Source organism: Lissotriton helveticus, chromosome 3_1 (assembly GCF_964261635.1).
Source record: "Lissotriton helveticus chromosome 3_1, aLisHel1.1, whole genome shotgun sequence".
Taxonomy (NCBI): Eukaryota; Metazoa; Chordata; class Amphibia; order Caudata; family Salamandridae; genus Lissotriton; species Lissotriton helveticus.
Window position 1 is genome coordinate 1,228,387,171 of NC_136061.1, and position 72,089 is coordinate 1,228,459,259.

The window sequence follows — 72,089 nt, forward strand, 5'->3', positions numbered from 1 at the left end:
GAAAAATAAGTAATCTTTATCTAAACCAAAACAAGACCAAACTACAAAAATCGACAATACAGTATTTTAAATTAAGGCTTTCAAATGGTAGAAATAGTTTAGTTCAATGCAAGTTGCAATGGCAACACTTTTCTCACAAAGTACCTTGGATGCGTCATGCAAAACGAACAAAATGGCCACAGGGAAGGTGATTCGTCGGTTCCTTGCTTCAGGGGAGGTGATGCGTCAATTCCTTACTGCAGCGCTGGGGAGGTGATGCGTCTGTTTCTTACCGGAGAGGAGGTGTATTTCCTATTGTGTGGGGAGATGGTGCGTCTGTTTCTTACTACTTCCCCCAACGATGTGACAAACTTGGCGCCTCAATGCGATGCGACGATCGGGTACGATGCGTGAACTTTTGCAATCACATTGCAGGCCTTGCATCAAAATCGGTCTCGGACCGTGGAGATTGGAGCTCTTGATGCAACATGCTGCGATTTCTCGAGCCACGGTAGGCGCTGAAAAGATTTCTTCAGCGATGCGTTGAAAAACCGTGCGAATGCGTTCCGCTTCTTCCACGTTGTATCAATTTCACAGTTCCCTGCGGAAAACAGTTCTCTAGAGGCCAAAAAAAACAGCAGGCACCTCTTGCAGGTCAGAACTCCCAGCAGGGCAATTCAGGGGAGCTGGTGGTGAAGTCTTTGTGTCCCTGAGACTACAGAACAGGAGGCAAGCTCAGTTTCAAGATCTTGGAGATCTTCTTTCATGCAAGTGACAAACCAAACAGCAAAGTCCTTTTCTCCTTTCCTTGGCAGCAAGCAGCCACTGCAGGCCAACCCCAGAAAGCAAACAGCACAGGGACAGTATTCCTCCGCAGCTTCCCCGGCTCGTCTCTGTGGCAAAGGTTCCTCTTGATTCCCAGAAGTGATCTAAAAGTCTTGGGTCTAGACCCCTCTTTTAATACACCAACATCCTTTGTTCTCTGAAGGCAGAGAGTGTCTGTACCCATCCAAAACCACTTCTGTCCTCACTGGTGCAGCTTTCTGGCAGGAGGCGGAGGCAGCATTGTTGAATGTCACTTTTCAGGCGAAAGGAAATCTCCTCCCCCTACTCTAAATTCAGCCCAGGTCTATTCAGCCCAGTCCTCACTTGTAAGACTTCTGGAGCCACTACCCCTCTCCAGCCCCTGTCATCCAAAAGCCAGCCATGCAATGCACAAACTAGCAGAGGCACACTGGATGGTTAGGGTAAATAAATACCTACTTTCTAAAAGTGGTATTTTCAAACACAGAATGTAAAAATCACCTTCACTAAAAGATGCATTTTAACATTCTTTAGTTCAGGCATACTAAAGTTTATTTTTTACCTTGTTCCCAAGACCAGTTATGTTTATAAGATGTCATAAACAAACTCCCCAGTGTGTCCTATGGGAACAGGTAGCCTTGCAATAGTGAAAAACGAAATTGGCAGTAGTTCACTATCAGGACATGCCACCAACATCAGGGTATGTCCTGCCTTTCACATACAATGTACCCTGTGCACAGGGGTACCATGGGCCTACCTTAGGGATAACTAATATGTAGAAAATGGAAGGTTTGAGGACTGGCAGGTGTGTACACTTGCCAAATCGACAAGGCACTCCCAGAATACACACAGGCTCTGCAATGGCATGGCAGGCCTGAGTTACATTTAACAGGCTGCTTCTGTGGGTGGCACAATCAGTGCTGCAGTCCACTAGCAGCATTTTATTTACAGGCCCTGGGCACACACAATGCACTATGATAGGATCTGATAAGTAAATAAAATATCCCAATCATGAAATCACTAATCCATAACAACAATTTACAAAGGGAGCACTTGCACTTTGGCACTGAACAGCAGTGGTAAAGTGCCCAAAGCACCCAGACTGGCAAAACGGAGTCCAAAACACAGCAAAAACACAGGAGGTAACAGCAAAACACCTACCTACCCCCATCTGAAAGAGCCCACTTATTAAATGTAATAATGTGTAATAAGGGAACCCAATGTTATTCTATAGTACAGGTAGGCCTTGCAGTAGTGAAAAACACATTTAAGAGTTTTCACTACCAGGACATGTATAACTAAAAGAGGCATGTCTAACTGTTCACTTACATTGCACCCTGTCCTATGGGATTTGTAGGGACTATCGAAGAGGTGAAAATATGCGTTAAAAAGGGAGGTTTGGACCTGGCAAGTAGTGTAAATTTCCATGCTAAAATGGCAGTCTTAAACTTCATACACCGGCTGCAATGGCGGGCCTGTGACATGTTTAAAGGGCCACTTAAGTGGGTGGCAAAATAAGTGCAGCTGCCCGCTAGTAGCATTTAAATTACAGGCCCTGTATACATGTAGTGCCATTTTATCATACTCCACTCCAAACTCCACTGCAATCTATCCAACACCTCTCTAATCTACCCAACTCCACTCCAACCTACCACACTCCACATTAATCAACCTCACTCCAATCTACAGCAATCTACCTCACTCCACTCAAATCTACCACACTCCAATCCACCTAATCTACCCCACTCCACTTCCATCTACCCCACTGGTATCCAATCTACCCCACTCCAGTACAATATACTCCAATCTACTCCACTACCATCCAATCTACCCCACTCCACTACCATCTACCCCACTCTACTCTATCCAACCTACTCCACTCCAATCTACCCCACTCCACTTTACCACGCTCCACTCAACCCAAATCTACCCCACTCTACCTCTCTCCAATCTACCAAAATCCACTCAAATCTACACCACCCCACTCCACTCTAACCCAGTCCAACCAAATACACCCCACTCCACCCCACTGCAATCTACTCCAACCTACTCTATCCAAATCTACCCCTGCCCAATCTAACCCTCCCAAATCTAACCCAACCCAATCTACCCACTCAAATCTACCCCTATATATTACTGCCCCAATCTACTCCACTCCACCCCATGCTACCCCAATCCTCCCTATCCCACTGCAATCTACCCAACACATTTCAATTCAACCCCTCCAGTCTACCCCATTCCACTCCAATCTATCCCACTCCAATCTACTCCACTCCAACTATCCCACTCCAATCATCCCTCTTCAATCTACACCACTCAAATTTACCCCACACCTTTCCAATCTACCCTACCCTACACTAATCCAGCCAATCTTCCCCACTTCCCTCCACCCTAATCTATCCCATTCGACTCCAATCTAGCCCACTCCACTCTTCCCTAGTCTCTCACTCTAATTGTGTCTCCACTCCAGTCTATCCAACTCCATTCCACTTCAATCTACCCATTCCAATCCACCAAATCTACCCCACTCCACTCTACCCCAATCTACCACACTCCATTCCATTCTAACCAATCTAACCCACTCCACTTCACTCCAATTTACCACATGCCACCCAAATCTACTCCAGTCTAGTCTAACCCACTCTACCCCAAACCAACCCACCCCATCAAACTGCAATCTGCACCTGGCCCATGTCAAACTACCCCATCCAATCCAATCCAATCTATCCCACTCCAATCTACCCTATTTACTCCACTCCAATGTATCCCACTGTAATCTATCCCATCATAACACAATGTATGCTACTCCAATTTACCCCACCCCATCCCAATCTACCCCACACCACTCTATCCAACTCCACTCCAATCTTCCCCACTCCAATCTACCCCAATCCAATCCAATCTAGTCCTCTCCTCTCCACTACAATATAACCCTCTCAAGTCTACCCAATTCCACTCAAATCTACTCCAAACTAATGCACTCCACTCTTCCACAACCTACCCCACTCAACTTTAATCTACCACACTCCAATCCACCCTCCAATCCACCCAATCTACCCACATCACTCCAATCTATCCCATTTCACTCTACCACACTACACAGAACCCAAGTCTACCCCACCCTACTCCGCCCCAATCTACCCTACTTTAATCTACCCCTCCCAAATCTACCCCTCCCCAATCTACCTTGCCCGAATATACCCAACTCTATTCTACCCTTATCTTCTCCACTCCAATTTACTTCACTCCACCCCATTCTACCCCGCTGTACCCTACACCACCCCACCCCACCCCACTGCAATTTACCCCATCCAAACCTACCCCACTCCAATCTACCCCACTCCAACTGCCTCACTCCAATCATCCCTCTTTAATCTACTCCACTCCAATCAACCCTACTCCATTCCAACCTACCCTATTCTAATCCACCCAATCTTCCCTTTCCCCTCCACCCTAATGTGCCACATTCCACTCCACTTCAATCTACCATACTTCACTCTTCTGCAATCTATCTCAGTTCACTCCAATATCGACTCCACTCCAATCTATCCAACTCTACTCCACCTCACTTCTCTTCAATCTACCCCACTCCACTCTAGCCCAAGTTACTCCACTTCAATCTACCCACTGCAATCCACCCAATCTACCCACTCCACTCTACCTCAATCTACCACACTCCATTCCACTCTACTCCACTCAACTTCTCTCCAATGTAGCACATGTCACCCAAATCTACCCCACTCCAGTCAAATCTAACCCACTCCACCCAAACACACTCCATCCCACTTTAATAAACCCTGCCCCACTATAATCTACCCCCATCCAATTCAACCCACTCCAATCTACCCCACTTCAATCTACCCACTCCAATCCACCCAATCTGCCCCACTCCACTCTACCTCAATCTACCACACTCCATTCCACTTCACTTCACTCCAATGTACCACATGTCACCTAAATCAACCCCATTTCAGTCAAATCTAACCCACCCCACCCGTCCCACTCCATCCCACTCAAACCTAACCTATTCTACCCCACTACAATCCATCCCACTACAACCTAATCTACCTCATCCAACCCACTACAATCTACCCCACTTCAATCTGCTCTAATCTACTCCAAAACAATGTTTTCCATTCCAATGTACCCCACCCTAACAGAATGTACCCCATTCTCATCTACCCCTCTCCAATTTACCCCACCCCATCCCAATCTACCCCACACCACTCTATCTAACTATACTCCAATCTACCCCAATCTACCCACTCCAATCTAACCAACTCCAAACTACCCCACTCCTATCTCACTCCAATCTACCCCACTCTGGCTAATCTACCCCACTCCACTCCTATCAACTCCACTCCACTAGAATCTACCTCACTACAATCTACCCCATTACCCTCCAATCTACCCCAATCCAATGCACTCCACTCTTCCCCAATCTACCTTACCCCACTTTAGTCTACCTCAGTATATCCCACTCCACTTTACCCTGACATACATCACTCCAATCTACCCCACTACAATCTACTCCTTTAATTTACCCCACTCCAGTCTACCTCACTCTACTCCAATCTACCACCCTCCACAATAATCTACTCCACTTCATCTCAATCAACCCAGTTCAATCTACCACACTCCAATCTATCCCAATCAAATCTACTCCACTATACTCCAATCCCATCCAATGTACCCCACTCTAATTCAATCTACTACCCTCCACCCTAATCTACTCCACTTCATCTCAATCAAACACAATTCAATTTACCACACCTCAATCTATCCCAGTCAAATCTACCCCACTTTATTCCACCTCCCTCCAATGTACGCCACTCTATTCCAATCTACCTCACTCAAATCTACCTCACTCCCCCAATCTACCCACTCCACTCAACTCTACCCCAATCTACCACACTGCATTCCATTCTACTCAATCTACCCCACTCTACTACACTCTAATCTACCACATGCCACTCAAATCTACGCCACTCCAGTCCAATCTAATCCACTCCACCCCACCCCAACCCATCCCACTCAAACCTAGCCAACATACCCTACCCCACCCCAAACTACCCTACTCCAATCTACCCCATTAAATTCACTCCACCCCAATCTACCCCAATTTACTCCACTCTAATCTACTCCACTCCAATCTACCCCACTCAAATCTAACCAACCCCATACCAAGTTTACACCACAACACTCAATGCAATCCACTCCAATCTACGCCACTCCAACCTACCCCAACCCAGTCCAATCTATTGCAATCTACCCCACTCCAAACAAGCCCTCTCCTATATATCTCACTCCAATCTATCCCACTCCACTCCAATCTACCCCATTCCACTCCAATCTACTCCTCTTCACTACTATGAACCCCACTCAACTCCAATATATCAAACTTCAATCTACCCCACTCCACTCCAATCTAGCCCAAGCCACTGCACTCCACTCTTCCTCAATTTATCCCACTCCACTCCAGTTTACCCCACTAATTCCCACTCTACTCTACCCAGACCTACCCCACTCCAATCTACCCCACTCGGCCACAATCAACCCCACTTCAATCTACCCCACTCTCCCACTCCAATCTACTCCAATCTACTCCACTCCACTTTACTACAATCGACCCCACTCCACAAATATCTATCCCACTCCATCCAACACCAGTCTACTCCACCTCCTACCAATCTACCCACACCACTCTAATCTAGCCTACTGTCCAATCAACCCCTCTCCAGTCACTCTAGCCCAATGTACCACACTCCAAACAACCCCAATCTACCGCACTCTATTCCATTCTACCCTACTATAATCCATCCAATCCACCCCACTCCACCACAATCTATCCCACTCCAAGCTACCATAAGCAACCCCACCCCACTCTACTCCTATCTACCACACTCCAATCCACCTAATCTACCCCACTCCACCCAAATCTACCCCACCCCACTCAACCCAAATATACCCCACTCTACTACACTCCAATCTACCTCACTCCAGTCTACCACACTCTACTCCAATATTACCCATCCCACCTCAATCCACCTTACTCAACTCTACCCCATCCTACTCCACCTCAATCTATCCTACTTTAATCTACCCCTCCCCTATCTACCCCATTCAATCTACTCCACTCCAGACTACCCCTATCAACTTCACTCTAATCTACTCTACTCCACCCCACTGCAATCTATCCCACTCCACTTTAACCCCCTCTAATCCAACCCACTCCAGTCTACCTCACTCCACTCCAATCTACCCAACTTCAAGCTACCCCACTCCAAACTACACCAATCCAATCATCCCTCTTCAATCTACCCCACTCCATTCCAATCTACCCTACTCTAATCCACCCAATCTTCCCCCTCCCCTCCACCCTAATCTACCCCATTTCACTCCACTCCAATCTAACCCACTCCACTCATCCCCAAACTATCTCACTCCACTCCAATCTTCACTTTGCTCCAATCTATCCAAATCCACTCCTGGCTAATCTGCCACACTCCACTCTATTCCAATCTACCCCAATCCAATCTACTCACTCCAATCCACCCTATCTACCCTACTCCACTCTACCCCAATCTACCACACTCCATTCCAGTCTACTCAATTTAACCCACCCCACTTCACTCCAATCTACAGCTTGGCGCCCAAATCTACCCCACTCCAGTCCTATCTAACCCACTCCACCCCAAACCATCCCACTCCAATCTATCCTGCCCCACTACCTACTCCAATCTGCCCCATCCTATCCACCCCACTCCAATCTACCCTAATCTACTCCACTCCAATCTACCCAAACCTAACCCAATGTACCTCACTCTCATCTACCCTGCTCCAATTGACCTCACTCATCCCAATCTACCACACACCACTCAATCCAACTCTAATCTACCCCACTCCACTCCAATCTATCCCAATCCAAACGTCCCAACTCTTATCTATCTTACTCCAATCTACCCCACTCCAATCTATCCCACTCCAATCTACCCCACTCCACTCCAATCTACTCCTGTCTACCCTACATCACTGCATTCTATGCCACTCCAATTTACCCCATTTTATTTCAATCTACCCCAATCCACTGCCCTCCACTCTTCCCTAATCTACTCCATCTATCCCTATATATCATACTCCATTGTTTCCTGATATACATCACTCCAATCATCCCCACTCCATCCTGCTCCACTTCAATCTACCCCACTTCACTCCTATCTCCTCAAATCCAATCTACCCCATTCCACTCCAATCTACCCCACTCCACTCCACTCCACCCCAATATACTTTACTTGTCTTCACCCCCAATCAACCCAAATTCAATCTATCCCACTCCTCCACTCCAATCTACCTCACTCCAATCTACTCCACTCCATTCCATTCCAATCTACCCCTATCTACAGCATTCTATCCTAATTTATCCGATTCCACCTTGCTCCAATCTACCCCACCCCAAGTCAATCTACCACACCCCACTCCAACCTACCCCACTCCCCCAATCTACCCCACTCCTCTCCACTATAACTCAATCTACTTTATACTCCATTCCACTCTACCCAATCTACCCCACTCCACTCTCATCTATCACATGCCACTCAAATCTATGCCACTCCAGTACAATCTAACCGACCCCACTCCACCCCAATCAATCCCATTCCATCCTAATCCACCCCAAACTGTCCTACTCCAATCTACCCCATCTAATCCATCCCACTCCAATCTACCCCAATCGACTCCACTCAAATCTACTCCACTTAAATATACCTCACCCTTACCCAATCTACCCCATTCCAATATACCTCACCCATCCCAATTTTCCCCACACCACTCCATCCAACTCCACTCTCATATACCCTTCTCCACTCCAATCTACACCAACCTAGCCCACTCCAAACTACCCCACTCCACTCCAATCTACTCCTCTCCACTCCTATCTAGCTAACTCCACTTGTCTACCTTACTTCAATTTGCCCCACTCCACTCCAATTTATCCCAATCACCTGCACTCCACACTTCCCCAATTTATCCCACACAACTCCAGTCTGCCCCACAATATACCACCCCGCTCTACCCTGATGTACCCCACTACAATCTACCCCACTCCATTCTAACCCATTCCTCTACAATCTACCCCACTCCACCCCAATTCAACTCCACTTTACTCCAATCAACCCAAATTCAACCTCCCCCACTCTCCTACTCCCCCACTCCATTCTACTCCACTCTAATCTACTATTTCACTGCACTCCAATCTAGCTCCATCTACCCCATCTAATCCATCCCACTCAAATCTACCCCGATCGACTCCACTCAAATCTACTCTACTCAAATATACCCCACCCTTACCCAATCTACCCCATTCCAATCTACCTCACCCATCCCAATTTTCCCCACACCACTCTATCCAACTCCAATCTAATATACCCTTCTCCACTCCAATCTACACCAATCTAACCCACTCCAAACTACCCCACTTCTATCTACCGCACTCCAATCTACCCCACTCCACTCCAATCCTCTCCATTCCTATCTACCTAACTCCACTCGTCTACCTCCACTCCAATTTATCCCAATCAACTGCACTCCACACTTCCCCAAAGTATCCCACTCAACTACAGTCTACCCCACAATATCCCACTCTGCTCTACCCTGATGTACCCCACTCCAATCTATCCCACCCACACTCTACCCTACCCCATTCCACTACAATCTACCCCACTCCACCCCAATTCAACTCCACTTTACTCCAATCAAATCAAATTTAAACCCCCCACTCCATTCTACCCCAATCTACTCCACTCTAATATACTTCACTGCACTCCAATCTACCTCCATCTACCCCACTCTACCTCAATATACCCTACTCCACCCCTCTACGATCTAGCCCATCCCATCCCAAACTACCACACCAATCTGATGTACTCAACTCACCCAATCTGCCCCACTCCACTGTACCCCAATACCCCCACTCCAAACTACCCCAACCTAGCTCACTTCATTCCATTCTACCCTATTATAATCCACCCCACTCTTCCTCAATCTATTCCACTCCACTCCAATCTAACCCAATATGTCCTTCTCCACTGTACCCAATCTACCCCGATCTACCCTACTCCTATCTACCCCACTCTAATCTACCCCAACCTACTCTACTTCAGTTTACCCCACTCCACCCCAATTTACCCCACTCCACCCCAATGTACCTCACTTCAATCTAGCATGCTAATCTACGCAGCTCTCCCACTCCAATCTACCCCACTCCACTCTACTCCAATCTACCCCACTCTCCTACACTCCAATCTATCCCAATCTATACCAATCCATCCCACCCCATTCTATCCTGCTCAACGCCCACTCCACTCTACGCCGATCTAACCTACGCCACTCTGCCCCACACCAACCTACTCCACTCTAAGCCACTAACTTTTAGCCATGCTGAACAGCAGCCATACTGGTGTGCATAATGACTAAAACACCTTGCCAAAGTCAATAGGTCTTGCATAGGCGAGACCTATTAGCTTTGCCTGTTTTTCTTTTTTTTACAGCATCATCCTGGCTGGAAGCTATCTAGCTCCTAACACCTAGATGCCTATAAAATGGAGGGAAACAAAAGCATGCCAGCTTTTTATCACTTCACAAGTACTTAAGAGACACTATGACTTAGAGACTGTTTTTCATTGTTCAACCCTTATATGTAAGAGCTATGCATGGATTGAAAGAATGACAGAGCTATCTTTATGTATAGAGTAATTACACAAATAACAATTTAAAGAGCACATATCAACTTATTGTTTATTCAATTCTTTTTAGCGGTACCCATCCCAAAGTAGGGTGTCATAACACTTTATTCAAACACACACACACACACACACACACAAACACAAATTATCGCGAGACTGTGAATCATGTAAGTGTGCAAATAAATGTATAGAAAATGTTAGATATTACACTGAGAGTTACAAGGTGCAGGAGTCACATATTGTTCATACTGGTAGACATTGCATCTTAAGAGTGCATGGTTGGCGGAAACACAAAGTCAGGATTTTCAGTACTAATACCTGAGGAACCCTTTTTAGCAATCTTATAATAATAAAGGATTGAGAAACAACAAGAAAACGTGTGCGTTGGAGTTTGTATGCAGCTCCTTGATGTTGGTTCATAGCTCACTGTGCTATATTAGTAGGATTGAAACTTAGGAGCTGCAAGCAACAAAAGGAACACTGTGTCAAAAGTGGTAACCCATCTACTTAAATTAAAAATTGTGATCTGAATGCTACACAATGTGCTTTGCAGCAGGCACGTTAACACTCTATGCTACTTTATGAGTGAAAAGTGTGACAAGAAAAAACATATCTCTCAATTAGTGGAATAACCATTAGATATCTTACCATTATGATAATAATTAACCCTGGGCGGAGTTTGCGGAATTGCACTATGCGGAACTCCACGAAGTGCAAAAACAACTCTGCCACATTACGCGAAGCTCCGCAAGCGGCGGAGTATGATAGAAAAATGCAGTTCGCGGTGATTGCATGCTGCTGGATGCTTGTCCGCACTGTGCAATCATTGCGAAGGGCGCCATGCACAGTGCAAGCGGTCCATGCTTTCCTCTTCTGACGCTTGAGTAGATTTTTACTCGAGCTGCAGCTTTCTCAATGCGAACAGGCAGTTTCTCAATGCGAGCTGTTGTGAGCATACGCGACCACTCGCAATGGGAAACCTGACCCCCCGCGTTGAGAAATCTTGCCAGGATGTTGATTTTCCACACTCACGCTCGCCAAGTTGATGTTGACCAATGCGGAAAAATCTCGCCAGGAGGTTGATTTTCCTTGCTCGCGGTCGCCAACTTGACGTTGACGAATGTGAGCAAGGAAAAAAACTCCGCTCCGCAATGCGAAGTGGAGTTTTTTGAAACTCCGCAATCTCCACGTAACGCAAAGTGCAGAAAACTTTGCAAACTCAGCGAGTTTTTGCGGAGTTCACCGCTCAGGGTTAATAATAATTAACCCTGGGCGGAGGAATCGGCTACGCCCACGGAGTAGGCGTAGTGTTGCCTTCTACGCATTTTGCATAGACAGCGTAGCCGGCAACACTACGCCCACTCCGTGAGCGTAGCCGAGTCGGCCGCCACCCGCCTCCCTCCCGCCCTCCACTAGATACTTTATTTAAGCAATTACACTGATTAAAACAATTTTAAAGCACTTACCTTGTCCGGGGCTCGTCCGGGGCTCCCTCTTTGAATAGCGTCCTTTTCCTGGAAACAAATGCGCATGCGCGGGCGGCCGCGCATGCGCATTTCTCGGGAGAAATGCGCATGCGCGGCCGCCCGCGCATGCGCATTGGTATCCAGGAAAAGGACGCTATTCAAAGAGGGAGCCCCGGACGAGCCCCGGACAAGGTAAGTGCTTTAAAATTGTTTTAATCAGTGTAATTGCTTAATAAAGTATGTAGGGGAGAGCGGGAGGGAGGTGCGTAGTGGGGCTACGCGGAGTGCGGGAGTGGGCGTAGCTTCTCGCCCTCTCCGCGTAGCTCCGCGAGCCCCACTACGCCCCACTACGCCCACCCTTAATAATAATACCATGAAAATTGCTTGTCCGACAAAGCTCTCTTCAGTGGGTGTCTTGAGCCATAGGAAATTTTAAAACATGGCTTCTTTGTGATCAAATAAGAACGCCATAACCGATTTACTGTCACGTCTGTCCTTGTAGTCAATTTCTTTTCATCTGAGTTTTTAAACAAGAATTTATAAGATGACTGTCAGACTTTGAATTTCATAGCTCTTCCCCTCGTGACTCCACCCCTATTTTGCTTCAGCATCCCGAGGCATGGCTCCCTGGAAAACACAGACAGTGCCTGATGCATGGGTGCTGCGCGTGCAGCCTGATAGCCCTGGTGCAGGAAGCATGGCGGCACAGACATGGCTAATGCAGGAACCCTGACGGCTTGCAGCCTCGACGGCGCAGACAAAACGAGTGAATGAAACCTGAAACGTTACCGTCTCCTCACATGCACTCACAAAGCTGGTACAGAAGGCCCGACCCCTGCCGCCCTCTCCCTGTGCGCACAGTCAGCCGGTGAACGAGGCTTCGGTCGTCTGCTTGGCATGCCCGAGAGCTTTGCTCGCCTTCAGACGGTTTAACGTCTCATCAGATTGTGAGACTGATAAATGAAAATAATCCTGGCAGAGACATTAAAGGATAATGTGTGTTTTCTACCTCAGCAGATGTTCTGCAGGTGGGGCGCCGGCTGCCTGGATGCAGAGAGCTCTGAGGATGAGCGGAGGCAAAGCCTGGGGCCCAGAGATATTCAAACAGTGAGCTCGAGACACTAAGTGCAGCTCAGACTTGCTTTTACTGAAAGCACATTTGCGCCATCTCTGAGGGTCTGTTGATGTCCCCTACCCAGAATGCTTTGCAGGCACATTGTGTTAGAGCACGTGTTTTGGAAAACCCTCAAACATACCTGTCCTGTATAAATTAATGCATCAAAAACTCAAGCATAGTAGAACATCTACAATTCCGATCACACTATTTATTAAAGAAAACCATATTTCCGAGCAGAAAGACGAGATGGGTCTTGCTTTTCTGAAGAGCAAATGGCTACCACCGAAGAAACACTAGAAAATAAGCCACCTTTTGATATAAGTAACTGCGAGAATTACAACCATTTCAAAGAACAAAACATAGCAAAAACAAATGTTTTAATTTTTTTTATTTTTTGAATTCATTAGTTAATGTACTCTTTAGTATTGTGTTCCTTTTTAGGAAATCAAGAATCGTACTGGTTTATAAAGCCTCAAATGATGCCCACATAATGTATATTAAAAGGCCACGTGGCCCAGGAGTTATTAAAGGGCAAATCTCAAGTATGAAAGAAAATTTATGCCAGTCTCCTCTTCGTCTCCAAAAAATCCCAATACCCCTTCATATGATTAGTACGATAAGAGCCTTCTGGGGTTTATCAATAATATACTTATATTTCTGCCTCAAGGTTCAAGAAGGTGGAAGTCATAATCTAAGGAAAGACAAAATTGCAAAGGCCTTCGGGTGTAGGACAAACTTTCATTATAGGAGACAGCTTGCTTTTAAACACAGGGACTGGGGGGGGGGGGGGGCATCCTAACTTGTGTATAGAGGTTGTACCCCAAAACTAGCAAAATTAGTCTAGTTCGCTGCTGGCGCACATCAGAGTTGGTTCAAGGTAGTGTCTGATGACCATTGACAGCAGGTAGAAACAAGCATTGGCATAGCCAATAGGTCTCGCCTTTGGGACATTATAAGTGTTTAAACAAGCAACCAGTGGTGGAAGTGGGGAAAAAAAATTAGGGGAACTGTGGACGGAGTATCAGGAGGTGGGAATAATAGAGGATTGAGTTAGTGGGCGGAGTCAAGAGATGTGGCTAAAAAGGGCGAAACATACCAATTTTTAGTATGTTTGGCATTTCACTGACCAGTTACAGCTTATACCAATATTTAATACAACCAACGGATACACGTTTATTTGAGGTTTAATATATGAGGTAATGACATTAAAATTCATTTACAATGTGGGATACGTTTCAATCACAGAATGTCCCAAATACGCTTATAAGTGGAACCAGACGCCATTTGTCTCCGAGCCATGCAGTTTCTTTCATCAGCACTTCTCCCTTTTTCTAACCATTTCTGAACATAAAATTTGACAAGAACCCCGATGTGTTGGGGAGCACTGTTGATTACATCATTCTGTGCCCCTCGATCAATGCAAAATTATAGTCCGACATTTTTTATGTGCTTCCAACAACATGTCATGAAACCAGCTTTAGTTGTCTCCTGGTTTCCTGTTATTGTATCTAGAAGTAGCACTCAAAAATGAATATATACACCTAAAACAACCCAAACATGTTGGTTTTGCAGATGCTTTTAGCAATATCGGATGAATGAGAAACAATTATTATATCAGTAGTTTGTGAAATTACTACTCAAGTTAGTTAGCAATGAGATTTGCAAATGTATCAATTCTGACATTATGAGACTCACTCAAACAATGGTAGAGTTAAAAATAGGTAGTGGACCTTGGATTATCTCAATCAGTTATTTTCTCCCCTTCAGACTAATATTCTCTGCAATTACTATTAGACAACTTCATCCTTTGTCTCTCCACAAGCACTGTACGTGTCTAGAAGAATCTATGACAAAATATCGAATACAAAAATATCTACATACAAAAACATCGCAACAAAAATATCAATTACAATAATATCGAAATCCTATCTCTAACAAGGTAAGTACAAAAATATCGAAAAAAATATATAGATGTCAAAAATATCGTTTTTTGAAAAATATAGTTTTTTTTATTTAAAAAAATGTAATATTAATAAAATAATACTTATACATGTAATACACATAGTTAAAAATATATTATAACATTTAAAATTAATAAAGTATGTAATAAAAACAAATAATAATAAAGATATAATACATAGTATATACTTCATTAATAATAACTCTAAAAAAATATTTTAATAACTTATAAATAAATGAAAATATAATAAATTACAAATAAATGTATATACATAAAATATTAATATAAATAACTATTAATAAAAATGTACAACACATTTAAAAAAGTAAGTAAATGTTGGATAGCGTAGGGGTAAAAATTACTATTCCTACTCCAAAGAGTGCAACAGTAGGGAAGGTGTTGGATAGCGTAGGGGTAACAATTACTATTCCAACTCCAGAGAGTGCAACAGTAGGGAAAGTGTTGGATAGCGTAGGGGTAACAATTACTATTCCCACTCCAGAGAGTGCAACAGTAGGGAAAGTGTTGGATAGCGTAGGGGTAACAATTACTAATCCAACTCCAGAGAGTGCAACAGTAGGGAAAGTGTTGGATAGCGTAGGGATAACAATTACTATTCCAACTCCAGAGAGTGCAACAATAGGGAAAGTGTTGGATAGCGTAGAGGTAACAATTACTATTCCAACTCCTGAGAGTGCAACAGTAGGGAAAGTGTTGGATAGCGTAGGGGTAACAATTACTATTCCCACTCCAGAGAGTGCAACAGTAAGGAAAGTGTTGGATAGCATAGGGGTAAAAATTACTATTCCCACTCCAGAGAGTGCAACAGTAGGGAAAGTGTTGGATAGCGTAGGGGTAAAAATTACTATTCCCACTCCAAAGAGTGCAACAGTAGGGAAAGTGTTGGATAGCGTAGAGGTAAAAATAACATACTTATAAATAAAAAACAATTTTTAAATAATAAAAAACGTAACTATTAAATAAATATAAACCATTTACAAATACCAATACATACTTATTAAAAACATGATTAGCAATACATATTTAACTAAAAATATTAATAAAAAATGCCACTTAATAATATTTAATTACCAATTAATAATTAATAAACAACTATATAATTAACAAAATAATTAATTGAAAAACATTATTACTTAATTGCATTTAAATTACTTCCCACCCTATTCTCCTATAAACCTACAACCCGCTACGGAACATATTTATCAATTAATCAATTAATACAAATTAATTACCAAATAATTAAAATTAATTACCAATTACAATTAATTTATATTTCCTAATAATTAATAATTATTTTAGTATAATTAAATGACTTCCCACACTATTCCCCTATAAACCCACAACCCGCTACAGAACATAAATATCAATTAATCAATTAATACAATTTAATTATCAACTAATTAAAATTAATTACCAATTATTAAAATTAATTTATATTTCCTAATAATTAATAATTAATTTAGTATAATTAAATTACTTCCCATCCTATTCCCCTATAAACCCACAACCCGCTACAGAACATAATTATCAATTAATCAATTAATACAATTTAATTACCAATTATTTAAAATTAATTACCAATTAATTAAAATCAATTTATAATTCCTACTAATTAATAATTAATATAATATAATTAAATTACTTCCCACCCTATTCCCCTATAAACCCACAACCCGCTACAGTACTAAAATACAAAAATTAATTCAATTACATAAAAATAAATTAAAAACATAATAAACACATAATAATATACAAAAAAATAATATAAAAATCGATTAGTAACATCGAAATTATTAACATCGATATTACTAACATCGATATTTAAAACATCGATATTAATAATTTCGATATTAATATCTATCGACATTACTTACCTTCTATATTATGTCCCTTCGATATTTAAACATCGATATTATTGTATATTGATATTTAAATTTTGATATTTTGTCTGCATACCGTCTAGAAATACCACCCAACAGAGACTGCACATGAATGGCAAAATGTCCTAGTTTGCAAATGTTTTACACATAATTATAGATCTGCCATATTTGCCACATAATACATCATACGTTGCATAATCTGATGGTTCGAAGTAAAAAACGTGTTTGTAGCTCAAACGGATCAAAACACGTGACTTGTGTTGCTGTCAAGTAGAAGGCCCTTTACAAAGGTTGACTGGTCACCGTTGTCACTGCTGCACTTGTATGTTAAACTGGTATTAATGAGGCAAAAGTTTTGCAGAGACTGTTAGTATGTTTAAAAAAGTCAAAATAATAAAGAATCCAAAAATGTACTACACATTACCCTTCAGCCTTTCTTTGCTGCATAATTAAGTCAACACTGCAACATAATTTTGTACTCTATTGCTGCATAATTGCAGTGGCCCCGAAGCAGGCAGCACATGTTAAAAGTGCCTGTGCAAGAAGCAGAGAGACCGTGAAGTTGGCAAATTTAGAGGCATATATACGGGAATGGTGGCGCAGGACAGAGCAGCACGTTTTTTTGCTGTGCTGCCCTACGTTACAGGGAAAGGGCAGGATTGCACCGTATATTTATCCAATACGGTCCATTTCTGTCTTTTCCCCCTGCACTGGCGCTGTTTCGTCAGCCTAGCGCCAATGCAGGCACCCTGTTGCATGCAGGATTGTTTTTGTGCAGAAAGGGGCACCTTCCTGCACAAAAACAATGCTGAGAGGCTTTTTCCTCTTTCTATATGTGCTGCACATATAGAAAGAGAAAAAAACAGGGAGAAATAAAGATATTTCTCCTTGTTGTGCCTCCCTTGGGGAGGCGTAAGATTTCCATACATTCCCAGGTTTACAAGTCCTTGTAAATCTAGGAATGCATCAAAAACCATGGGAGGTGCATGGGAACACCCACCACAAAGTGTGCCTTGTGCAGAGGAAGGCAAAGCGGCGATTTGCGCTGTGTCGCATTTCTCCATATTTATGAAACTATTCAAAGCTATGCAAAGGGGCTATGAGTGGCTTCATAAATATGACTTAGAGATTTGCGTTGTGCATTTATCACGTTCCGTGTTGCAAACATGATGCAAGGTCCTCGTAAATAGGTCCCTTAGTTTGGTGTGAGTGCAAATCCTGCATTGTCGATCCCTGGTGAGTTGCACTACTACTGCTGGAACAAAGCCAATGGAGGTACCAATGGGTGAGGCGGACTGGCCTCAAGGGTCCTGTGACCTCAGTGACAAAGCCTCTGTTTATCTAGAGTTTGCTGCTTCGCAGGCCTGCCTGCAAAACTGGAGGTGAATTTCACTATGGATTGTGGTGAACAGGGCTTCAAGGTTAACCCGCCCTGGCCACCAGTAGGGTCCACCTGCTAGTGCTAAGAGACCAGGCCTTCTATGGTCTAGTAGGGGAATGTGCTCCCTCAGGAGACTGGTCTGGTCACGAAGCCTGATCCTGGTTTCCCAGTTTCAAATTCGGTACCCCCACCCGAACGCCTTTTGCACCACTGAGATAAACATGCACTGCCTTCAGCTACAACCCAATTGTGCCCAGTTATAAACACCTAGATGTGACTTAATTTTTGAGAGTGAGAAGTGAGACATTCTGCTGGACAGTCCTGCTGGTTTTGTTACTGAGGGACGTTTTTTCAGCCCCCAGTAACAAAACCAGTCTCTCACCCCTCCAGCCTCCTGCCTCCCACCCGATGCCTATTACGCCAGTCCTGCCTTGGTGCCTGGGCCTATTTGTTTTCACAGTCCCACCTTGGATGGGGTACACAAGTGGCTCTGGTGGTCGGGTGTCACAGAACTAGACACATAGGGCTGCTTTTTATTTCATATCCTTAAAAAAGGTAAACAGTATTTTTAAGAAGACCACATCCCTGAACACAGACAGAGCAGCATTACCCATTTTATAAAATAAAATAAGGAAAACAGCTGATAAGACATCAAATATTTTCTACAGTATTTTTAGGTTTTGCCTAGGCATCGCTTGCGCTGTCTCTCCGAGACATGCTGTATTGAGGTATAGATTTGAAGCTCCACCCACTCTCCCCCCCAATTTTGTATTGGCTTTTGTGACTGTCCTTTGTAAATTTTGGGATTTGGTTTGTTAATAGGCTTATTAGTCCCTCCCTGTCTCCTGTTGTTACCTCCCATCAGGACTGCCCCTCTTACATGTGTCCCTGCTCTCTACCTTTCATTAAGAGGTTGGATGCACTATTTACTTAATTCCAATCTTGCTGAAGCAGGCACGTCAGAGCGCATAGAAACTGCACCCTACTGTTTGTATTTGCAGCAGCTTGCCATGTGCGCTTTTGCTTTAATAATGCCTGCTGTTTACTTTAAATACACTTGTGGGATGCCAGTTTCGAAGCCACTTGTTGTTTCGCGCTCCCCGAGCCGGCTTTGGCAATGCCGGCCGCATGTTTATTTTTGTATTGCGCTTTCACTTTATTTAGTTTTAAAGCTAAGGATAGTTATTTGGGTAGCTGCCAGTAGTAAAAAAAAATTGTTTTGAGGCGTTGCAGCATTGCATGTCGATGTATACTAATAATGATAATGCACTTACTGTTATATACTATATATAAATACTTACATTTTAGGACTAGGCTAGTGGTGGGAGGTTAAAGGTCGAGTTAGGCCTCGCTTGAATGAGGTGAGTTATTATTATTATTATAACATTTATTGAGCGCCTCTGTTACCCGTAGGTGTCCTGGCGCTATGTGATATCTTGCCTGAGGATCAAACCAGTGTCATGCTAATCAGTAAACAGCCAGGTTTTTAAAGCTTTTCGAAAGGCCATAAGGCTCGACATACCTCTAAGATATAGGGGAAGCTTGTTCCAAGTTATTTATTTATTGAATTACGTAAGGAAGAGTGTGCCCCTGATGTGATTTGGAAGACATTTATTTCCATGGAAGAGTTCAGAGTAGTCGAAAGAGTTAGAACTTTGAGGGAGCACATTGAAGGGCAAGACAGGGCTTCTCGCGATGAGAGGATGATGGTTAGCTGATCTCATGGAACGAATAGGGGGTTCAAAGTCACTACCCGTTGGGGCGAGGTAGAAGTGAATGACTCTGAGTTGCTTTGTAGGCTAGGCTTGAAAGACACTTGTAATTCACACTATGTGTGGCTGATGGCTCACTACTTTGTGTGGGTTTCCTGGGGCAGGAGGAGTCAGACCTAGTGTGCTGTATGGAATGCCAGAGTGTTCACCACGGTAAACAAATACATTATTATTTCATACAGTAGATTTGTGAATCGTCAGAACTTGTTTAAAAACAACCTTTGTTAAGCTTTAAATTGTTAGTTTGCGGTCAGGTGTCTGACTGTGGTGAATATTCTACTTGAACAATTATAAATGGCTATACTTGAACTGGTATGAAGTGGTTGAAACTGGATCCATTTGCATCTTATCAGTTGTTTATGGTGTATTATAGCACATATGATAAATACAAAATGTATAAAATAAAGAATGTATGTAATTAAGAAGCGGATTTGCACTGGTTAAATACTAGTTTAAATCAATATACACTAATAGATGCCAATTCTAAGATGTAGCTGCAGTGAACTTAGATGTTCTCCATTTTGTTTCCAGCCTATGCCAAAATCCAGCTAGACAACGTTCATTACTCTTGGATTTTTGTCACCTTTTAAACCTTTTTCTTTGCTGTTAATGACTGCATTGCCTAATGCTTCTAACCGGGTCCAGTGAAACTATGTGTAATTAATAGAAGTGCAGTTCAGTTCAATAACCGCTGATCACGTGTCAGGGCAGATTTTGTACATTGCTTCATGAGTATGTTTATAAGGGTCGGTGCTGTTGGACAGACATCATAATAAATTGTATGGAAACCCCTTGTGTTCTCTGTACATTGTAAGTTCTTGCTTTGTTTGCTGTTTTTATGTGTATACTGTGATTTTCTTTGTATGTGCTTTTTTAACTGCGAATTTACTAAACAGCGCTCGGTATACAAGATTGTCAAAGTTTGCTTTTCACAAACATGGACAAGCATTTACAGTGTAATATGTCTCGCATTTGCGAGACTTTGAGCTATTGGCATTGTAAATGACAAACCTTTTATCTGTGTTGGTTTTGAAAACTGATAAATAAAAGGCATTGTCATTAACAATACCATTACCTTAACATTTCTCAAATGCGAGACCAATTGCATTGTAAATACTTATTTTTAAAAGCGCCAAGGTTTGGGCACAGTCTGCCAGGAATTCTTTGTGCTGTCATCAGTCTGAGTGAGCCCCAAATAAGGGCAGATGAGGTCAAGGGTAGTGCCGTAAATGCATCCTGATGTGACCATTGTATTGGTCACAGTGGGGGGCAGGCAGGGGGCCTCCTCACTAAATGAAGTGTAAATCACTGCAGCACCCGGGCCATCAAAGAAGCCGTTTTCACTGCTGATTGATTGCTTCTACAGTGAAACAAAACACTTCTACAGTATTGTCGGGCGGGCTTCTGGGCCCAGATACAGACGGGAAGGGGGAGGAAGTTGTGGCGACTTCAGAGACTTTCCCCAATCTGCATCACACAGGGCTGGACAATCACGTTGTACTTTATACATTCGTACCATTCCTGCCATCCTGGGATGCACTTTTAAAATATAGAAATAGGGGAACGGACTATGTTAAATTTTAAAAGTAAGGGCACGCCGTGCCCTTCCGTCCCCGTCCACTTCTACCACTGCAAGCAACAGTTGATTATGCACTGAGAATATTGTGCTGTATAATTAAATATTTATAAGGTCTCAAAGGTGAGACCTATTGGCTATTCCAATGCTTATTGGTAGGGGGGTGAGAGGGAAGGGGAGGCGTTGTGGGAGGGGTAGCTGTAGATGTATACCTTTTTCAGGCTGTGCTCAGCACTAAGCCCCCCCCTTCATGACCACGCCCCCTCCTCACACAGTGAGAACATTTCACAAGTTGACAGGTCTGCAGAAGCAGTTCAAATTCACCTCTTCCGGCAGCAGTGCAAGTACACCTCGCAGGCAGAGGCTAATTTCTCATGAAGCAGAAGTGTAAGAAGCTCACCTCTCATGCAAGAACATTACCACCCAACCTCAATTCAGGCAGAACCGTAATCTCACCTCAGGCAGCAGCAGGTAAATAAAGCTCACCTGCAAGGCAGCTGAAAGGCAGGCTTGGCCCACGAGCAATAACCGCAGCGCTCGTTCAGCCAACAGGAAGCTGCAGTGTGTGCTCGCCCTGTGCTGAGGTTGGCTCTTACTGCCACACGCAGCATACTTTCTGTTAGCAGACTCTGCCCCTTTAAGCTGAGCGGAGGACGCCCGTGCCTCCTGTGAGGCGTGGTCCGGGAATGCAAGGCTCGAGGCAGAGGCCATGCAGACGTGAGGCGCAGGTAAGCGGCTATGCCCTGGCTCCTAACCCAAGCTTGGAGGAGCCTCTGGCTGCCGGAAACCAGTTGCCAGAAAACCCAGGCCCAGGTCATGGAAAGGGTCGTCTGGAGCTAGCGCTCAGTATATGTACAGCATTTACCTTGTGGGAGTGAGCAGCGGTGCCATCTGTTTCCAAAGCGTGGGCGCGATAATTGCAAACAGATGGTGCCGCTGCTCGCTCCCGCAAGGTAAACGCCGTATATGTGCGAGTGCTCTTGGAAAGAGTGCAGTACTTGCACGCGTTTCTGAAAAAGTCCGGAGTGATTCCAAGAGGTCACTCCAAAGCAGCTCTTGCGCGCTGCGTAGGCGAGACCTAAAAAGGCAACAAGACAGAACAAATTACAAAGGGTGGATTCTCTGCTTCCGTGTGCTTCCTGCCGGACTTGGACCTTTGGCGCTGGTGTTGCTATCTGGCCTTATCTGAACCTTGAGCGCTCCTCCCTCAGCAAAGCGCTACCTCTTGCCGGACCCGCTTCGCGGGTCCCGCTTCGCGGCGCTTTGGGTGTTGAGGAGTGTAATCACTTGGAAATCTGTTGCAGCGGGCGTTGGCTGGAGCAGGGCTGCGAGTGAGGCGGTGCTAGGACTCCAGTTCCCAGGAGTCCTTGCAGCTGACCCGAGTCACCTGGTCCGCTCTCCCTGTCCGCCACGCCCCCCCTCGAGACATTTAAAATCACCAGCTTCTATTCCTTTGGTGGATTCTGTGTGCTTCCTGCCGGACTTGGACCTTTGGCGCTGGTGTTGCTATCTGGCCTTATCTGAACCTTGAGCGCTCCTCCCCAGCAAAGCGCTACCTCTTGCCGGACCCGCTTCGCGGGTCCCGCTTCGCGGTGCTTTGGGTGTTGAGGAGTGTAATCACTTGGAAATCTGTTGCAGCGGGCGTTGGCTGGAGCAGGGCTGCGAGTGAGGCGGTGCTAGGACTCCAGTTCCCAGGAGTCCTTGCAGCTGACCCGAGTCACCTGGTCCGCTCTCCCTGTCCGCCACGCCCCCCCTCGAGACATTTAAAATCACCAGCTTCTATTCCTTTGGTGGATTCTCTGCTTCCGTGTGCTTCCTGCCGGACTTGGACCTTTGGCGCTGGTGTTGCTATCTGGCCTTATCTGAACCTTGAGCGCTCCTCCCTCAGCAAAGCGCTACCTCTTGCCGGACCCGCTTCGCGGGTCCCGCTTCGCGGCGCTTTGGGTGTTGAGGAGTGTAATCACTTGGAAATCTGTTGCAGCGGGCGTTGGCTGGAGCAGGGCTGCGAGTGAGGCGGTGCTAGGACTCCAGTTCCCAGGAGTCCTTGCAGCTGACCCGAGTCACCTGGTCCGCTCTCCCTGTCCGCCACGCCCCCCCTCGAGACATTTAAAATCACCAGCTTCTATTCCTTTGGTGGATTCTGTGTGCTTCCTGCCGGACTTGGACCTTTGGCGCTGGTGTTGCTATCTGGCCTTATCTGAACCTTGAGCGCTCCTCCCTCAGCAAAGCGCTACCTCTTGCCGGACCCGCTTCGCGGGTCCCGCTTCGCGGCGCTTTGGGTGTTGAGGAGTGTAATCACTTGGAAATCTGTTGCAGCGGGCGTTGGCTGGAGCAGGGCTGCGAGTGAGGCGGTGCTAGGACTCCAGTTCCCAGGAGTCCTTGCAGCTGACCCGAGTCACCTGGTCCGCTCTCCCTGTCCGCCACGCCCCCCCTCGAGACATTTAAAATCACCAGCTTCTATTCCTTTGGTGGATTCTGTGTGCTTCCTGCCGGACTTGGACCTTTGGCGCTGGTGTTGCTATCTGGCCTTATCTGAACCTTGAGCGCTCCTCCCTCAGCAAAGCGCTACCTCTTGCCGGACCCGCTTCGCGGGTCCCGCTTCGCGGCGCTTTGGGTGTTGAGGAGTGTAATCACTTGGAAATCTGTTGCAGCGGGCGTTGGCTGGAGCAGGGCTGCGAGTGAGGCGGTGCTAGGACTCCAGTTCCCAGGAGTCCTTGCAGCTGACCCGAGTCACCTGGTCCGCTCTCCCTGTCCGCCACACCCCCCCTCGAGACATTTAAAATCACCAGCTTCTATTCCTTTGGTGGATTCTCTGCTTCCGTGTGCTTCCTGCCGGACTTGGACCTTTGGCGCTGGTGTTGCTATCTGGCCTTATCTGAACCTTGAGCGCTCCTCCCTCAGCAAAGCGCTACCTCTTGCCGGACCCGCTTCGCGGGTCCCGCTTCGCGGCGCTTTGGGTGTTGAGGAGTGTAATCACTTGGAAATCTGTTGCAGCGGGCGTTGGCTGGAGCAGGGCTGCGAGTGAGGCGGTGCTAGGACTCCAGTTCCCAGGAGTCCTTGCAGCTGACCCGAGTCACCTGGTCCGCTCTCCCTGTCCGCCACGCCCCCCCTCCATCACTCCTCTACAAACTTAGTACACCTCTCCGCAGCGCGGGAGCGCGCGGGAGCGTCCCGGGAGAAGCCCGGGACAAGGGCGGGACCGTCTGCGGCCGTCAGAGGCCGAAGGAGGCTAGGCTGGGCCCAGTCCCTTTGATTTTATTTCTTGTTTATTGCTGTTGTATTGTATTTATTGCTATTTTATAAGTTATACATTTTCTCTCCCTCTGCCTATGGGAAATACGCCTGACTGTTTGAGGAAGTAACCATCCATTGACACTGCTTGGTAGCTTCCTTGGTTTCTATTGTCGGGGAGTCATCGTTGCACCTCCAGGACTATATTTTTTTATTTTAGGTGTATCGTATCATTGTTTGCTTTCACTCATCCGGAGGAATTTTACCTTTATAATATAATTTTGTGAATACATTCTGTTGGAAGATGTTCAAGAAACTGCGCTCAGGAAGGGAAGTGGGTGGTATACCTGGTGCAAACAAAGATATTATTCGCACAAGAAATAAATCTGTAAATAACCCCCCGTTGAAGGGTCAATGCCAACTTTTCAAGCTTTGGGATTTGCCCTCCCCTAAGAACGCTAATTTATCTATTAAAAAAGGCTCCTGTGCCATGGACTTAGGGGTCCATACTCAAGCTACTACATCTCTGCCGCCCCCTCTTGTACAGTCTGTATTACAACATTCTGTGCCAGTGGTGTCCCCTCCCCGTGTCCTTTCGGAAGGGAAGGATGAGAGTAAGTTCTCCTTTTCAGTACCTGAGAGGGAACTCACTAATCATCCATCTGAGTTGCAAACCCCTCCGACGGAAAGGTTGGGCGGTGATCTGTCACCACTATCCATTGATCTTGAACTTTGCAGCCGTTATGTAAATACAGCGAAAGTGGAGTCTCTGACCCCTATCAAACCTCCGGGGGGTGCTACCCCATCTGGATTACTGTTGTATAGTAGTACCCCCTCGTTGAATGGTCAGGACATGTCCGATTTGTTAGACGTTTCTGGCCCCCCTGGTCTTAACCTATCTGGTATTTGCCGGCCTGTGGAAGCATGTGAAAAACCAATCTCTGAATCGATGATTGCTTTGGAACAATTATTAGCCTCTATTTTGTCTCTCTTAGGGAAATTCGTTGGTAACTCGGATTGTATTTTGGATTCTGTCACCCAAATACTGAAGGCCTTGTTACAAAAGTCACCTGATATGAGAAGTGTTCCCTCATCCATGATCATACATAGCTTGCCACTGAGGGAAATAAATGTGGCTCCAGTGGAATGTGACAAGAAAGCTGGGACATCGGTTTTGTTATCTCATACTGTAGCTATCCCCCTAACTGCAGTACCCAACTGTATTAATAACTCAGTTCTTGAGATTGTGGAGGAGGATAAATCCATATCTGGCCTTAAAGTGGCTCAAGACCTTTTTCCCATCTTCACGTCTGAAAATAACAAAGAACCTATTGATGATAAACAGGAGGTAAAGGTAAAAAAAAGGTAAACTTAGAAACAATAAGGGGAATAAAAAGAAACCAATTAGAAAATACAAGAAGAAAAGGCAGCGTCGGATAATTTTTCAAAATTCTTTGACCACACTGGAGAATGAAGTGATCGTCTTGGATACTTCTTCTATATCCGCAAAGGCGGATATTGATATTGAAATGAACCCACCAATTTCTACTTTTTTTAAGGTGGAAAGTGAACTGTGTCCGCCAAAATCCCGGGAAGCTATTCCACAAATGGGGGGTCCCCTTCCAAGTCTCTCTCCACCGACAGTGACTGGAGGTTCAATTCAATATCAAGCGGGGTCCCTTAATCCTTTGGCGTCTCCTTTCTTTGTAGTTTCAGAGGGTGGAGATCGCCATTCCTCGGATCGCCCTTCAACATCCTTAAAAGCTCCAGTGGAAATTCTTGTGTTAGACTTTTTACCCCTATTTGATGTTGACTTGCCCTTAAACAGAGCCTGGCTCCTTAAGCGTTTCAGTGAGATAGAAAGTCTCCGTCATATTCAAACTAGGGACATTGAGTTAGTTTCCCTGTTTGGTGAAGTCAAGGTAACGAGTATAAGGGTTAAATTTTATTCACCTATTATTGTAAATTTGATATTGCAGCAAGCTGAGAATTTCCAACGTACAGGTATTGATATTCTCCCGATTTTCAACCTTGGTAACATAAACCTGTCTTCTGGGGAGGTATTCAGAGGGGAGGAGCAAAATGGGGTAGCCTCTCCTCTTAGAGACCTGAGGATTTGGGTATCTAAGGGAAAACGTTCGGTCTCCCAAGTGAAGCCACTTCCGCTGACGCAGAATTCCTCCTTTTCAGAGGATAATAATCGGTGGAACTGGCTGCATAGTGCCTTATCCACAAAAACAAAAGATAATCCCAGATTGTTTCAGCATCTTTAACACCTCATTAAATATTATTTCCTGGAACGCGGCAGGGATTCACAGTAGCCCAGAGAAATTTGATTTTTTGTTTTCTCTTGGAGCTAACGTGATCTGTTTACAGGAAACGTGGTGTATCAATACGTTGAAGGTCTCTAAGGATTATTATGCCCTGGAAGTGCCTGCTGTTCCTTCTAAGAAAGGTCACGCCAGGGGGGGTCTCGCTTGTCTACTATCAAATAAATTGCAATGGAGATTCTCCCATTATATTGATCCAAGCAAACTTTTCCATGCTATAACCATAGATAACCTGTTTAATAACGGCATAAAGTCCCCTATTGTAATTTTGAATGTTTATATTCCTCCGGAGGAGTGTTTTAATGTGATATTAGAGCAGGTATTTCGATATATTGAACTAATTAAAAATGTCCCTTCTCCTCCTGAAATTATGATTGTGGGAGATCTGAATTGCAAAATCTCCAATGTTAGTTTGGAACTTTTTAGGAATAAACCTAAGGAAGAGGCATATTTTATTCCTCAATCACTCTTCCCTGATAAATTAGTGACAAATAAACGAGGGAAGATTTTGCTAAAAGAACTAGCGGCCGTCGACGGACTTATATTAAATGGGAGATTTCCGTCTGACGTGCCTGCAAAATTTACTCACAAGTCTCCCTTTGGGTCTTCTATCTTAGATTATGCAATTGCAGACTATGGCCTGTCCGTCTATTCAGGACCTTAAGGTCATATCTACTCCGCTGAGTGACCATAGCATATTGTTTGTAACTATTTCTTTAAATCCTTTGACAATCGCACCTTGGTCTTTACATGGCAGTGACGCTGCCTTCCACGCTTCTTCTGGAAGGTGCTTTTGGAATCCTTCAGCCATTAATGGGGTGCAGGATTTTCTATCCGACACCCTATTAGTTTTAAATGAGTGGCGTGGGAATGAAATAGTTTACTTTGCAGAATTTGTGCGAAAGATCACTTCTTATGCTAAAAAAACGTCCAGACCCAGAAATGGAGTAGCGGTCCCTAGCATATTGCGTAGCCTGAATAAGGAAATAAACAAATTAGTCCGTGAACAATATATAGATAGAGTTATGGAACGCGGAAAAGAAATTTTCAGGCTAAAAAGAAAGAGAAGTAGACTCCAGCTAAAAATAAAAAAGGAACAGGAGGATAAGGTATGGATTAACTTGAGGGAATCTGTTGTTCATGGCAGGATTAGAGAATGTTGGGCAATAATTGGTAAGGGGTGTGGTTCTAGACTAAGCCCATCTCCTATCCCTATAGCGGAAGAGGTATGGACTACCTATATTGGAGATCTTTATGCAGGGAACGGGAGTTTAAATGATGACATTGCCATCGGTGCTATTATTAGTAATGATACTGACATCGGCGCCACTCCTGTGGGTCTTATTAATTATCACGCAGAAAAAGAAATTGAGATGGCTATAAAAAACATGCGTGTCTCAGGGGCAATGGGGCCTGATGAACTCCCCATGACGGTCCTGAAATCGGACCCTGCAAGGTGGAGTAAAATCCTGTATCCTCTGTATAAAGCCTGTTTTTTGTCTAAAACGGTACCTGCCTCTTGGAGGGGAAGTATCTTGGTCCCTATTTTTAAGAAGGGAACTAGGGATAGTCCTAGTAACTATCGTCTGATTGCTCTCCTCGACTCAATCAGAAAGGTTTTTGCGAAATGTCTTCTAACCTCCCTCTCCGTTTGGGTAGAGGAGAATAATATCTTGCCATTAGAACAGACTGGTTTCCGTAGGAACCATGGTACGTTAGATAACCTCACCGCTCTTCATGTGGTTACAGATAAGTATGTTCGGGTGAGAGGAGGGGTTGTGTATGCCGCCTTTATTGATTTCTCCACGGCGTTCGACAAAGTTGATCGTGGAACGCTGTGGAGAAAATTGGCAGCGTTTGGGCTCCCACTCTATCTGTTGGAGCTGGTGAGGGCTTTACATACAGAGACCTGGTGTAGGGTCCTGTTGGGGGGCGAAGGGGGGCTATCTGATACAATTCCAACCTTGAATGGCCTCAAACAAGGCTGCTTATTAGCTCCCCTTTTGTTCTCCCTATACACGGCAGACCTACCCGCCGCCTTGGCTGCCAGAGAGGGCATTGCCCCGGTGGTGGGGGGACCCAGATTTCCTTCCTGATGTATGCCGATGATGTCCTTATCTTTGACTTAACTCCTAAAGGACTAGCAAATCGGCTACATGCTCTTCACACTTTTGTGGTAGTTCATTGCATGAAGATCAATATCACCAAAAGTAAAGTCATGTGTATAGCTGGCAAGAAGAGGTGCCGATCCGTAGATTACGGTTGGTTCATTGGGGATCAAAAACTAGAGGTGGTAAAGTCCTATACTTTTTAGGGAAAATCATCACGGCTAACCTGAGTGAGAAGCTCCATATAGAGCATTGCTCACGCAAAGCTATTGCCCATGGCAAAGGTTTACATTCCCTATACCATGCAACGGGGAAGCGGCACTTTCCGAGTTTATTGGAAGTGTATAGATCTAAAATCCCCGCAACAATACTGTATGGTATTGAACTTATCGAGGTGAAAAATTGGGACTTCTGCCATAAGATCGAGGGGAAACTCTTAAGATCTCTCACTTCTCTAAATACTGCGTGCTCTCTGGCAGCCTGTAGGCTCGACTTTGGTCTGAGGAGTAGTTGGGTCCAGGGACTATGTGCCCTTGTAAGATGGGTGGCTTGCCTCGCAAGAGCTGAAGTAGGGACAATGAGAGCTCTCCTCAGAAGTGAATTGTTGGGTAATTTTAATGAGTTTTCTCAACTTGTTCGTAATTTTAGAAAAGCTGTAACCCTATTAAAATTAGATGAAACTGCTCTTTTTCTGTACTCTCCTTTACAGTTAAAATTGGTTTTGAGAGCAGCTTCATGGGACCTAAGTTTTCAATCTGATAAAAAATTCATTTGTGAAAAAAGGAATGTAGATCTTCTCCTTGATTCTTATCAGATGAAACTACCACAACCCTATGTTTTATGGAACCTACCGCATGGTATACGTAGATTTTGGTTTCTCCTACGCTACGATTTAATACCTCTTAATCGATTGTTATCTAAATGGTATGGCTCCTCTCCTCTGTGCAATTTATGTAAAGTAAACATCCAGGACTGTATGCATGTGTTACTGATTTGCCCTGCGCTTCGTAAATTGCGCTCTAGATGGTTAAAATCTATCTGTCTTCACCTTGGCATTGTCACTTTGAATGGCTTTCTTTCTGCACTTTATTTCCCTCCCAATGGAATGTTCTGCTCTCATATTTTTAACTTTTTTAAAGGTTTCCTAGCTATTTATTAATATGTTCCTGGAGATGTTTTGACGTTCCGACTTTCTGTAGTTTTGTTTCACATGTCAGTATTGTATTTAACCTAGGTCTTTTATATGGTATATGTTGTGTTTTCTTGTTTGTAAAGTATTTGCTTTGTGTTGAATTCTGTATATCTTTATGTGGCCCTCTTCTGAGAGCCAAAACATAATAAATAAAATTGAAAAATTACAAAGGGTGAGGTTGACAACACAAACAACTTTTAACTTCCATCCTTATAGTTTTGAAGCACTGGTTGACTTCATCTCAAAGGCAATGAAGCAATCTTTTGACTGACTCCTTTACACTCTTGGGATCCAACCGCATGCCACTAAGCCCCCACCCCGCTAACCATTTCAAAGACAACAACCTCAATCTCATCCTCTCAGCATCACATTAAATCTTCTATGGTGACCAATTGTCATTCAATGGACAGACCATTTAACTTTCTCTTTCCCCATGCAGACACCTTTCCACCATATCAAGGTAAATGAAAGAAAGAAAAATGCACAATTTGTTCTTTCAAAGACCTACCAATGAATGTCCTACAAGAATATTTCATTAAACTGTAAAAAAAAAATCAGATTACATCAGAGGCAATACCACGTAGAGTGCCTGCGGGGAACAACAGGCATGTGGCCCCATTTTTTGTGCCCCAAGGGAACTGATGTATTACAGAATGGGCGACAGACACCTGTGCAGCCTCTTCTACAATACAGATAGCATCGGCACACATGTATCCTAAAGGGTGATCCCTCATTTGCATGGGGTCTTGATCACATGCAAATGAGTAAAACAGTTTGCCTCTGTACCTGCACCAATATTATGAACTCGGTGAAGAGGCAAAAAGGCTGCAGGAAGTGCACCGACTGTGTGACACAAAAGGGTGGCACACATTAAGAGCACCCCTAAAAAGCAGCCCCCTGGACACCCCAGGCATGCACTGCAGGCAGGAGCAGTCACTTACTACACCTGCCTGCAGGGGGATCTCCCCCATTAAAGAACAGTAGCCTGCTTCAAACTGCTGTTCTGTCTTTCACTATTGTGCTGCCCCAGCTGACAACTATCTCACGTCATGTGACCCAGGAACAGCATGCAGGCACAAAATAGCAGGAAAATGTGAACCTTCTGAAAGTGACATTTTCAAAATTATAACTTGAAATCTAACTTTACCTTAGAAGAGAGGTTTACATTACAATTTCCTAGACACCAAACATCAATTTTCTACCTGTTCCGAATAAAATGTTAACACTTAGCAAATCTAAAGTGGCAGCCCAATGTTATCCAATGGAAGAGGTAGACCTCACAGTAGACAAAAACTAATTTGTGAGTTGTTTACAGCTAGGACCTATAAAACTTAAAAGTGCATTTCCAATATTTTAATTACAATGCATCCGGCCATATGGGCTACCTAGGGCTTACCTTAGGGGTGTCTAATAAGTAATAAGGCGAAAGTTTAAGGCTTGGCAAGGGTATTATTTTACCTAGTCAAATTGTCAGTATAAAACTTCATTCAGGCTGCAATGGCAGATCTGGGACATGTAAGGGGCTACTTAAGTGGGTGGCACATTGAGTGCCTCAGGTCCATAAGTAGCATTTAATTTCCAGGCCGTGGGTATATGGTGTACCACTTTACTAGAGAGTTATAAAAAATGAACTATGCCAATCGGTGTATGCCAACTTGACCATGTTTTAGGGAGTGAGCACAAGCACTTTCGCTCTGGTTAGCAGAGGTGATGTGCAAAGAATCCTAAGCCCAGCGAAAAATGAATTACAAAAAATAGGATGTTGAAGGCAAAAAGTTTGGGGGAGTGCCAACCTACGATTGACGGCTCTAACATCAGTGAGTCTGTGTGTGAATTCATGAGCAAATGGCAGCTTGGGTGTCAGTTATGGTTTGTGTTTCTTAACCTAACTAGAAATTTTCAGTACTGTTTTTCAGGTTTTGCATTGTAACCATGTTATGACTTTGACTGCAGTTTTTTTAGGTTTATTCCCTTTCTGCTGTTCTTTGTTATCTTTAAGAGAGTTTGAAAATGTATAAGTACACTGCATTTAAAACAAGCATTTACAATGGAACGGGCTCGCCTTTGCAAAAGTTAGAGCTATTGGCATTGTAAATGACAACATTTTTATTTATATGTTGGTTTTGAAAACAGATAAATAAATGGCATTGTCATTTACAATGCCAATAGCTTAATCTCTTGAAACCTATTGTATTTGCACCCACACACAAACACACAGAGAGCCACACACACAGAGAGCCACACACACAGAACCACACACACACAGAGCCACGCACACACAGAGCCACACACACACAGAGCCACACACACACAGAGCCACACACACACACACACAAACCCACACACACACAGACACACACACACACACACACACACACACACAGACACACACACACATAGAGCCACACACAAAGTCATGCATATACATAAAGGTTTACGGAAAATACGATTTCCTCTTCTTGGCAATTGGTCTCGCCATCTGGATGAGGTTTGCGTTTTTTTCACATAAATAATTATATTAGTACTATTTCTATATGTTAAAATTGTGTGTAATAAAAGCTATTGGATTATTCTTTTTTTTATTTATTCTCACGGCAAACATTTTAAAGCATCAAAACAGTATCTGTTGTATGTTTGTTTTCAGTTTAAATGTCACTCAAAGAAATAAAAAAACACCCATGCCAAAAAGTTGGCAACCAATGAAACAAAAGCTTTTAGTATAGATAACGTTTTCATTGGCTTTATTTTAAGGTATTTATATCTTTCGAAATGCCATTGGTGCAAGAGTTTTGTGACGTAAAACATTCGAAATGGAAGCCCTCTAATTAACAGTAACAATACAGTTTTTTACACATAAGCATGCTATTTGCAAACACTTGTTAAGTAGTTACTTGTGGCGCCAACAAGACGAACGTCAAGCCATGCAGCTACTTTGAAGTTATTTGGTTTAGTTGTGCCCGTCAAGCAAACAATTTCAAGAAGAGCTGTGAAGTACTTGGGTACGGCTTTAACACCAAGAGTTTCTGCCACAGCTTTCCTAGACCAGTCACACAGCACGTCGGAGGATAAAGCCTTCAATTGCATTTATGTCCCTAAGCAGCTGCGAGTGAGAGCTATATAGGCAAAATATGGAGAGAAAAAAAACAGGGGCAGGCTCATAACCGTAATGAGTAAATATAGACTGTGTGCATATAGTGTGCGCTATAATACTAGGTGCGATACAAAAGGGGATGATGGACGGAGCGTTTGAGCAAATCAAACACTCACCCCCAGTCAACTGATCTGGGTTTAATCCATCACCATTCTTTAGCCCACTCAGCCACCCCATTTCAGACATGGCTATATGCAAATCAGTCTGACCCTGTGCCTCATGGGAACAGTCCAGCCCGAACTGCCAAGCCATGTCTTCCATGGACTGGAAACAAGCATCCTGGGACCGGTTTCGGATTCATAATCCTCATCAGCCAGGCTATCTTGAATCCAGTGGCCAAGTGAGCAAGGGATTCACGTCTGAGCATATCCTGCCACACTTAGGGCGAACAAAGCGATACAAAAGGGGATGATGGACGGAGCGTTTGAGCAAATCAAACACTCACCCCCAGTCAACTGATCTGGGTTTAATCCATCACCATTCTTTAGCCCACTCAGCCACCCCATTTCAGACATGGCTATATGCAAATCAGCCTGACCCTGTGCCTCATGGGAACAGTCCAGCCCGAACTGCCAAGCCATGTCTTCCATGGACCGGAAACAAGCATCCTGAGACCGGTTTCGGATTCATAATCCTCATCAGCCAGGCTATCTTGAATCCAGTGGACAAGTGAGCAAGGGACTCACGTCTGAGCATACCCTGCCACACTTAGGGTGAACAAAGCGATACAAAAGGGGATGATGGACGGAGCATTTGAGCAAATCAAACACTCACCCCCAGACAACTGATCTGGGTTTAATCCATCACCATTCTTTAGCCCACTCAGCCACCCCATTTCAGACATGGCTATATGCAAATCAGTCTTACCCTGTGCCTCATGGGAACAGTCCAGCCCGAACTGCCAAGCCAAGCCATGTCTTCCATGGACCGGAAACAAGCATCCTGGGACCGGTTTCGGATTCCTAATCCTCATCAGCCAGGCTCACTTGGCCACTGGATTCAAGATAGCCTAGCTGATGAGGATTATGAATCCGAAACCGGTCCCAGGATGCTTGTTTCCGGTCCATGGAAGACATGGCTTGGCAGTTCGGGCTGGACTGTTCCCATGAGGCACAGGGTCAGACTGATTTGCATATAGCCATGTCTGAAATGGGGTGGCTGAGTGGGCTAAAGAATGGTGATGGATTAAACCCAGATCAGTTGACTGGGGTGAGTGTTTGATTTGCTCAAACGCTCCGTCCATCATCCCCTTTTGTATCGCTTTGTTCGCCCTAAGTGTGGCAGGGTATGTTCAGACGTGAGTCCCTTGCTCACTTGGCCACTGGATTCAAGATAGCCTGGCTGATGAGGATTATGAATCCGAAACCGGTCCCAGGATGCTTGTTTCCGGTCCATGGAAGACATGGCTTGGCAGTTCGGGCTGGACTGTTCTTATGAGGCACAGGGTCAGACTGATTTGCATATAGCCATGTCTGAAATGGGGTGGCTGAGTGGGCTAAAGAATGGTGATGGATTAAACCCAGATCAGTTGACTGGGGGTGAGTGTTTGATTTGCTCAAACGCTACGTCCATCATCCCCTTTTGTATCGCATAATACTAGGTGCAGCAGAGAAGTGCCCTACACTGAGGATAGCATTCTCTGCTTCTGTACACTAATATTAACATTTGGCCAAAATACACTGAATTGCTTTAAGCCTAATATTTAAAGGGCAGTGCAGTTGCTAAGTTTAGCGCTCGTATTGGCCTTACTTAAAAATAAACAATACTGGCTCTGCAAGGTATCAGAGGAAGAGAGCAGCTTGGGAAGGGTTACAAAAGGAATAAATGAAGGCTTCTTTAGAGTTCCGTGTTGGGAAGGGGAAACACATTTTGTCACGCCGGTAAAAGTCCCTAAAACACAAGACAAGAAACGAAATAGCGCATCTGAAGAGGTTTTCAGGTTCCTGTCCGGAAGCAACGCAAATCCTCGGTACCGCCATGTTTTGTTTTTTTTCTACTTCTCGAGTGGATTTTTGGTAGGCACGGCTGTGTGGAATGCTTGCATGCCAAAGTAATATTTTATTTTAATTTAAAAAAATATAGACCATTTCAATATTCTTCGTCAATAAGGATGTTCCGGCAGAGTGGAGAGTGGACAGTTCGACAGTGAGTGAAGGCTCACACTCAGCTCAGAGAGGTACTGGAGTTGAGAGGTCACAGTTTGGCCCCTCTCCTTGGGGGTGCAGCTTGGCGCCTGGTATGAGACTCGGGGCTACAGTTCGGCCCTCGCTGAGAGACCAAAGTTTGGAGGTTCAGTTTGGCGCTCGCTGAGAGGCCACAGCTCGGCCTCTGCTCACAGTCCACTCCCTCCGGTCACCCACGTATCCAGTCTCAGCTACTTTCTGCACTGCGCACCAGGGTACAGTTTGTTTATGGGAAGCTGACAGTGCCAATAGGGACTTTATCCTACAGCACTTTCATACCTGGGCCTCAATGGCCAAGCACCTACCTCCAGGTGGTTTGTTATCAAGTGCTGCATAGTTTGTTCAGTTAAGTTTTGATATGGTTTGTGTGAGTTATTGTGACAGTGAAATGAGTTTGCTCTGTGATGGGCACTCCTCTGTTTTGCTCCAGTGGGCTTAGGTGCAATCCTCACCCAAGGGAAAATTTAGTGGGGGATCTGTCTAGAATAGATGGTGCACAGCGCATGACAATTTATAAACTACGTAGGACAAGCACAGTCATGTATGTGCCAGGCAGCGCATCCAGCTGTGGAAGAAAATCAACCACCTCTGCCAGAATGCCATGGCCAATCAGGACTCGACTGTGACATCTCATTACCATTATTAAAATGATCTGTTTGCATTCTGTGTGACTTTTAAAAAGTAACATGACTTGGAAACGAGGCATGCATCTGTGTGCGTGGTGCCTTTCCGCCTGTGCTGCGTGGCAGTCTCACGCTTCCTGGAACACTCTGTGGAGTGTGGCTGCAGTGTGCCAGGTGCCCTGTGGGCGGTGTGGGTGGCGCCCTAAGGTGCAGAGGGTGCTGCACTGGGCGCCCTGTGGGTACAGACGAGCGCGTTGCAGGCTCACACAGATGCGCCCTGACACCGCACAGAGGGACTCCCCGCTCTGTGTCTGCGCCCAGCTGCCTTCGGCCCTTTAAACTCCTGAAAGCTTCTTAATCCCGCTGTGGGCAGGCCGTGCACGGCCGCTCCCCTCCCCCCGCCTCCCGATTGGTGACAGCGCCCGGGCGTGCGGCGCAGCCCGCACCGGCCCGATCCCTGCTCTGTAACTGGAGATAGACGGATGGACGGAGCGCTGCCACTGCCTCTCCCCGTTCCTGCAGCCCTGACGAGCAGGCGCCAGATGAGACCGGTGCCCGGGGAACCGTGGGTGGATTGTACCTCTGGGAAACTTCAGACTCCTTTGTGCCGAATGGATTATGGGATTCTAAACATGAGGCAGGTAAGTCGCATGCGGAGACCAGCCAGGAAACATGCCCACGGCCCGGCAATAGGGCAATCTGAGGAAGTAACTCAGGGGGCTAATGCGCCTGTTGCACCGATCATTCTGTAACCTAAAGATTCCTGTCTTTTGGAGGCTGGCATAGCATGCAAACTTTCCAAGGCAGATACGTTGCCATTCATGGAATGAATGGGAGTGCTGCTTTAAAAAAAAATTTGTTTACCTGCAGTTATGTATATTTGCATTCCAAACAAGACCAACGACCATCTTTCTCTGAGGTCCTGCAGAAATGCCTCGGAGAAACGCAGCTTCATTTTGGGATTCGGGGGCGTGTTTTTCTTTCTCTCCTCTTCCCATTGGCTGGAAGGTAAAATTCCAGCAAATGGGAAGAGGAGAGAAAGAAAAGAGAAAGAAAGTAAAAAACACACCCCCGAATCCCAAAAAGACGGGGCTTGAACGAAGTGATGCCCCTCTCCTCCAATGGCTGGCCTCCGTTTAGGAAGCCAGCCAATGGAGAAGAGAGGCGGGTTCAAGCCCCACTCTGGAAAACATCAGTTCTCCCCAGCGAAACTGCGTAAGCTCAGCCTTCGCTGTGCGGAGACCTAAAAACATGACTTTTTACATTTCAGTAATAATCAAAAGACATTTTCTCTCCACTTGACATGTGCTAAGCCCCGTAGTCCATGGGAAGAGAGGGAGAATGATGTAAAATGAAATAGTTCACTTGTATGATTCTGAGGCACATGCTGTGTCACAAGCACCACACACACACTTGGACATAAATACAATGAGATGCCTTTTACTTTGACACAAATCTGACATTGTTGTGCACAAACCCCGAAAGCTAGAGACCTGTTGAGACGTTACAGGCACATGAATGACGAACCACCAGAGATATGCTTACAGAGAACGCCCAATCTCTGGAGCCCACACTAGTAGTGTTCTGGCTTGCCATGCTGAGGGCCAGACTGGGGAACCAAAAGCAACTGTGGCAAAAAACTCAAGCCAACCAGCCAGCCTTTTTATCCTCTCCTTTCACTCTTCTCTGATCTCGCTCTTTACCTCTTCCCCCTCCCTATTTATCTCTCTCTTGAAGCCTCCTGTGCCTGCGGCAGTTATGCTCTGTTAGCTAGGGAAAGTGACAGAGGCACCAGGAGCGGTCCTGAGCTCTCAAAGCCAGCCTTCAAGGGCACCAGCCCACCAGGGAAATGCCCAGTGGAATAAAAGGCCTTTCCGGACCTGGCCATACTAAGAAAAGTCCAAAGGCAGCGATCATTGCCTCGTGCCGCACAGTAGCAGCAAGCCGCGAGGCTACAACTGCGAAGGCCTCCATGGAGCCATGCCTTCGATCTCGCAAGAGGAGGCGGGCGTGGAGACTCAAGGCAAACAGCACATTTGAGTGTAAAGTAAATGTACATGCTGTTATGGCACCATGGGGAGGATTTTAATGCAGGTAAACTGAGTTCCAGTAAATCAGGACAGGTTCAGCCCTGGGCGCCGAAGCCTTGATCAAGCCTGCGAGAGCTCGGCCATCGATTCCGAGTCAGCCATGTCTATAGGATTTCCCTCCGCTCCCGGAGCTCTTTTAACATCGATTCGATCCTTCCAGCTCTCTAAAATGGAGAAACGAGAAGGTTCCCGCGTTATTGACAGGCTCCCATGAAGCATCGGGCTCGGGAAGCAGACGTGAGGTGACGCAGCGAGGCTGTCCCGGTTCACCGTCCAAGCTGGATAAGTAGTGTGGGGAGTAGATGGCTCGGGCAGAGGGCAGGGGACTGCTGATACTGCAAATGACGTCAGAGCGGAAGAGCAGGCTTTGTATGCAGCACAATAATGACAAAACCCTCCCCGGAGATGGCCATCCTGCTTTTAAAAGAGCGAGCTCTTGTCCTCCGGTACGTCCTGTCATTCTTGTAAAATACCAACAAGAAAGGAAAAACAGGTCGAAATTAACAATCTCCGTGAAAAGGAAAAAGGGAAAGCAAGCCTGTGGAGAGGGCAGGCCGGAATCTTGAAGAAACAGGTTTTCAGATGCTCAGGAAACCGAATCCATGCAGGTGTATCTAAAAGGTCACATATCAAAGGATTTAGTAACAAGGAAAGCTGAGCCGGCAGCGCCCGAGCGTCCCGGAGATCTTTAATATTGTTGACGGAGGAGGCAGCACCCAAGAGAGGGTAAAGCGTTGGAAACAGCCACCTGCGTCCTTAATTAACATATTTGAATAGTGAGATTAAGTTGCGGATACACCGACCAATTAAAAGTGACGGAAGGGATAGGGATGCCGGTAAAATATTGGGGCATATTTACAAGCCCCAGTGACGTTCCTATGGTGATATGCGCTTCGCCTTATTTACAAGGCAGCATTAAGCCACGCTGCCTTGTAAATAAGGCCCCCTTTCACGCTATACTTAGCGTGAAAGTGGTGGGCAGTGGGTGTTACAGTGGGCGTTCCACCGCAACACCCATTGATTTTGACACTGACCCATATTTACAAGGGCAGCGTAAATATAGGCAGCACCAAGATTAAGACCAGGGAAAAGCTGCCCTTAAACAGGCGCAACGAGGAGGAATGTTTAATTTATCGCCATTTTTTAAGTTTCCATGTGTGCTGCGGTATGCAACACACATAGAAACAGCAAAAGGCCTTTGTTTATGTGCAGGAAGTTGTTCCTTCCTACACATAAACAATCAGTAAAAATACATTATGTTTTGCAACTTCTATGTGTTCTGTATCAAGCAGCACACATAGAAGTTTCAAAACGCCATTTAAAGATTGTGGAGGATGGGACACCTTCCTGCACATATTCAATCTTCCCCTCAACGCAGACACGCTTGCACTATGGCGCAGAGGGAAACGCAGGACTGCGCCATACTGTTGTAAATATGGTGCAGCCCTGCGTTTCAGAAGTGGCAGAGCGAGGAATTAAGCCAAGGAGGTTACAGGTTTCCCTAGTAAATATGCCCCAGTGTTTGTTAAAAGTTATGTATTATTTTTGTCAACAGTAGTCATAGTGAATTACCGTGAATGCGGTGTAGAGTGGATCGTTCCTTAGTGTGAGGAGTTATGCTTTCTATTACGATGACCTTGAAATGTGAGCATTGTATTTCCTAATGTTTTTCTTTCAATTAAAGTTTACGGAAAAGAGTTGGCAAAAAGAATAGGTCTCACCTTATTCACCTTTATGTTTTCTCAGTGTTGCAGTCCTACTAGCATCGTCAAAAAAAAAAGGATAGAAAAGAAAAGGCACGCTCATGCAAATGCTGCTGATGGTTATATCGTGTTATAAGCACGCACATGCATGGTGCAATACCCTAGAGAATGACGTGGCTTCCATTTGTTTCAATTTTGTTTTTTATTTCCTAATCCAAGATGCAATTTCAAAAGCTCTTTTAATACTTCAATGCGACCCAGCTGCAATTGCAGCTGCAGGGCCCTTAAAAAAAGGGGATGGCTAGCAAAAACAGCACTTAAAGCTTGGTCCAGGGAGGCCTTTCAAACCATTATAAAAGCCAAGAAAAAGTGGAGGAAGCAATGGGTGAGTGTTAGAAATGAGGGTCTTTAGTTGAAAAGGTTTTGCACCTTTGTCCAAGTAGGGACCCTTCTTCCTAGTCAGGGTAAGGGGGATACACTTCTAAGATAACCCCTGTTCACCCACTTGGTAGCTTGGCATAAGCAGAAAGGTTTATCTCAGAGACAGTGTGTAAAGCATTTGTGAACACATACACTAATACAGTGAAAACACTACAAACGGACACCACACAAGTTTAGAAAAATAAGTAATCTTTATCTAAACCAAAACAAGACCAAGCAACAAAAATCCACTATACAATAATAAAGATATGACTTTTAAATGTAAAAATAGTTCTGTTCAAAGCAAATTGCAGATGCAACACTTTTCACACAAATTACCTTGGATGCGTCGCAAACATAAACAAATTTTGTCACAGAGAAGGTGATGCATCAGTTCCTTATGCCCAGAGAAGGTGAGGCGTCGGTTCCTTACTTCAGGGGAGGTGATGTGTCAGTGCCTTAATGCCTCGCAGGGACGGTGATGCATCGGTTCCTTATTGAAGGGGAGGTGATGCGTTGGTTTCTTAATGTGGGGGGAAGTAATGTGTCAGTTTCTTTTTGCATCCCCGGTGTTCTTGCCAGCTTGGTGCCCAGATGCGATACGTGAGGATCAACGATGCATTGGTTCTCAATGTGTTGGTTCTCAATGCAGGGCTTGCGTCGGAATCAGTGGGGTGATCTTGGACTTCAGAGATCGGTGCACGGAAAATGCTGCTATTTCTCGAGCCGCTGCAGGCGCTGAGACGATTTCTTTGGCGATGCGTCGGAAACAGGTGCAGATGTGTCGCGCTTCTTGAAGTTGTGTTACTTTTCCAGCTCCTAGTGGCAAACCGCCTCCAGAGGTCCAAAACAGTAGCAGGCACCTCTTAGCAGGTCAGAACTCCCAGCAAGGAAGTTCAGGGGAGTTGGTGGTGAAGTCTGTGTGTCCCTGAGACTTCAGAATAGGAAGCAAGCCCTTGGAGATCTTCTTCAAGCAGGGGACACAGCACACAGCAAAGTCTTTTCTCCTTTCCTTGGCAGAAACAGCCACTGCATGCCAACCATAGACAGCACACAGCAAAGGGGCAGTACTTCTCAGTTTCTCAAGCTCTTCTCCTTTGCACAGGTTTGTCTTGAATTCCAAAAGTAATCTGAAAATGTGGGGTCTGAGCCCCACTTTTTTTTTACAGCAAATCTCTTTCTCTTTGCCCAGCCAAAAACAGATGTGTCCTCTCTGGTGCAGCTTCCTGGCAGGACGTGGAGACCAGGCCCATTCAGATGTGTAAGAAATCTCCTCCCCCTACTCTGAATGTAGCCCATGTCTATTCAGCCAAGCCCTGACTCACCCTGGAAAGGCAGGACACACACACCTCAGCCCCCCAGTGGCTGTCTGAAAAGAATGCACATCCCCAGCCCCTGTCACTCCAGTCAATACAAAACATAGAAGAGGCACACTGGATGGTTAGGCAAGAAAATAAAAGTGGTACTTTCAAACCCAGAATGTAACAATCATGCTCACTAAAATATGCACCTTAACATTCTGAGCACAGGCATATCAAACGTTATCTTCTTATCTTGTTCCCATGGGCAGCAATTCTCAGAAGATGTTATGAGCAAACTTCCCGTTCTATCCTATGGGGACAGATAGACTTACAAAAGTGAAAAACGCAATTTGCAGTATTTCACCATCAGGACATGCCACACACATCAGGGCATGTCCCACCTTTCACATACACTGCACCCTGCCCACAGGGGTACCTTGGGCCTACCTTAAGGGTGACTAACATGTAAGAGAAGGGAAGGTTAGGGTATGGTAAGTGGGTGCAGTTGCCAGGTCAACATGTCGGTACTAGACTGTACACAGGCACTGCAATGGAAGGCCTGAGTTATATTTAAAGGCTGCTTATGTGGGTGGCACAATCAGTGCTGCAGTCCCACTAGCAGCATTTGATTTACAGGCCCTGGGCATCCATAGTGCACTGTATTAGCGACTGACTAGTAAATCAAATATGCCAATCATGGAATCACCAGTCCATGACAACACTTTACAGGGAGCACTCACACTTTGGCACTGAATACAGAGACAAAGTGCCCTAAGCATCTAGACTAGCAAACATGAAGTCCAACACACAGCAACATAACAGGAGGTCAAGGCAAAAATACAGGGTAAACCCACGCCAATGATGCCAGGTCTAACAGTGAGCTTGAGGAGAGAGATGAGGGAGTAACACAGAGCGGGTAGGGTGGAGCTGGGTTTGGGGGAAACAGCACATGAGGGAGAGAACTAGAAAAACACACCTTCAGGGAGTGCTGAAAGTGAAAGAAAAAATAAGTTCCTTGAATATGAGCAGTGGGAGGATGCAAGTCAGCCAATTAAAAAATGGTAAAGAGTATATGCTTCAAGGAACATACAGAAGCGGAAGGAAAGCCATTGAATAAGAAGCAAGCAAATGAGAGTGACAAGAAACATGGCAAGGCTCTGAAACCACTGTAAGGTTTTGGTATGGCCCACAACACACTTTCGCCCACAGACAGCTACAGACTTTCTGGTAAGCAGGACATCAAAATTATCTCAGTTGCATGAGTGCTGAATTTATGCAGGGTTGTAAGGATTAACATGGTCTTGCTGATGTGTTGAACAGGTTTTCAAAATACTTAGGGCCACATTTACAAACTTTTGGTGTAGGGCAGCACCGCAAGCCTTCTTGCTGCACTGCCCTACATCAAAAGAAAAGGGCAGGAATACGCTGTATCAATGAGAAAAGGTGCATTCCTGTCCTCTTCCCCAGTGCTGGCGCACAGTTGGATGCCATGCACCAATGCAGATACCCTTGCACCACGGTTCAAGATTGTCTGCGTTGGGGGAATTCATGATTTTTTGTGCAGGAAAGGGCACCTACCTGCACAAAAACAATGAATGGAGGTGATTTCCTCCTTTTATTTGCTCTGCTGAAGGCAGCACGCATAGAAAGAGGAAATAACGAGAAGAAATCGAATTTTTCTCTTCATTGCACCTCCCCTAGACCTCCTCTGGGGAGACGTAGGCTTTTGACGCATTCCCAGTTTTATCGAATGTTGTAAATCTGGGAATGTGTTAAATGGCATGGGCATTACGGAACACACGCACCAAACGCCCATGGCACGCCTCCCCATCGCAGGGTGAGGCAATGCAGTGACTTCCACTGCGTTGCCTCACACCATATCTACAATGCCATGAAAAGCCATGCAGGGTGGCTTAACGCGGCCTTGTAGAAATAGCACTGCGTGCTGCTGGAACATCAACAACAGTGACGTTCCAGTGGCGCACAGGGGCTTGTAAATGTGGACCTCAGTGCTTTGAATGTGATTGGTATAGTGATTTGGGCCATTAAGATTATTGGTGTGAAATTCAAAGTTTACTACCTATTTTACTTCGATTGTGTCTTTTATTAATACAGCAGGGGGTAGGTGGAGGTTTGTTTAACTTGACCACTACTTCTGACAACTACATCACCCTGATAAGTGGATAAAACATTTATTTTAAAGTGAGTGTTGGAACGCCTGCAGATATTTGTGATGGAAAGGGAACGAGAGTAGGGAAGGGACCCAATGAATGAGCATGATTTGTCTCTAGGGGAGGGCGATAAATTCCGCTCAGCTGGCAGAGTTCGTAGACTTTTGCCCACTCCGCGTTACCCTTGCAATGTGTAGTACTGGCAAAAATCCACCAAACGCCATATAGCAGAGTTTTTTGTTGCAAGCAGCTCATCAATGTTTGGGAGTGCGAGAGAGAATGTGCATCTCCTAGCATGCTTTCGGAGCTTGAATGTCACCTGGCAAGATTTTCTCAACCTGGGCAGTCTTGGGTGGTCATGACTGTTTGCGTTGAGAGTGTTGCCACTCCAGCAGAAAATCTCCTCGAGCATCAGCAAAGAAGAAGCTCCCTCTCGCATGCCATGTGGTGCAATGATTTTGCAGCATGGAACAAGCTTCAGGTGCTAAAAATCAGCAAGACCTGCGCCATGCACTGATTTCCGCCTCCTCGCGAAGCAGAGTGAAATTCCACAAATTCCACCACCCCCCCTCTATTTGTCACTATCATTTGGTAGAATTTTGGTGCCATTGAACAGACAGCTGTTTGTTTAACCTGGAACAGATGTCAAGACAGTACTTTGTCCTATTTGTGTGCTTTTGAGGAGGGATGGTGAACCTTTTTTGAGGTTCAGATGCAACAGTATGAGGTATGTGATCAAAAGGAGAATAGACAATGATACGCCTATGTGAAACAACTCTTCTGCCTTTGGGAGCTCCAAATTTGAATGGGTTAATATCAGGTAACTGCACCATAACTTAGAAATTGCAAATAACACGGTAAATCTGAAGATTCCTTTCCAATCCTGGCACGTTTACCTATTTTTTGCCTTTTCCTCTCCTTCACCAATGCTGCTAGCACATTTTCCTTCATTTGACACACTCCATACTTTCTTCTTAGAATTTGAAACAAGGTTTATCGTATGATCCTCTCGAGCATAGCCTAATTACAAGTGATGCCACAATGTGGTGGTCCAATGGATCCGTCATTTTATATTGGCCACCCCAGAAAAACAAGCTCAAATTCCTGTCCAATAGAAAAAACAATTCAACTGTTCAACTTAGATAAAAGGAACCACAATTTATCAGGGTGAGAATATTTTCATAGCAGCCCTAAGGAGCACAGATATGGCTGACACGGGGTTGATTTGGAGAATGGAAATCAACAGATTAAAGTTTGAGCTGCGCGTGCCTGGGTAGAGCAAGGCTGAAGAGCAGGTGAAGTAGGATTTAACAGGACACTGAAATATAGGAAGCTCACTGTTTGAGCCAAGCACAACAAATCAATGTGAGGGGACTGGCTCAGTGGGTCACAGGGCAATCGGCTGTTACTCGGTTCCAATTATGACAATTAAGAGAATTATTCTTTAATGTCCAGTTGCCAACTTATTATTGGACATAAACATAAGCACCAGCTATGCTCTTTTAGCAAGTCATGTTAAAGGTAGCTAGGCTAAGTTATGCATGAGTTACTCGCGGAGATTATGTGGGCTAGGCATTCAAAACTAAGTGCAAAACAATAGAAATTACTGATTGAATGTCAGGGCAATTATTTTTTTTAAGAAGAAGTGCTTTATTCTACATCTAGCTAAATACTACACATAAGAAAGTATAATAGCATACGAGAAACAACAAGAAGCAACCATTGAAACATTCAACCATTCTTGCCAATTGGCTTCGCTAATGCATTCCTAATGGCTATGCTACTGGTTGGTTTTTGTCAATGCTATTTAGCTACAGCACAACCAAAGGGAAGAATGGTGCTCTTCATCACTGGCAACTTAAAAAAAATGTGAAGGTATGCCTATTTGTCATGACATGGTGGTGCCCCCAGCAGGATGGTGTATATGTGCTCCCTCGTCATCACACATGCACGCATACATAATGACAATGCAGCCATTTCATGTTTTTATTATACTGTTCCAAGACAGTGGACTCATCTTGGAGCAGTAAATTAAAAACATACATGGTGCACAAAATGGCAGTCACAAAAAGAAGCAGCTTAGTAGCAAACTGTAGCAGCGGAATCGTTCTATAAATGGAAAAAAGTAAGTAAGTAAAAAAAATGCTGGGTGCTAGGAATTTTGTGGATCCCCGCAGACACCATAATGTTCCCTCACAGAAATGTGAGGAAAATGCATACTTTTTAGCCAAAGCTTGACGTTTCAGGGCACACTGATTAAGAAAACATAGTGGGATCCATATCACCCTGGAACCACCTGGGTGTCTAGGTTTCAGAGATGTCCAGAGTTTGTAGGTTCCCTGGTTGCAATCTGACTCATAGATCGAATATTGAGACCATTGAGTATGGCAAATGAGAGGAAATTCTGATTTGACCCTTCTTTACCCACCCATATGTCAAAACTATGCCTAAAAGAATCAACATTTGCTCTTCATAATGGAAATGTTCTAGGCGCTAGGAGCTTCAGGGGTAGGATTGCCTTCTGATGTCAGGATGTGCACATTTCACATGATTTTGTTCTACAGGAGACTCGTTCAAAACATAAAGTATCTGACAGGAACAGAAAATGACTCAAGAGAGTCATGTTTTCCTCATGCCAGTCACTTTGCCAGTATTTCACATTCATTTTGAACGTGCCAATTTTCACACAAGATACTGCCGAGTTAATATCATGAGATTTTGAATAATTTTGAATCATTTTCATAAATTTCTGAAAGAAATGTGTTTTCACACACCACAGTGATGTTATCCTGTGTACATTTTAAACTAGGGTTGCTAATTAGCATATGGCCTGCCAACCTGCCCCGATTGTGGAGGCCCTACAAACACTGCTCCACTGACTAACCCCTCTTAATATTCAGAGATCCCTGCAGGCTTGATTGGGATTTTTTTCCTGTCATGTAGCGAGTATCCCTTTTTTCGTGAAGAAAAAAATCTTTATAGGAAATCGGTGCTGACCTTCAAAGCAAAAAATCAGTAATCCTGGTGCCCTAGTGTCTGGGGGTCATTAATTAAGCCACTTAAAAATTGTAGCTATGAATTCCCTCACTCATCCAAATCCCCCCTCTGCTTCCTAGAAACCAGACAAGCTACCCTCGTCATTGTCTTGAGAATACATTAAATACAATCTCAGTCCTTTCTAGTGGGAGGAAGCACACGTCACAACGAGGGTAATATAGCGATTTTCGGGAATCTAGAGAAGTAAGGAAACCCGCACTCTACAGAGCTCTGTAAAACAACTTTCATCCTGAAACTGATGCGGAATGTCACATGACAAGCAATTACTATATTAATTAATTGTACCATATTGAAGCACCACCGTCTGTAGGTGCAGCTCGGAACTGCCTCCCCCCCTGGTCTTCTGGTTACGCCCACATGACTGGAGTGTTTAGATCAAAGAGCTGGGTATCACACATATTCCTTCCCAGTAAAGTTTTGCTAATACTGCATGGTGGGATCTTGAGTTCCCCCTCCCTTACTCGTTGGAAACGGAGGGCCTCATTTATGAGGTTTTTGCGTAGCGCAGTGCCACAAAGATTCTTGTTGTGCTGCCCTACATCAAAACAAAGCGGCAGGAATTAGCTGTATCCATGTGATACGACGCATTCCTGTCCTTTTCCCCAGTGCCGGCGCACAATGGGCGCCATGCGCCGGGCAGACACCCTTGCAACATGGTGAAAGGGTGTCTGCGTTGTGGGGCTGATTGATTTTGTGCAGGGAGGGACACCTTCCTGCACAAAATCAATCACAAGGAGATTTCCATTTTCTATGTGTGCTGCAGCACATATAGAAAAAGGAAAGCATGAGGAGACATTAAAAAATGTCTCCTCGTTGCGCCTCCCGTCGTTAGGTTCTGACCTATTCCCAGATTTATGACTTCTCGTAAATCTGGGAATGTGTCAGGTTCATGGGTGTTGCGTGGGAACACCCACGGAGCACCATGAAAATCCACGTAAAGTGGCTTTATGTGGCATTATCAATATGCCTTATGTAGCATTATCAATATGCCGTGGCACATTGCACCACAGGAAGTGACGTTTCAGCGGCGCAAAAGGGCCGGTAGGGTCTCATAAAGGAGGCCCTGAATTTCTTTGAAGCTCTGTCTTTTAGTGGCTCCAGCAGCATATGTAATTTGGAAAAACATAATGTTCATTATTTGATAGGGTTGGCAATCTGTGTTTTGCTCTTGGAATCCCCGTTGCTTTTCCCTTTCCTGTCCCCTACCCCCTGCTTTCTCTTCTTTACACGTCACTCAAGCTTTTTGCCATGCAGCCGACATCCCCAGGTCCATCACCGCTGCTAAACACCAGGTGTCAGATGTAAACTGCTCCTGGCTGGCACTCTCTATGCTCTGTGAGCAAAGTCCACTGTCAGACAGCTCTCTGAGGACACTTCCATCAAGCCTCCTGCGGAGAGGGAGGCAGGGACATGCTTGGCAGTGCCCCGACTGCTCCAGACTGCAGGTGTATGACCGCCTTCATATTGCACATGTTTGATCCTCCTACCCCAGCAGAAGATGGACTGTCAGGCGCTGTTATACCAGCCGCGTGCAATTAACTGCTCAGTCAAGAATACCCCAGAGTGGAGGTGCTGTCAAGATATTACCTGGGCTTGAAAAGGTCAGGCTGCTGTGAAATTGTAAGAACATGCATGAAACCCTTTGCTTTCCTGTTCCGGCTGCTCACCCTGTCACTACTTAAATGGTTTCCACTGAAGAAGCGAGGTCTGGCTGTTGCTCTGTGCTTAGCAGGAGTAAAATCCTCTCCCGAGCTATTCCCAATTACTGAAATCCCTCCTCACCCCCATCTCACCGCCGGCTGAAATTAGTTGGTGCTCTTTTACTCTCAGTCTCAAAAAGTTTATCTGACTGCTCACCAGTGTTCTTGTGTTCCTGTGCGTTTTTAGGTTTTGCCTGCACAGCGCTTGCGCTGTGTTTGAGAAATCTATTGTTTTTAATATAACCTTAAAAGGGACTTACATTGTGCCTCCTCTCATTCCTGGCTTCTGATTAGTTCATGTGTGTGCCACTTACTATTCTTGCATTTTTATTGGCTGTAGCATATTTTCCTGCATTTACCAATGTTTGTTGCTCGCCTGCTTCTCTTATCAGTGTCCCGCCGCCAAAATACCGTTTTGGTGGAACTATATTTTCATAAAATTTTGCCTTTAACTCATGCAGCATATTTATATAACAATTTATTACCCAGAGATATTAAGTAATTTTCCTAGAATCACAGGATGTTGTGCGGCGCGGTCGAGACTCGGACAGTGGGATCCCCAGTCCTCGAGTCAGCAGTGCTGGCCGCTGCGGCACATCCTCTTCACTCCAGTGGTATCTGTCATGGAATTCTTTCCTATTGCCGGACAATGATTGATGAAAGCAGCTCTTTATTCATTACATAGGTGAAACTGATTATCAATGTTTTTTTTTTATCTCACCATGTTCTTCATGAAAGCCTATTGCCTCTTGTTCTATCTTGATGGCATTTGCCTTACTTGTGCCTGAGACCTTCGGGTTCACCTGCTCTCATTGATAATGTTTGATAGGTAGCGCTGCCGGGTTGTGTAGGAAAGGTGTGTGTTTTTGGACAGATGGTGGCAAAATCACATATTTGTTTTTTGTTCTAAAAAGTTTTATTGGCATTTAGTAAGAACATACATTCAAATAGACTAACATTGCAAAGGCTCTGTGATACAAACAGAAGCTGCGCAGCCCAAAAACAAAAAAAGAAAGAAACCATAGAAAAATGGCAATGAAGAAATATGTACATAAGTACCTTTGATAAATAGCAAACCACTTAACAATTAAGATAGAGAAATACAAAAAAGGTAAGTGATGTGAATGGAAACACCGGGAGGATAATAAAATAGGACTTAATGGGCTTGAAAGAGCTAGGGAATATCATGAACATTGTGTCTTATAATTGTCGGGTGTGTTAGAGCCCTAAGGTATGCCAGTAACTGAGCAACATGGAATATATACTAAATCACTAAAACACGCCCAACTTTCTGGCACCCTGCTCAAGGAACACAAACGCTCACACACTAAATCAATAGCTCCTGTGCTACAGATTTATAATGCCAAAATTGGCGCCTCAATCCTAGATGGGGTGGAGTTGTGGGCACATGCCAATTTGGATACCTTAGGGGTGGGTCAGAATAAATTCTTAAGGTCCCTAATTGGCCTCCCCAATCCACTCCAATAGCTCCTCTTTTTTTGGATCTGGGTTGCCATTCAATAAGGGATGTGACACACTACAGGCTCTTAGCAGATAGGAAGCGGCATTGGGTAACTCCTGAGCTTGCACATTATGCCCAGGCCCTTCTAGAAGTGAGGGATTTAGATGTTAACCGAAAAATTGTGTGGTTTAGTTCTGTTTAAAATTTGTGAGTTAGGGATGAGCTGTTTGTGGACCACCCCAGCCGGAAGTGTTTTTCCTAGTAAACCTGAGCTAAAGGCAGCCTATTGGAACTTGATTAACATGAAACAATTTGCATCTTGTTCCAGCAGCATTCTGTCTAAAGCGTTTCTCGAAATAAAGCACGAGCCCAAGTTTGAGGGGTATTGGGACCTAATTACTTCAACAAGAGAAATTATTCCACCAGTTTAGGGTAGGTTCTTTGCCCACACACACTTTCACCTCTAAATGGAGCAACACAAACACCAGCATTTGTCCCTACTGTCCAGATGTGATTGAAACGTTTGCTTATAATTTTCTTGTCTGTCAAGCCTACACCAAACCCAGACGCACTTGGCTGAAACCTGTATTCCTCTAGATTGGGCACTAGATCTAGTAGTGAGGCCTTCAGTATTTTAAAAACCTCTGTGGAAGGCCCGATTGTGGTTGCTACAGCAAAGTTTCTGGGCTGGGTGTGGGTGATTAGATGGAATAATACGAGATGTTTGTAACTGTCTATGTTGTCTTATACTCCTGTATTCTACTACAGCACTATGCACTTTCATGTACCATGGTTCCACTCCCCCATACATATAAAGTTGAATGTTAACGTCAACTTTTTAATTAGTTTCCCAAACTGTGTGTCTGTTTTAAACTCTTTTTAATCTATTTATTGTTTTATGCAGGACATCCAGGGTGTTATCTGTACACTTATTCAATCAATAAGTCTCCTGTTTTAGAATTATGTTGTATCATTATCCGGCCTCCTTGTATATGTTGTTGTAACTTTTATATTTTTTTTTAACAAATCGAAATAAAGTTTATAAACTGAAAAAATCAACTTAATTCACGTATTTTGATGTGCCAGCGGGATACCTGTAAACCCAATTAGAGAGGGCGATCGGAGGCCAAGGTCCCCAGGTTTCAGGCACTTCCTATGATTTAATTCGATTTCAGTTCAAAGATCTAACTCCTTATATTGAGGTTCTGCAAGTTACTGATGACCAAACGACTCAGACAGGACGACGATCAATAGCCTCCCTGCAGAAGCAAGTACAAATATTCATCTTTTCTTAATCATAACCTGCCATGGATAGTCAAGATGTGAAAGAAATGCGCTACATTTTTTGGGCTTACTTTTGTGCAATGAAATACCATACAACGGAGATAAAGGCAATCCGCAGAGGAGTATCTGATCACAACAAAGAAAACTCAGCATTTGACCAGTGTCAAAGCAGCTTTACTGTGCACCTGTCTGTGCCTGCAGGAGTATGCCTCCAGCCTTTCTCTCTCGCTTAGCTTAACTCCTTTTCTCGAAGTAAAGCAATTTGTAAATATGTTTTTACACTTTTTCTTGTGATCTCTTGTTTTTAAAAGATGTGATCGCACCTTTTGTTTGATGCCCAGCTGTTCGTATGTTCTCAATGCCACTGAGTTGAGCGCTCTGCCTCCACTCCCCCCATACACACACTAAGGCCTTGTAAGCGCTCTGTAAAACCACAAAACAAATACATGGCACATAAATAACCCTTCCAGTATTTCGAAATCTAAATCTGGAGTGAAAGAGTAGAGTGCTGATCATTGGTGAGAGAGGATTATAGATGGCAGGACTGACTGCCGTGGCAGGGCCGGACTGGCCATAGCGGGCACCGGTCATTTCCCCAGTGGGCCGGATGGGCGGAGGATGGTTTAGTGCCCGCGGAGGGGGGGGGGGGCTTTTCTTACTGGAGGGCCGTTTTGCAGCAGCAGCAACCCCCTGTAAGAAAAGCATGAGCGGGGCCTTTTACTAGCACCCCATACCCCCCCTTCTCCCAGGGCCAGTCGAGCAGCACCTGCCAGGGCTGGTTGCTGTTCCCAGTCCGGCCCTGCGTAGCGGGCACCATGATGTTTTTCCAGTGGCCCCGACGGGTGGGGGGCGGTTTTGGTAATGGGTGCTGGTTTTGCAGCAGGGCTGCAATATCGGACCCCTGTAACAAACGAGGGAGCGGTGATTTTCACTGGCAACTCCCAGTGCTCCTGGGGCCGGCCAAGCACATTCCCAGGTCTGGTTGCTGTTCCCAGTATGGCCATGGGATTATTGAGGCACTGTTAATAGCTAATTACTGAAGAAATAAGAAAAGTCCTTATGGAAGTTGGGCCATACTGTTTTGGTAACAATGGGGCATTTAGAAGTGTTTGCTTCTGGTAAGGGAATTTGGAATGTGCCGTATAGCATTTTAGAGGAATTTCTGGAAGGGGCAGCGGTAAATGCCATATGTAGTTTAGGGGCAGATCTACAAAAAGTTCATGCAAGTAGCGGCACTGCGCTGCATAATTAGGACGGAGCTGAACATCGTCATATTTACAAAGATGTGGTACTGTTCAGCTCTCTCCCTGCTCACTTGTGGCTGGCAACGCAGACTCCTTTGTGGCCCAACACAATGGTGCCTGCATTATAGCAGGATTATTTTTATGCAGAAAGGGGGACCTTCCTGCTCAAAAACAATCCTTAGAGACATATTCCACTTTCTATGCATTTCTGAAGAATGCAGCACACATGGAAAGAGGAAGTAACAAGAAGAAATTAAAATATTTCTCCTTCTTAACCCCATCTAGGGTAGACATGCCATTTTATTGTAAACCAAGGTTTATTTCCTTTAGTAAATATGGATTTGCTTCAAAATACAAGGGAGGATGCATGAGAATGCCATGCTCCATCCATGTAGTGCCTAACTGATGAAGTATGATACAAAGCATGGCATAGCTTTGTAAATCTTGATTAGCATTTGTCCTTGTAGCTGCGCCAAAACAGTGGGGCAACCGTGGCGCAAAATATTAGAAAATCTGGCCTTTGCTGCGGAAGAAATAATGGTCCGTGGAAAAGTATAGGAGATGTGAAGGATGCAGAAAGCAATGGAGCAGGACCGGACTCAAGTGAAGGCTAGAACAGTGGAATACAGGTGAGCGGAGTGCAATGGCGTAACTAGACGTTAGCCCCCCGGCGGCCGCACGTAACAGCGAGGGTGCTGTTGATTCCCGCGAAGGATACCCCACATGACCGCAGGTAAGAGCGGAGGGTAGGCCGCAGCCCCCAAAACTCGTGCCACCCAGGGCAGACCGCCCGCCCCACTCTTGCTACGCCACTAGCAGAGTGTCATTGTGCTAACGGTTGCAATCAAATGATGAAGTCAACTGTCGACCAATATTCAACACTGACTGTGTTTTTTATGGTCCATATATTGTAATCCATTTACAACAATATGAAATATGTGACCATGAATGAACATGGAAACACAAGAGTCAGGGAAAGGGATTATGAACAAAAGAGATATATTTGTATTTAGGATAACAAATATTTTGAAATATATGTCTTGTCAAAGCACAAGCAATGCACATTTATTTTGTATTTTCATTACCTGGCTTATCTGATGTGCATCTCAGAATATCCTGTCTATGTGATTTTTATGTCTATTTCTCTCTGGTAACGCTTTCAGGATACTCAATACACCCAAAGCATAGTTCCCACCTGCTGTATTTGCAAAATACCTACTTTGCAGTTCCCAGTTATTTTCTACCTGGCTATCACTGGGAATTTGTAAAGCTATGTATGTTTTTGTGTTTAATCAGCACCTGCTGAGTGTGGAGCACTTGCCAAAATATAAAAAATGAAGCAGCAGTTGCAGTCTCTGAAACTATCTCACCACTGATGTCACTGCTGGGAAGGCTGGAACCCAAGATAAGTTGCATGGAGTCTTTCCTTCTTCGTTCCACCCTCTGGCGTGAAGTTACCTCACTTCCTATTTTTGTTGTTGTTGTAATTAAAATGATTGCTTTGTCTCTTTGTTGTGTTAACGTCCTGGAATACACTTTTTAACTGCGTCACACGCAGTGACACTGGGGTCTGGTACGAGCAGGTCGCTGTTGCGAACGTTGCTCCACCGGAGGGATGGCTATATTTGTAGTTGGACCTTCCTGACCTTGGTTTCCTTCAGTGATGTCACTTCCTCGTCGTTATCAGCCTCTTGATGGACAAGTCTTGACTAAGTGGAACTCTTATGATAAAGGAAATGATTGGAGAAAGAGAATAAGAGCGTTGAGTATGCAGTGGAAAACCGCTCCTGCTGGGGGTCAGAGGTGTAACGCCAAATGATGGGGTCCCCCAGCAGAATGTGGCGCGGTGCTCTGCCACTCCATGCCTCACAGATATTCACAAGCCTTAGGTAAGATTTAGGGGCCCCGCAGGGCGTGGAGGACTGTTATCTTAAGGATTTTTTTGTGGCCCTGATCAAGAGATACTTTGGTGCCCCCTGTTCGAAACAACTTCGAATTTTATCACCCATTTTTTGTTAATTCAAGCTAGTATAATGCCGCAAAAGATTAAGGTATGCTAAATATAGAATAACTAAATCACACAAAAATAGCTAATCTATACGGTTAGCGAGGCCTTAAAATCGAACTGGAAAGGAAGAGAGGCTGAGATAGTGAAATAGAGTCGATGTAGAGGGAGAGATCGCCTTCCCAAAGGTGCCCTTTAAGGATGGGGGCCGGCCGTGGACAATGACTTGCTCTGCCCGTGCCTCAAAACGTCTCTGGTGGTGGTAGGGATAGGGGGGGGTGCACCCCTGAACATGTTACACCCCTTGTTGGTGGGAGCTCTGAAGTAGCACTGATCCTACGGCACCAGGAATCCTTTAAAGACCCGTATTTGAGGATGCTTGTAATTTCTAGACAGGATTATTCATCACTAATGTTCATCGAGCTATTGATTAAAAGAGAGCTGTACCTGAGCTCTACCGGGCCGCGTTGGATATCTGAATTACGCCCTCGTCCTTTTCACGCGTTTTCACCGAGCGATGCTGGGCAGAAGTTAGTCCCTCCCCGGCATCACCGCCAAGTCGTAAGTAAGCATTATCTATCGCACCTGCATACACCACCGACTGGGTAAAATTAGAACATTTAAAAACTGGAAGGAAAAGGCCCCGTCCGCATGGCTCTGGAGAGCATGTATCCCGTTGTGTTTTTGCTGTTTTTTTTTTTTTTGCATGAGGCACAGATAACAGTCAAGCTTGCATGCTGTTACTCTGTGATGCAGATTTTGACCCAGAGTGGGGTTCAATGGGCTAGAGTGGAGGGGCACCTCATATGTATGCTCTTTTTTGCCAGTGAGGCTCCCGTCAGCTGGCCAGGCTGTGGAAGACTGACAGTGGAGGCAGAACAAAAATTGTAATGTGGGGTAGGCCTATTTATCCTATAGATGGGCAGGTAGTGTTTAATTTATGTCAGTGTTTGTAGGTGGGGCCCACAAGCACTCTTTTTAGGTTTCGCCAGAGAAATCTATTTTTTTTATTACAAATTTAATAGGGGCGTACATCCAGTCTCCTCTCTTTCCTGGCTTCTCTTTGGTTCCTGTGCGTGTCACGTACTTTTCCTCCATTTCTATTGCATGTGACCTATTTTCCTGCATTTACCAATGCTTGCTCCTCGTCTGCTTCTCATATCGGTTTCCCGCCGCCGAAATACTGTTATAATCCGCTTTGGTGGAACTATATTTTCATAAAGTTTTGCCTTTGACTCTTTGGGCACATTTATATAACAATGTATCACCTGTAGAGATAATGGGCCCATTAGGATCACGGGCAGATCCCCACCGCCCGCATGACAGTGGCGATCCGCCCGTGATCCGACCCCGCCCGCCACCCATTTCCCTACGCCATATTACTATGGCGGGGGGACCACGGTGGACGGAAAGACCGTCCGCCGCTTTTCCGCCCGGTCAACTCGTTGACCGGGCGGAAAAGGGTTTAATATGGTGGCGGTGTCTGTTAGACACCGCCAGCCATATTACCATGGGTGCGGTAACATGCCTTTCCGTGGCGGCAGGCATGCGGGAATAGACTGCGGGGGCCCATTGCGGGCCCCCAGGGACTCTAAGGGGTTGGGGTGCACATGGGGGTACCTATGATACCCCCCAGCAGTTCCATGCACAACATGGCATGCACCGCGTGGTGCCTGCCATGTTGTGCATGGAAGTGCACCACGTGCCTTCCTGATATTGTGGCGGGCGGAACTGAGTGCACCGCCCGCCACAATTACAGGAATGCACGATGCGCCCCCCACTGTTGCGGGCGCATCCTAATTGCCCCTATGGGACCCCCGCCCTTACGGCGGGCGGTCCCGATAGGATTGCGGCATCCTAATGACCCCCTATGTGATTTGCAGAGAATCACAGGATGCTGCAGCACCGCCAAGACTCGAACCGGGATCCCCAGCTCTTGAGTCATCACCTGTGGCTGCTGCACCCCACCCTCTCCACTTCCGTGTTATCTGTCAGGTAGCTCTTTCCTTCTGCCGGACTATGATTGATGAAAACAGCTGTTTATTCATTACATAGGCAAAACCGATGCATTAGCAATGCTTGTTTGGGAACTGGCCCTTATTTTTCCATAATCAAACTCTGACCCAGAACAAAAGAGAGAAAGGCTGAAAAGAATGAAAGAGGGAGAAAGAGAATCATTGAAAAACAGTGACACAGGTAGAAAGCAGGGACGAGAAAGAGCCTGTAAAAGTGAGATAAAAGGACAGGGAGTTCATGGTGGTGAACGAAAGACGCGTTAGCTGGAATTAACACTAGACAGCCTTGGTATTCCGTAGCCCCATCATTCGGCAGCTCCGACCATTAGTTCTCTGAAAATCATTGTGTCCTCAAACCTATTCTTCGACAAAGTAGGCACTGAGTTCATCGAGAGTGTGTACTGGCCTTTCCTGTTGAAAGTGGCCTGCCGGTCCCCAGAAAACACATTACTTCATTTCATCCGTGAGCCATATGGATGCCACTTACCTGCATACAGGATGTACATAGAGTAGTATGCACATGTGCCGCTCGCAGCCGTTTTGCAGGGCTGAGGACTCTGGGCTTACTATTCCTGCCTTTACGGATTTCAAAGGAGCCTGATATCGGGATAACTGCTGACTTTTGGGACTACCGCCGTGTGTTGCAAGGGGTCGGGACCGCGAGACCCAGGAGTCACCGCGCATTCCAACACAGCGCACCTGGCGTCTCTTCCCGCCCCTGCTCCCTCACAGCTATTTACGGCTCGCGGCCCCCGCTCCGCGGGAGCCGCTCGTAGCCGTTTTGCTGGGCTGAGGACTCTGGGCTTACTATTCCTGCCTTTACGGACTTCAAAGGAGCCTGATATCGGGATAACTGCTGACTTTTGGGACTACCGCTGTGTGTTTCAAGGGGTCGGGACTGCGAGACCCAGGAGTCACCGCGCATTCCAACACAGCGCACCTGGCGTCTCTTCCCGCCCCCTGCTGCACCTATATAACCACGCCCACTACCGCGACCGCGGGACGCGCTGGGCGAAGCCCGGGTCAAGGGCGGGCCCGTTGTAGCCCGTTAGAGACCGGTGGAGGCCTGGCTGGGCCAGCCCTCTAACGTTTATTTCCAACCCTGGTTGCTGAGTTGCAGTATGTATGCATTGTAAACATTTTATACATTTCTATGTAGCTACACACTGCATAGACTGGTGATCTGCCCCTGAAATAATGTCTACCAGAGGGAGCAGAAGTAAAACAGCTGCAGGAGGGACCTTATTAAAGGGCACTTTGGATAACTTTATCATAAGGGCTAACACCTTTATAGACCAAGGGATCACACTAATGGAGCGTAGGGTGTCCCAAGACCTCGCTTTGGCAAAGAAAAGATCATCTATGGGACCATTTGCAATGGCCAAAACTCCTGATCATTCCAAGGCAGTGGGTCTTATAGAAATCCAGGCAGATGTACATGTTGATAGATGTAGCTTGCCCAATACGGTAGACCTTTCAGTGTCTCACCTATCATGTGCCTCGCAACTAAGCACTGATTTGGAAAACACCCCGGATCTAGCTATCAGTACCACTCAAGAAGACACAAGCGTTACTACACTGAGAGGCAGGAGGGAGGGCGCCATCCCTAAATTACAGAAGTCAAAAAAAGCGAGGGGAAGGGGACGACAACAGAAAAAGACTAATGGGGTCGTTTTTCTAAAACCAAATATAAATCATGACCCTCAGGGCAGTGATGTTATAATAGAGACTGGGAGTACAGGGAATTTAGAAGGTCCTACTAGCCCGGTTGGGAAAAGTGTCAGTGGGGAAGCGGCTGACACCCAATTCTTAATGAAGGTAGAAGAGCTCTTTAAACGTTATCTCTCTCCTATCGAGAAAAGGTTATCCCATATCGAAAAACAACTAGCCGATTTCTGTACTAAGTCCAATAACCAAAAACCACCTGGGGCCCAAAAAGCAGGGAATAACAAATCATGCTGTAATAAAGCTACAGTACGAGCTTCTAAAAACCCTCCACCAGTAGCGGTGAATACCAATTCCAACCCAGCCCCAGTTGCTGAGAAGAGAGTTGAAAAGGAAGGTATATCCAATATATGTCCCGACCTTCCCCGTTAAGGGACCATTCCACCTAGGGAACATACTGCGCAGCCAAAGGGAAACAAAAATGGCGGAGTAGCAGACAGAGGAAGAGTGGTGCACCTCCCTCCGGAGGCTACACCTTATGTGGTGGTCATGACGGGGGTCCCAGAATAGGAGGATCCCCATGAGGAAACCAACTGGTCGCTACTTAATAAGGTCCGACATTGGCTCAACCAAAATCGACCCTTACCCCCACATCGTATAAGCAAGATCTTGACAGTGCGGAGGGTGGCATGGCTGGGGCACCAGAGGAAAACTGTCCAGGGAGACTGTGTGTTGATTAATTTTGTGGACCCACACTCTGCTGCTCAAGTCTGCTCATGGGACACACAAGATAGGTTTGAGGGTATAGCTACTAGGCGACTCTCCTTTTTCTATCCCCCAATGAGTGGGCCCACTCGGGATCCTAGAGTTAATAGTAACTGGTATAGAGTAGGGCATCGAGATTGGGGTTGGAATCGGGAGCCTTGGGGGGGAGCAACCACCCACAGAGCCAGTTTTTAGGGATAATTGGGGTGGCTTCCCAATCATGAATAGGTTTAGTTGCCTGGATAGGGTGGATTGACACGCATTATCACCAAGTCTCTTAAATAGGGGGAACATGGTTCCTACAGTTGCGACCAATTGTGGGACTGGGAAAGGGGACCCTATAGCTGCCAACTTCCATGATAGCAGCGGGACTGCAGCTATCATACAAACAAAGTTCCCGAGGGGTATAGGTGACACCAATTTACCCCTGAAATTACCTAGACCCTTAGAAGAAATTATTGAGCCTATTTCCTGTGCGCAGGGCGGGAATAATGGAGTAACCCCTGACATGTCTGTTACAGGCCACAAGGTTATCTATTTGCTATCTTGGAACGTAGCTGGGTTACAAAAAAAGATGATTTTACCAGAATGGAATGCGTTCATCGAGAAGTTCGATGTATGCATGTTCCGAGAAACCTGGAGCCTGTTCCCAGTGCACAAATCCGGTTATGTAACCTTTTTTGTGCCCGCATCAAGCTGTGGCAAGGGCAGACCGGCGGGTGGACTACACATCTGGGTAAAAATTGGATTGAACTGGGATACTGACATCCATGAATCAGCGAGTAGAGATATCTTACATATTTCATTCGCAGGACATATTAAGGGGAGTAGGATAGACCTACTTAATATCTATTCTAGAGGGGTTCCCGGGGATACAACCTCATGTACATTGACGATCCTAGAACAGGTATTAGCCAAATGCCCCCCAACCTCTAAAATTATAGTGGGAGGGGACTTCAACTGTACATTTGAACCCCTATCTATGGACGATCCCCTGGGTATAGAGAAGGAGGACTCTAGATGGTCTATCCCAGCCCTGTCACTAGCTCCAATTAGAAAATGGTCAGCAAGGGCAATTCAGATCAATGCCCTGACCATGGAATTTAATTTAAGAGCGTTAAATGGTAGGACAATTTCTGACCGTGCTGGAGCAATGACCTTTAACAGGCTTAATGGCCCGTCCAGAATTGATTATATCCTATTGGATGTCAAACTGTGGTGCGACCTAATAGATATGGAGGTTGTACCTTCGCAGGATAGCGACCATAACCCCTTATGCACGAAGCTAAGGTGGGGTAAACTAAAGGGAAGTGGGAACAAAGCCCCTTTGAGGACAACCAACGAGGTAGTCCCTTACAATGGTAATCGCAGGCTGAAATGGGATAAGGTTCAATTCCAGGAAGGGAATCTTGAGAGGATTAGGGCGCATGTAGCAGAATTGACAGTAGAGCTGGAGGATCTTGAACTGGGAAATGGTAGTGCCCAGGGGCCGTCCTTCTCCTCGGCTTACAAGAACTCGATTGAGGAAGTAGGACAATACTTTGTAGTCCAGGGTAAAAGGGGCAGAGTGAACAATAAACCAGCTACATCCAGTAACCCGTGGTATACAGACCAGTGTAAGCGAAACGGAAGGAGCTAACAGTCACCCTGCTTAAAAAGAATCCTTCACTAGTTAGAGCGGCTAGGAAGGATTATGCGAGGGTGTTAGTGTTGGCTAAACGAGAGTGGGAGGAACAACATTGGCAGGATCTTAAATCCGCTGCCAATAAGAAGAATGCCATGCTGTTCTGGGATCTGATCAACAAGGCTAGGCAGCAAAGTATACCACCCATTGCTAACCACATAACGGAACATCAATGGCACTCCCACTTCTCTGCATTGTATGGTGGGAGAGAAGTAATAGATTCATCTCCCCCAGACCCCGATACTAGGACTCAACCCCCACCGGTGTTCGAAGAACCATTTCTGCCCTCTGAAGTAATACTGGCCATTAGACATCTGACCCCTAGGAAGGCAGCTGGACCGGACAGGATACCAGGGGACCTTCTTTTGAACGATCCTGATGCCTGGGCCAGACTTATTGCCTTAATAATGAATTTGATCTCCAAGGGTTATCCTGTGCCAGACTCATGGAAGGGAGCAAAGGTGGTAACAGTGTACAAAAAGGGCGCCAGAGATGACCCTGCCAATTACAGACCGATCAGTCTGATTGACGTGATCCAGAAGGTGGTTGGCAGGGTCATCATCTCTAGGGTGGGTGTCTGGATGGAAGAGGAGCATGTTCTCTCTCATTTCCAAGCAGGGTTTCGCCAGAAGGTGGGCACGATGGACCAGGTCTTCTGTTTTTTTGCGATCTATTGAAAGGCTGTGACCATCAACAAGGGTAGTCTCTACCTGGCATTCATAGATCTCAAAACGGCGTTCAACCTGGTCCCTCGGGCAAGGCTGTGGGATATTCTGGAGAAGATGGGCTTTCCAAGGGGGGAACTATGCGAGGATCAGATGGGGCACCCAGGGACAACTGACAGAGAGGATGCCCGTGAGGAGTGGAGTCCGCCAGGGATGTGTCATGGCACCGACCCCGTTCTCCCTCTTTGTGAATGGAGTGGTGGATCATCTGAGGGAGGAAGCGGCAGATGCGCCATCCCTGGCGGGGGAAAAAACACCAACCCTACTCTTCGCGGACAATAACATCTCGATCTCTAAATCCCCCACACGTCTTCAAAAGCTCTTGGACCGCTTTAGTGTAATTTGCACTGATAGAGGTCTTACCATCAACACCTCTAAAACAAAGCTTATGGCCATTTCACCTTCCAAAAGATTCAGGAATAATGTTTCGCTAAATTGTGCCCCCTTGGAGTTGGTTGATTCCTTCGATTATCTGGGTGTTAGGGTAAATAGCCGGATGAAATGGAAAGATCACTTGGCCAAAATGCTACTAAACCACAAAAGAGTCTCAGGGGTGGTTTTAAGGGAACAGCGGGAGTCGTCGAGCAAACCTGTGGCACGGACTCTTGCAATATATGATGGCCAAGTTTTGCCGGCAGCCCTATACGGATCAGAGTTGTGGGGGTTCGAGAACATAACGGAGTTAGCTACATCTGAAAAGAAGTTTATGAGAGATCTGGTGTCCCTCCCAGTTTCCACCCCGATAATCCCACTACGGCTAGACCTGGGTAGGCGTCCCCTCAAAGATATAGTGCGTCTGCGCCCACTACTTTTTTGGGTGCGTTTAAGAAGGACCCGGGAGCTCCACAACTATGCTGCAGCTCTAGATGAACTTATCTTGCTCAATACAGGTAACAAGATCAAGTGGTTGTGCAACCTGAGACAGTTGGTTATGCAACTGGGCTTAAGTGAATCATGGACGAGCCAAACACCGCCTCTCAAGTCAGTGATCAAGAAGCTCTATTGGGACTGGGTACAGGAGGTGGCCATACGTAGAAATGAAGGGGGCCCTCTCTCCCAGCGATTCCTTGAGATCAAATGGACAAGAAAACTCGAACCCTTCTTGGACTTCATAGAGAAACCTCTGGATAGATCACTTTATCTAAAACTCAGGCTCGGGACTTTACCGGTGAATAATTTCTCTTCTGGGTGGAAAAACGTAGGTGTTCTATCTAAAGCCTGTCCTGGATGTGCAGCCCCCAATGAGTCTGTGGCGCATTTTCTCTTTGCCTGTCCGACATATAGGGTTGCCAGGAAGATATGGTTAAAACCACTATGCAGGGGGTTGGGTCTTAGATGTCACAAAATGGCCCTACGGGTCCTTTGCACTGATACGTCTTCTATCGCTATGGTGTGTGGGGTAGCTAAATATTTGGGTAGTGCATGGCAGACACGCACAAGGAGGGCCAAGCCTACCCCTTATTTAACCTAACCACCAGATGGCCCCATGGCAGGAAGTGTCTTTTTATGGTTCTTATGTAACTGTTTTTAGTGTACATTTTAGAGATTTAAAAAAATCGAGTAGTATGTGATGTTGTATGTATATATAGGATTGGTGGGTTCCTGCTCTTTTACCTCTTTAATGTACTGTATAAATTGTATACTTTTATGATGAAATCTTTTATCGAATAAAGTAAATACGAATAAGTATGCACATGAGGCATCTGTGGTACAGTTGGCAAACTGAAATCCAGTTCAAGCATGGTAGTGGAACCTAAGATGGAGATTTGTAAGGAGCCTGCCAGACAGCAGAAAAAGATAGTAGGGCTTTCCATTTGCATTCTACATGAAGCTTTCATAGTATATCACGCTCTGAGGTGTTGAGGTTTCGAGAAAGTGGGTTCACTTTAAAATATAGGGTAAGAATATGTTCTTTCCTACTCTATTGTTTCCTTAAAATGCTACCCACACAGGTTAACAGGTAATTAAGGGCCAGATGTAGGTCGCCAAATACCGGTCGGTAACGGCGAAATTCGGTAATTTCGGCCGTTTCCGACCGGTTTTTGGAATTTGAGATGTAGGTGCCAAAAAAGTTCTGAATCGGTAAATAAGAGTCGGTATAATTCCGATTCGTAATTCTCCGAATCCCTATTTACTGAGTTCTTATTTACCGATTCGGAAAATAAGAAATGGTAAAAAAGGGCCATCGAGATGTAGGAAAGGGAAAAAATACCGAATCCGATGAAATTCGGTATTTAAGAGTCGGTATTTACCATGGATTGAAAGCAGGTGGTAACCAGGTGCAGCCTTTAAAAAGGGGCCCAAAATGCCACAGTTCTGCAAGAATGGCGGCATTTTATGTCATTGCGAGGCAGCAACGGCTACAGGCAGCAGGAGAGAGGGTCTGGATGAGGGAGGAGCAGGTCTACAGGCAGAGGATCACCCTATTTCAACTGACTGAGCCAGAGATACTGCAGAGGTACAGGCTGCACCCCAGAACCATCCTGGACTTGATTAGGGACCACCACCCATACCTGGATCACCCAACATCCAGGGCCCACGCCATCCCCCCCCATGTGCAGGTGCTCTGTAGCCTACACCTGCTTGCCTCTGGGAGCTACCAGAGTGTGATTGCTGCAGTTGGTGGTGTGTCCCAGAGCTGCCTATCACGATTTTCCCAGAAGTTCCTGGAGGCCATGACGCAGAGAATGGAACATTACATCCGGTTCCCTGACACACCTGTGGAACTTGCAAAAACAAAAACTGATTTCTATCAACTGGCACACTTCCCTCACGTGATAGGCTGCATAGATGGCATCCACATTCCACTCTGTCCACCTGCAGCCACTGAACACATCTACAGAAACCGTAAGTGGTAGCACTCAATCAATGTGCAGGTGATATGCAATGCTGCCAACATCATAACAGACATAGTGGCCAAATTTCCAGGTAGTACCCATGACTCCTACATCTTCCAGAATAGTGGGATATACACACGGCTTGTTGCTGGAGACTTTGGCGATGGATATCTGCTAGGTAAACAACAGTGACACACCCTGAGAGTCATGGCAGATGTATGTGTGATGCATATGTGACTAATGGTGCTCTATTTTCCCCCATGGGCGACAGTGCATATGCCCTGCGTTCCTTTGTGCTCACACCCTACCTCAATCCAACTACTAGGAGTGAGAGGCGTTATATTGTGGCTCACAGGTCAACTCGCAGCGTAGTTGAGCGCACATTTGGGCTACTCAAAACCAGGTACCGCTGCCTTCACAAGAGTGGAGGTGCACGCAGTACAACCCCATCCTGTGCTGCAAGATAATAGTGACTTGTGCCATGTTGCACAATCTTGCCACCAAAGAAGGCACAGGGGTGGAGGTGACACATCACAAGGACATTGATGATGACCAAGAACAGGCAGATCCCCAAGCAACAGGAGCAGCAGCAACAGATGGTGGATTTAGACGGGCAGAGATCACACGTCGATATTTCTAGGTAATGTATGACACACAGACAAGTATAGTGTCTGAAGAGTGTAGTTTAATATTCACTACATCATGTAAAGAAATAAAAGCCATTGTCCATCAATGTCCGTGTCCATGACTGCATGTGCTCAGTTGCCGTCACTGTGAGCAGTCCTGTGGAGTTCAGACAAATGTTCAATGCTTACGGCCACGCAATACATTGCGGCATTTACGTGGCTGGGTTTCCATATCTTGGCTGGGGCCTGACTCAGCATTGCTGCGCCTGAAGCTCCTGCACACCTCTGGTACAGGTGTGCTGGGGCCACTCCTGCTGGTGGACCCTTCTGTCTCCTCCACACCCGTGTCACCAGCAGTGCCTGTTTGAGTGGTGAGCATATGCTCCATCGCAGAGGTCACTCTTCCCATGCCCCGTGTCAAGTCTGTGCAGCAGTGCACTATTGCATCCTGCATGGTTATTGAGCGGCGGCACAGTAGTGATGTTGATGTTGCAAATCGGTTAAGTGCCTTGAACTGCTGCCGCATACACTGCTGCTCCCTGCGACGCTCTAGATGGTCCCTGTACAACTTTCAGACAGTATACCCATGTATGTTGAGATGTCTGACATCCCCTTGGCAATTGACTCCTAGCTACCAGCAATGTTGCCTATTCCCTTGTCTATGTGTGACAGTTTGTAGTTTATGCTGCGCACCTGCCTGTGCACGGCCAACATTGCCTTAGCCTGCAGGCGCTGTACTTTCACCATTGCGGCCTCCAGGCCACAGAAGACGCTTTCTCCTTCCTGCCCCTCGCCACCCTCATGTGCCCTCCTGCCAAGGACACTGGTACGCGCAGCGCCTGCTGTAATCTGCGGCCTGGCCTTGTCAGCCACAGGTGCAATGGTTTGAATTTCGCCCTCCTCATCCTCCTCATCTGAGGTATCCAGGATCCTCAGTGGGGGCACATCAGGCCTACTTGCCCTTCCCTGCATGGACGACCTGGACGTTGGTGTTGGTGTAAGCGGTGTGGGTTCCAACTCAGGGGTTCCAAACAATAGGGGGGATTGCGGCACAGGTGTTGTGGCTCACTCGGGTGTTGAGGCTTCCTGGGATGTGTTGTTGCCTCCTTCTACAGCGCTATGACCTTTGCTTTGTTTCTCTTTTTCTTTTCTGTTAGTTGCTGGTGCACTCTCCTCCCTTGCTGGTGCTGTACTGCGTGAGGACTCTCCTGTGAAAACATATGGACATAGGATCAATGGTGTTGTTCACCTGTGTGTACTTTTTAAATAAATTGTTTACACACATTTGGCTAGTGTACATTGTGTGCTTGGAGATGTGTATGGCATGTCTTGCTGAATTGTATGGTGTATGCACTGCATGTATGTAACTATGACTACGTCTCCCATGATGCATTGCTGGTCCCCAGTAAAAGCTGTTCAGGAGTGTAATGATTATACACAGTGGGGAACGGGTTCAGGGTAATGGGTTTGGATTAGGGTCCAATCATCTTACCTTGTTTCTTTGTTGCTCTTGCTGAACTGTCCAAGTCAACTATCCCATGGATGCATTCTGGCTCCAGGGTTGATTCCACTATCTCCTCCAGCTCAGTCAGTTTTGGTGCTTTGTTTCTACCACCTCCTGTCACACCAGCCTCCTTTGTTTGTGCAGAAATCTTCTTCTTGGTCATGATGCGCAGGTCGTACCATCGTTTCTTTATGTCGTCAATCTCCCTGTGCGTCACCCCAATGGCATTGACCTTTGCCTGTATGCCAAACCATATGTTTCTCTTAACAGACTCTGCAACATGCAGAGACTGTTTGCCAAAAATTTGGGTGTAGTGACTCATAATTCCTTCCACAAGCACCTGCAGTTCTGCTGGGCTGAACTTAATTTTTCTTTTGCGCTCACCACCGTCCTTTTGCCCTTCCTAAGACTCCATTCTGTTTAGCAGCTTTGCTCTGGATAGTCAGCTCATCTCACCTCTGCTCTTTTGTTTGTTCAGTTGCTCTGCACCTGCATGGGTGTGGCCACTCCCAGGTACTGGGGAGGGGTGCTTCATTCTGATTGGTTGGTTACTCTGGGCTTTGGTTGTGGGGTGTGCAGGGTGTCCTTGATTGGTTTGCAGGCTCACATGTCAATTTCAAAACTGCCGATTCGGTATTTACCGAATCGGTATTTACCGAATCGGTATTTACCGAATCGGAAAATGCAGAATCGGTAAATCCCATTCATTCCTATGGGCCTGAAGGCCCATGTGAATGTATGTGACTTACCGATTCGGTATTTCCCGAATCGGTAAATACCGATTCTGTAAACACCGATTGGATATTCCGAATGATACCGAATCGGTAACATTTAGCGAAATTTTACCTACATCCCGTTTCCGATTCCAAAATACCGATTCGGTATGAGTCGGTATTTAAGAGTCGGAAAAAAAGATTTACCTACATCTGGCCCTAAGTGAGGCAACCGTCCACTTATTTGTGCCCTTGTTGAGGGTTTCCCTAACCGGAAACTACCCAACACCACCACCCTTCCTGCTATTACCTGCAGACAAAAACTCTGGCTGGACCAGTTTGGACGAATAAGCAAAACAGCAAGAATTGCCTTAAGCCGTCCCCAGAGCTGAATCTTTTGTATATACTAACTCTGTAGTAGTGGTACAAGTAAAAGTTAGAAACTACAAGTATGTGCCCAAGCTTTCTGTATACCACAATCCAGGGTCCCACACAAGCGGTTGCTGTAGCTATGTACTTCCTGTAGCCATCTCTGGGAGCAGACATCTGGAAGTTCATCAACCTTCCAAGAAAAGAACTGTCTTGGGCCTGCTTTGAGGGAAGGAGCTTATTAACTGCTGGGGAATGGTTCTGGGGGTCCTCTCCCATGAGGAAGGTGCTATCTAGAAAAAGATGAGGACTGTGGGAAGCTGAGGCAGGAAAGAACAGAACGTTTCCCTTTTCAGACCCAGTGAAAGACCTACAATCTCAGGCCATGTTGTAAGGCTTTGAGGCCCTGGTCCCTATGATGCATGTTTGAGCATCTGAAACAGGCGCGCAACACCCGTCAACCCCCCCGTAGTGTGTTGGCCCGGGCGGAGACAGTTTCGAGGCTGGCGAGCATCTAATTGCAGCCGCACCCGAGTACTTAACAGGCCTTTAAAAGACCATTTACTTGTAAATGAGGCTTTTGTTGTGTGTTCACCCTTTCTTAAAGCCACTCTGTCTATGGTTGGAAGAATTAGCCCCCCCCCCCGAGATATTTTTCAGCCCCCCGCCCCCGAAATTTGGCTCTAGTTGCCCGCCTGATCTGAAATGACTAGGTGCTTATGAGGACGGTAGTCACATTCCCACAAACTCCCTGCAGAAGAGACGTAGCCCATGAGATTACTTGCCACTGGAAAAGTGAAGAACGAGGTCAACCAGCACAACAGAAAGAAGCAAAGTGCCTTGTGAGGTTTTGCGTCCAACAGATCAGTCACCCAGTGGGCTCTTCTCTTTGTGTGGTGATTGTGGGGTAGACGAACGTACTTATCTCATACACAAAAGCACTGGCTGGACTATAATTTATTGATCACTGTTTGACTGAGTTCTGAGTCCCTAACTTCACTCCACATCCCTCAGTAAGCATTGAGCTGCTTGCTGCTCTGTAGGGTTAGTGCTACAAGGGTGTACTTGGTGCTTAATTTCAATTCAATCTTAAGGTCCCATGATACTTGTGAGAGAGCACAAATCTGAAAAAATGTATAAGTACACCATATTTACAAGCACGTAGTGTTAGTTTAAATTTTATTGCACACGAGTGTCATATTCATAGAGTGAACTTATATAAGAGTGTTTAGCTAGCATAGAGGTACTTATAGCAGTATGGAAACTAATGTAGAAATGTTAGAATGATGTGAAACTTCACGTTCCTCATGTTAAGTGATTGTGTGTAAAGGAAATGAAACCTAGCAAACCAATGAGAATGTGTAGGCCGCAGGGCAATTCACAGTAAAGATAAAGTGCTGCTGAACTGATGTGAGACGTGGTTAACATTGTTTTTTAGAAGTATTTAATCATAGAATTGAAATATATGTTTTATATAGATGTGTTGCATTGTACTATAGTAATACGTGTTAGTTAAAATACTGTTTAAACCAAAGGAAGGAAATGTTTTAGAAGGCAGAGACCCGCTTTATGTAAATCAACTAGGCCTGAAAAGACCAAGTCATTCTCTTTGATCTGCATGAGCTCGTTAAGGAGAAGTCGCACAGAGCACGAACGATAGTTCTGTTCAAGATGTTTTATGACTCTTAGATATGGTAGAGACTGGAATTTGGGGTCTACCGAGAGAGTGTCTGTTTGCAGGTGCAAGGGGAACTTAAATCAGAAATAATGAATAGGCCCTTGTTCAGAAGCGCCAGGCACAGGCCTGTAGGAGTCTTCAGGAATTTTAGGGGGTACCGCTTGGACGGAGAGAAGCCTGGGAAGCAAGGTCAACTTTAATGAAGAGTCCAGAGGAGCACCAGGACGGAATTTGCCGCTCAAAACTGCACCACGTGAGAGGCGTCTCAAGGGGCGTTCCTATTGGAAATGTGATTTTGTATTAGGGAAAGCACACCGGGGTGGAGTTAGGGCAGATGATCTGAGAAGCCTTAGAGAGCGGATGGGTAGGCAGATAGAGAACTGAAAGAAACCAACTTGGTTCAGAGACTAGGAGAAGTGTGTGATCTTCTTTGGAAGTCACCACTGCTGACACCTTTTTAGGTAAAGATCTTGTTAAGTAGGGATGTCACTTAGTCTAGTGTAGGGACAGACTAACTTATATTTTTCTTTTCTGTAAATGACTCTCAAGTTGCAACTCACAGCGATTCTTGCAACACTCATGTTCTTTGAGATATTTTTGATAATTTCCTTTTGCCGATTGAGAATATTCAGAGAGTACCTTTTTGTACTAATACCTGTATACCTTTTGAATCTTATTCTGAGATGTTTGTATCTCCAGATACTTTTGACTTTGAATTACAACTTTTTAACCTTTCCCAGTGGTAAGTGGTTCTTTAGAGTGGTTTAAGTTCCTAATTGACGAACCTAGTAGTAGATTGTCTTTTACTCAATGACAGGTACCAACGATTCGGTCGACAGGATTAGGGATCTGGTAAGGTAACTAGAGACCAGAAACCCCGCGTTAACAGTTGGTAGCAGTGTAGGATGGTTATCTTCTTGAGGAAGGTAATCTAGACTAGGTTAGCTTACCCCAAGGCCCCTAGAGCTAGACATCGAGAGATGAGCAGCGGAAGAGTCGCGTGCCGAAGAGGGTGCTGACGGTGCGAGAAAAGCAGCAGTATCGGAGGAGAGTGAGTATAACAAGGGTCATGCGTGAACAGATTGCGGTGTTTTGTGTTGTATTTGTATTGTAATGTCTTGCGGAGTTGAATGCCTGTAGCGTGATTGTGAGAAGGTTGTGAGCGCGCGCAACCTGGTAAAATCTTAAGTTCGGGGTAGAGCTTAAGTGGTTCGGGTGTATCGAACATCCAGAGTAATTGTCGACCAGAGTAAGGAGGTCATGAGGTACCATTGACCGCCGCAGAACCGAGATAGCGGGAGTGCAAGAGTGAGGGTGTGAGTAACGGACGCTGGTCGAAAGTTACTGTGTGTAAGTAACCTATCAGAGAAGGCGATTGTCTGGACGTAAACGGAAAGACATTTCGCCAGTTAAGGTGACAATTACAGATTGACTGTGGGCGTACAGTCAAAGAAAAGTGATCGCTTGGACGGAAGTAATCATTTTTTTCGAAGTATGAATGGGACGCATGCATAAACGCGGAGACGAGCTGAAAAAGGAGGGGAACTGCTGCGAAGGGGGACGAGTGACGTCGGCAAGAGCCGCGACGGGATTGGGCGGCTGGTGTGACGTCAGTGAGAAGTCGCGCTCTGATAGGCCAGTTAGCGAAGAACAGTGCTGAGATTGGTGGATTGTCATCAGGAAGTAAACAAACCGGAGAAAACGGAAACTAGTAGATTGAAAATGAAGTGTTTTAAATGTTTGAAGGATATTTTTAAAAGAAAAAGGAGAGAGTCTTTTTACGGGCAAGAGGCACCGCCAGAGGGTACACCAGCTCATTATATGGCAGCGAATGTTGGGCTGCACACTATATTATGGATTGGGGATTGGAACAAGCTTACGGAAGGGAATGAGGAAATGTCGTTCCCAAAGTATGGGACGTTTAAGTTAGAGGTGTTACATCGGCTAAAAGCAACCATGTCCGCATTGAAACCCCCGCCTAGACCGACCCAGTTTGAGGCCCTTAACGCATGGATTAGGGCGGCGCACGACAGGAATCTGAATAGGCGTCAAGAAAGGCTGACGCGATCGGTAAGAGCAGTGCGAGATTCCAAATGGGATGAGGACGCCAAGAGATGGAGGGTACAGGCTATTGAGGTGGATAAGTTGTACCCAGTGAGAGAGGTGGCAGGTGAAAAGACACTCATGGAAGAAGATGAGGAGAGCGACTCGGAGGACAACTTGATAAATAGATTACTGATGGATAGACCGCCTCCGAGAGTTGGGGAGATTGAAAGTAGAGGACTCGCAAGGGAAGATGGGGCTGCCATAGAGGGGTATGTACCACTTCCTATATCGGAATGGACACCTATCAAAGGTGGGGAGACACCTCAACATAGTACAGCACAGAGTGTAGTCGGAAGGTTTGTGGTACAGAAAACGCCAACCGCAGAGAGGGCTGAACCTTGTAGATTGCCAGATGCTCTCCAAGTACCCGTTACCATAGGACCCATAGTATCGATTTACAACCCAGAGAATGGGAGAGAGGAAGAACAGATACGGTTAGACAGAGAAAGGG